The following is a 69,847-nucleotide window of genomic DNA, read 5'->3' as shown; positions in this document are numbered from 1 at the left end:
CCTGTTAGGGCACTGTTGCCGCTAACCGACACAAGAGCCCTCATTATGTCAGCAACCCCAAATATTGCCACTCCCCTTCCAGGCCTCGTTACTGCCTGGAAAGGGATTCTCAAGGGCTCAGAGGGGCAGAGAGCCGACTGTTGTGGCCTCCCGCGTCAGAGGGCAACAATGCATGATGTGGGCCTCTGCGGTCCTCCAACAGATGAACCAGGGGCCCCGACCCGCGTATCGGCAAAACGTTAGCCGGTGAGCACCCGAGCTGGAATGGAAGGGCTCTTCAGGCCCTGACCGCGAAAGGTGGTGCGGCCCCTAGCCTTCTAACTACGGGATCCTGCCCGTAAAAGGCAAGGGGACTCCTTGGTGTTTGCAATGGGTGGATCGAAATAGGGTCAAAACATCCATCCTCTCGTCCGTCACGTCATCGTAGCGTCGCATCGTCCACCGTGTTGCAGATTTAATTGGTGACAAATAGAGAACATCTTTAAGCATGCGAGCTCGTATAACTGGCATCATGCGCCTAACGTAGCAGCAACGTTAGTGTCTGACATTGCAGTCTGTCAAACAAAACAGCGTTGACCGCCGCACCTAATACTAGGCGGCGGACGGTCGGACGGGACAACGGCCATAACGTTACGAAAAAATGTTTTCTAAAACCTTGAAAACCAACTTGTACCGTTCCAAGGTAAGGCTGTGCCGTGTAGCCTGCCTGTGCAAATTTGCGATTCATCCTCTAAAAGGATTTGCACTTGTGTGACACGACCAATATCACTTCGGCCATGACGTCAAGGGTTTATGATGGCTGCAAATAAATACACCACGATCCGCTCCAAGTCGCAACCTTAAAGTTGCACAGGTCACATCTACGGTCCGGACTACATTCCATATACACGAAACGAGACACACACATTCAAAAGGACACATTTCTCACACGCGGCCGTTCTCTCCCGCTCGTTAGTCATCGGCTGGTGCTAGTTGCGATGCCGACGCTGTCTGGCTCACGGAGACTGCATCGCTAGCCGCCGGCGTTTGTTCTGGTGCTATATATATATATATATATATATATATATATATATATATATATATATATACCTGTATATATAGTTATACATATGTATATATAGCACCATTACATATACATAAATACATACATATATATATATATATATATGATAATCACTATTTGCAGTGGGCATTACTTAAATACCCGTATTGCATAACGCTTGGTCTCCGTGACGATGGAACGCAGTGGAAAACGGATATTAAAGGGCTAATGCACTACAAAAGGTTATATGCTTCTGCACTAACACGTTTATATGCCAAAAACGGACATGGATACTGATGCATTCTCAACCTCAGGTCAAATAACAAAAGGTTAAGGTAGTTTTAAAGTAACTCTAGTACTAGCAGTAGTACCGTAGTACCCCAGCAGCACCACGGGTAAGGTGATGCACCTTTTTGCTCATAAGAGGCGCCACAAGCACACAAATTTTGGTGAGTCGTCCAGGTCGTTGGCGTCAACACTCGCTAGCACTCAAGACATTCTGCACAGTTAGTCTGGTTGCCTTAGAAAGCTATTACGTCAAGTGATATCATGTGATTTCACATGACAGGGTTTCCTGGTGACTGCAATGCGTATAAAGTCCCATCTTGTTCACCTGTTTAGTGTGTTTCGTAGTTCTGATGTTTGTTGGCCTGCCCATCTGAAAATGCTTTATTTTTTAATTGTTTTTACTTTTTTAACTATTTTCATCTATTTTTCTGAGACAACCAAGTTTATCGCTAGTTCTAAGCGTGGGCGTAACCACCTGTGGGGTCGGTGGGGTCCAGATCTCAAGAGCTGTCGAACAGATCGGGCTTGTGTTTTACCAAGATATAAAGACATCCAAACAGAAAGAGACCCGTCTTTGGCGCAGCCAAGGGAAGGTACTTTTGAAGCCATGACCCCCAGGAAGTGGGAGGGCCCCGGGGACAAAGTTCCCGGTGTTTGTGGAGGTTTTAGACGCCCTGGGACTTCGTAAGCATACACTCTGGTTATAGATGCGTTGCAGTGAGATCCCGACCTTAAAAAGTTTCCCGAGTCGAAAAACATAAGAGATGAAGCGAAAGCAATGGCGATAAAATGTGGCTTACTTGGCTGAAAGGGTCCCTTTTGCCCCAATCTTCTTCCCAATCTGGGTGGAATCCTGGCTCCGCCAGCAGACCCCATTAGCATGTAAGGTGGGCTTAAATCCACGCCGGGGATGCCTATAAATGGGATGGAATCAGATGCCTTAACCTGGGCCCGTCGCGTCTAAGGCAGCCGCTTCGAGCCGAGGAAAATCGATCTGCCCTTGCGATCCCGAACTTCCAGACACCGTGTGAGAAAAAAGATATACTTGTGAAGATCTCGTCAAACCATGAAGACTGCGTACAATCAGCTGAAAGCGTTGGCGGCCTTCGCTACCTTCGCATAATCATTGCCGGTGCAGAACCCGCACTTCCTAACATGATTCCAGTTATTTAGAGCAATTCCCATGCAATATTAGTAGCAGCAGGTACAAACGACAGTTTTGAAAACCTCTAGCACCTTCATTTAGTTCTATATGTACGATGATGACAATTACAAGCATTTTATCTCACACCTATCCACCGATTGGTGCGCTGAGCCTGAGGTGGAGTGGGCAATGTGAGAGGCCTACACCCCACAGTGGCACCGGTTTCGGCCAGATTAGGGCACTAGCGTCCCCTCCAGTCCCAGCTCCGGTAACGGGTGGACAGCGCAAGCTGTTCCTTTTGGGGCGTAGCAACCCTGTCTGTGCGTGAGCTCCTGCTCCTTGTCCCACCCGCTCCCTTCCTATTACCCGCTCTCCTGAATTCGGCCCACTCATCACTCCTAATCCTCGCTTTACCGAGGTCGCCGCGCTCCCTCGCCCGCGTCCCCGGGCTGATCGGATCCTGGTGGCTGAGGGACGCGTCGTGCGTGTCAGTCGCGGCGCGTCCCAACACTCCACTTCGGCCAGGATATCCGGGGGCGCGGGGGGCCCGTGGGGCCCCACACGGGTCTAGCGGCCTGTCGTCCGCGCTGCAGCTGGGTGCTGCGTGCTGTTCTCCGCTTGGGACGCCTGGCGGCGCGCAGCGGCTTAAGGGGTCGAGGGGCGGCGGCGCTGAACCACGTTCAGGACGGGGAGGGGTCTCCCCGGTTACACCTGGCCGTTTGGGAGGCGCCGTTCGCCCCGTGTAGCACCGGGGTAGCCCTGGTGGCGCTAGCACCCCCTGGGTGAATGGGTCGTCCCCAGTTGGGCTCCGAGGTGGGTGGGGAGCCTCGGTGCCGAATGCTTACACCATACATGCATGACAACTTCAATTCCCCTAAACACCCGCACCCTGAAGGGGGGGGGGGGCGGACTGAGGCTACAGGTGGCATCGGGTCAGCGCCTACCATCGAATCCTGATGTTCCGAAGCGCCGAGAAGGCGCTGTCGTCCCTTTTTCCCTTTCAAAGGCGAAATGGGTGTGATCAGTTTGGAAGCGTGCTCCGATGCGACAAGCTCAAGGACGGTAGGATCGAGGCCGATTTTCAGAACGGAGAGCAGGCGAAACGGGCCATGATTTCGGATAGGTTTGTGTACTGTGTTCGGGATGCGGAAGGGAAGAAGCACGTGTCGGGTGGTTTTCTTTCAGCTGAAGTTCACCACAGCGTGTCTGGACATCACCTGGTACTCGACACAACCCTTCAGGCCGTGGCAGCTCGAGTCAATTTTAATAATCAACTTATCACGGTGCCTCCGCGGTATTTACCATCTGGTGTGGCGTTTCCCATGGCAGAACTCAGCAGTTTGGTGTTAAGTCTCCTTCCACCCGTCATGATTTTAAGTGATTTTAACACGCATCTGTTTAGGGCTGCGAGCACAGCAACACGCGTGGACGCCTGTGTGAACACTTCATCCGCCAGGAATCATTGTGCCTTATAAATACTGGGACTCGGACACACGCTACGCTGCCCTCGGGCCGGATGTCTGCTATTGACCTAAGTCTTTTGATCCCACAGCTCATGCCATGTTTTACTTGGCATGTCGCCGACGATCCTGTGGCCCGTGACCAGTTTTCTGCGTGGCTGAGGTACCAGGATGGGTCCGTTATTCCGTCTCGGCCTCAGAGAAAAGCTGACTGGCGTGAGTTCGACACTCGGCTAGACTGTGTTTCCAGCTGACCCACATGGACAACCTGCGTCTGCTGACGTCTTCACGTCCCTGCTGCTAAATGTCGCTCATGAATGCATTCCCAAAACCGATGGGGCACCGCGTCGCACCCCAATCCCATGGTGGACAGAGGGGTGTCGAACTGTTATTCGTGCACGCCGACGCGCCTTCAGGGCATTGGATCGCAATATCACTTTGCCAAATCTGACCGCATTCCGCAAAGCTAGAGCGGCAGCAAGACGCACCATTCGCGAGGCCAAGCGTGTCTCCCGCAGGGAATACACTAGCAAACTAGGCAGGCTCACCCCGACATCACAGGTGTGGTCCCAGATCAAGCGAGTCTCAGGTCATTTTTCTTCCACCCCAGTACCAGTGTTGCGTACGCGTGGCGAAGATGTGCAACCCACTGATGTGGCCAATGCGATTGCCCAGACACCAGCAGATCGCAGCCGAGCAGGGAGCGATAGCATACAGTTTTTACGTCATAGAGCTCGCGCCGAGTCAATTCCTGTGAATGTTTTTAACGTCCGAGGAGCTTGGTTACAATTTGCCATTCACTATGACCGGACTCCAAGCGGTCATCTCAACTTGGCGGAGTGTGGCAGAAGGTCCCGCTCACATCCGCGGGATGTTAAAGCCTCTTTCTTGTCGTTCGTTGGAGTCCCTGTTGTGTGGTTTTAACTCGTTATGTAAGAGAGTTAAGTTCCCGGCAGATTGGCGAAATGGTACGGTAGAGCCTTTTTCAGAACCTGGTAAGACGGGCTTGCATTCGCGGGATTACAGGTCCATTTCTCCCTACCTAATCGCCATATAAGTTGATGGGAAAGATGATGAACCTGATATTGTTGTGGTTCTTTGAAGCCAAACGCATCTTGAACAACATTCGATGCGGTTTTAGGAAAAACCGCTGCGCAGTGGACCACCTTTTTACTCTTGACACCGCTGTGCGTGCTGGTTTTAAACAGTGTCGCCATTTAGGTGCCATCTTCTTTGAAGTTCAGACGACCTACGGGTCAACCTGGCGTCATGGACTTCTAGTCAAACTCTTCAAATACGGCATCCGTGGCTCTATGGGCATCTTTTTGCAAAACCTTCTGTCGCAACGTCTTTTCGCGTAAGAGTGGGCCATCACCATCCAGACTCGTTCATACAGGTGGACGGAATACTCGAAGGACGTGTTTTAAGCGTCGCAATATTTGCTGTCATGATCAATGATATTGACACGACACTTCCGCATTTCATCGGCCGATCCCTCTTTGTCGACTATTTTGCTACCTGGTCATGCGCATCAAGGACGAGTGTGCAGCGACAGCTGCAGATGGCCGTCAGGCGCCCGGAGAACTGAGTAGCACTCAGCGCACTCCAGTTCTCGACGGCAAAGACAAAAGGTGTCCACTTTTGCCGACGTCGGAAGTTTTCTAATGCGCAAGTTCAGCTATATGAGTAGCTGATACCGTCCGAAGCAAATGCGCGTTTTCTCGGAATTCAGTCCGATAACTATCTGACGTACCGTCAGCATGCCAAAACTCTCAGGGAAAGGTGCTTGAAATATCTGACCATTCTAAGATGCGTCGCGCGGGCGTCTTACGGGGCTGACAGAAAAACGCCTTTATTTTTGTACCGCTCTCTGATGGGCTCCCGGCCTGATTATGCCTGTTTTGTATATGAAGATGCTTCAAATTCAGTTCAGAATACCTTAAATACGGTACATCACACCGCGCTCAGAGTCGTCACTGGTACTTTTCAGACGCCTCCAGCAACTAGCTTGCTCGTTGAAGCCAATAAACCACCGCTAGGGATCCGAAAAAAGTTGTTAGGCTTACGGTGCGCTAACAAACTGGCGCAACTCCCGGATCATCCAACACATGGTGCTGTGTTTTCGCACGAAACGCATACTGATATGTCGTGTTGTATTACTAAAGCAAGTTTGAACATTGCAAATGACCCACAAAAAGTTATGTACGGTCAAAGCTTTTCTTAGATGTTGACCTCTTTTACCTGACCTGGGTCATTGATCTCCATAGGTTCTACCTTAAAATTTGCAAAAGTGATATCAAATTGGTAGATAAACAGGTACGAAAATTTAGTGTCGCTGTGAGCGTTTGTTTTTGAACTGGGCTCGAAAAACCGTGGGAGGAAGTTCATCGCCGCCGGTTGGGCGTGGGTTAACAAGGAAGAAAATGTGACATCTAGAGAAGACATGGAGATTGGACATGCAGAAAATGACTTGAATCAAGACTTTATTTGACTAAACACTTGACTTAAATGAAGAGCTGAGTTGGATGAAGACTTAACGTAAATGAGGACTTGACTGTCAGTCGACTCATTTGGAAACGAAATTCCTTTCCGCCCCTTTTGAAAACCAGCTATGAATGTAATAGAAGCTGAACAATGTTGGACACTTCTTGCCAAATGTGAAAATCAAGTTCCAAATTCGATGAAAAGCTCCTTCACATTAGCAAAACAAGGAAGCCAATGGCTTGTTACCTCTGTGATAGACACTGAATAATGGTTAGCTCTAGGCCTACCGCCTTGAACAACTTACACTCCCCGAAGAATGTTGGAAGACAACTTACCTCACCTGTAACGAACTGGACCTCTTGGGCGTTTCGACTGCAACAAGTCGTGCAGCTACCTTGCCTGTGGAAATCACCAGTCCGGAGACCGTCCGGGCAGGTGTCGGCTAAAGCCGCAGATGCCAATGTTTGGCAACTCCGTGACACGCCTTCCTGCCATGTTTATGTACCACGTCGATGCCCAGGTAGCCTCTCTAGCATCTATCAATGTCTGGCGCCACTTACCGGCCGACCAGAGTCGAAACAACATCTTATTGGGAGAATGTGTAACACTTCCCCAATTGCTATGCAACATAGCCGCATTAGCCGAGTTCTCGACAGCATGCGTATTCTCAAAATCGTACAACCCCTCCAAGCTACATGCTGACCACAGTGCACGCTATCTCGGACATTGTTGTCTTGCTAGCCATGGCGGCCTTCGTCGCCCGCGAAATTCGGACAAAGTGTATGATACCAATACCTGATCTACATGCCCCCTCCGGACCCAACCTGTTTGGCTCTGAAGATCCATGGAGGTCAGCAAAGTACCTCATCAATACCGCCTCATCTTTCGCCGCAACACTGCTTTGGCGCTTCACTGGAGCTGACTAGCGTGATCATATAGCCAGAGTCAGCACTGGACCGGAATGTTGCTAAGACAGACGCATCAGTTTCCCAATGACACCAAAACCCCATCACTCACTTCACGTCCGCTAAGACTACAACAAAAGGTCGCCCAGGCCGGCCGACAGCGACTGCCACACACGAATTCATGCGTCTTCAGACGTCTTTATCAGCAACGACTGCATTATCCAGCGATAGCATATCGGCTCCGCTCTGAATGAGCTGGAGGTGGACGGAGAAATAGACGTCCTCGTTAGTTGATGCAATGCCTGTCCGGAAGACGTCACCTGGGAACCATGTTCAGGATTTCGCACAGTTTTGTCATTCATTGGGAAGAAAAGAAGACCTGATAGGTCATATCCATCCACTTTTCAGCGCTCCAGCGCTTCACAATCGCAACGCACCAGCCCCTGGTCGCCGTGTCTCCACCGCCGTCCGCGCTGGTGTCAGAGATTGGGACAGGGGCAGGCTGCCAGAGATTCTTAGGATATTGTAAGGTAACGAAGCAAAGAAGAGCGCGGCTGACTGCATTTAAAACGTTACCGGTACCTCCCTGCACCACCCCCCCCCCCCCCCGCGTCTCTCCTCTCTCCCACTGCCGCCGCGCCGGCCGGTCCGGGCGGCAGTCAGCTGACATAGCAGCCAGACATGGCTGAGGAGACGACCCCACATGCATCGGCCGGCCGACTCGGCGTATTCACAGCACACTCCCCCCTGATCTTAGATCACGACACATCATACGTAGAGCACAGGGTCATACACGTAATATAACGCGTTTCATTGGCACATGGTACAGCGGGCCCGCCGCCGCACAGCACAACTCCTCCTCGGCGGCTGCGGCTCTCGGTTCACATCATGACCGTCAACTGCCAGGCCCTCAATGTTCCCTCCCGTTCCTGGCATTGCCTCCGGCGCCCCGGATTCCCTGACCTCGCGTTCTGCGTCCTGACCTACACGCGGAGCCGCTTTTTGGAACACGCTCAGCTCATCTACATCAGAGCCATCCGCCGCCCCCTTTCCTCACTCGTGTCATCTCGCTCCACCCTGACGACACGCAGGTCGTGCAGGTGCCGAGACGTCCTGTTGATATCCACGGTCTGCGCGTACAGCACTTTGGTGGCGGTGCCGAGCGAGCTCTGTTTATCGCATCGGTTCGGTCGTCTACAACAGTTCGTCCTTGACCGCCGCCCAGGTCAGAGCTCGCGACTCTCGCTCCCCTCGCCGACCGGGGCCGTAGACAGCCGTGTCAGGCCGAGCGCCTGTCCGTTTCGAAGCCGTAAGTGTGACCGCTCGTGGGTAATAGCGGGTCGCACGAGTGACAGGCGAGCGACACTTGGTTTAAGGGTGGCGTGGGGAGGAACAAAGGATAAGGGCACGTTAGAAAATGAGTGCTCTGACTAAAGAGTCACTGAAGCGAGCCCTTCTTGCCTGCTTCAACGACAATGAAGTGCGCAACACTCTGCGAGATATATTCAAGGAGAAGTTCGAATCTCGCGATAAAGAAATCAAGGACCTCGATAAGCAAGTAAGTGAGGAACAAGGAATCATCCGAACCCAGTCACAGGCAATCGACGATGCTGAGAAGAACTCCAGACGGAACTGTCTCAATATCAACGGCGTGGCTAAAACCGCAAACGAAAAGCCGGTCATTGTCTGGCCATTGATCTAGCCAGAATTATGGGCTTCCAGCTTCAGCCAGGCGACATCGACCGCACTCATCGGGTCAGTAGACGTCAGCCCACCCCGGGCGGCAGCAGCCGCACACGACCGCTAATCGCCAAGTTTGTGTCCTACACAAAGAGGAAAGAGGTATGGAGCGCCCGTAAGCAGCTGCGGACACGTCGCCCACCTAGACAGTTCTGTCTAGCTCCAGACTCCATCACAAGGGCGTATGTCACTGAGAACCTGACCAAAAAGAACCAGAATTTAATGTATGTCGCTCACCAGCTCAGACGAGACAACAAAATCTGGGCAGCTTAGAGCGATGACTGCGTAATGAAAATAAAAACAGCGGAAGGAAGCAGCATACATAAAATTAAAACAGAAGAGGACCTACACAGGATTGTCGGGGCAGCTGAGGCGACTCGTCGTTGTGCGGCATTCGGGGCAGCCGCCCCCATTGAGGACCGCGGACCGGACAACGCAGACGCCGCGAGTGCTGCAACATACGCAGGCGTTGCGACTGCCGGGGAAAGATAAATAGATAAGAGGCCAGTACGATGACCTCATATGCCAGTACGAAATGCAATTTGCTTACACCTCTGCCGAAATCTGATAGCTGTGCATAATACGGTGGCCGCTCTTGCCCTTGCACACAAAGGCTCAAAACTGTTACTTAGACTACATCCTAACATTGAAATGTGCTTAATAATCAGTGGGCTGGAAATAAGCCCAGGACCCCTAGCAACCAAGAATGTCACAATATCACATGTCAACATAAACATAACCACATCTCCAGGACGCCTGGACGAGCTTGCTCTCTTCACCACATATAACGACCTTGACATTTTGCTTCTGACTGAAACCAAACTTGACTCACAGGCCCATCTTAGCTTGTACAATTTACACAACTACCACAACCCATTGACAAAGCACAGGGCTCGTAGCAGCATACTTTAAATCAACACTTCCAGCAAATAGACTACCTGATCTCGAACTGGAAGGAGTTGAAAGGGTACCAAAACCAAAATCAAATCAGAAGTTATTGTGGTTTGCTGTGTCTATGTCCCACCCAATCTCTCTAGCAGTCAAGTGACAGAGTTTTTAGGTATCTTGTCAGACGGTGTTGGCATGGCACAAACACATAACCCCGCATCGATATTGATATTGGGGGATTTTAATGCCGGTAATAACTGTCTAACCAAAGCTCACTTTACTAAACACAGTGATATATTTCCATTTGGAGTCAGTCTGAAACACACAGTTGAATCACTCAATCCGACACAACTCATTGATCAGCCAACACGCATTACACAAGACACAGCCAACTTACGAGACTTAATACTGACATCGAACACAAACATCATTGCAGGCAGTGGGTTCTCCCCCTTCCCCCTTTCACTAATAGATCACGTTCCTATCTTTGTCACTACCAAGGTTGCAACGCCCCCCCCCCCCCCAAATGCATCAGCCAAACAAGTATAGGATTACGCAATCATGGACGCAGACAAACTCTCACAACTTCTGGTAAAGACAGACTTGGACAGAGTAGTTGATCATGAAATAGACACGGCGATAAATAACTTGACGCAGACCATTCTCGTAGCAGGTGCTGGAGCCATCCCAACAAAGATAATCCGGATGAGAAACTGTGACAAACCTTGGGTCAATGCTGCACTGAAAAGAGAGATGAGGAAAAGAAACAGACTTTTAAGACTTGCTTGGAGGTATATGAGTGATGACAACTGGGACCGCCGGCGACAACAAAGAAATTTTACCACGTGCATGAACAGACCACTTAAGAACAACCACTTGCAGCATCAAGTAAACAACCTCTTGCATGCCAAGCAAAACCAACACAAGTACCATCGCATTCTTAAACAAGTGGCAGGACGGACACGACCTGAGACAGTGCCAGCGTTCGTAGGACCCCATTTAACCCCATTGACAGCAGATTTAGATAATGCTAACCTACTAGGGGACTTTTTTGCCAGACAGCCTCAACTCGCAACTGACGACCTACCTGTCCCCGAGACCGCGCTTGCGGGTCCACCACCCACGTTGGATTGCATAACCATTACAGAGGATGAAGAACTGAGCGCACTGAACACTCCCGATCCAAACAACTCATGCGGTTCTGACAATCTCCCAGCAAAAATATTAAAAATGACTGCCATATTGATAAAGACTCAAATCACTCAACTATTTAACATGTCACTAAGCCAAGGTATTTTACTTCCACCTGGAAAAAAGCAAAGGTCCATCCCATTTTCAAAAACAAAGGGTCAAGCTCGCATCCTGCTAACTACAAACCAACCGGTTTACTACCCTGTGTATAAAAAATCTCGAAATAATTATCTTTAATAATATCTATCAACAACTAACTGAGAATGGGCTGCTCTCTGAGAAGCAAAGTGAATACCGTCCAAAACATAGCACATAAATTCAGCTGGTATATTTAGTTAACAATCTTTATGCAGTTTTGGACCGAGGTAATGACTTCACGGCCATTTGCTTTAATATTAGTAAATATTTTGACAAGATATAGCATAATGGCCTCCCACTCAAGTGCAAGAACCATTGTGGTTTGTCAGGGACTCTCCTAAATTGGCTGGAATCGTATCTCTCAGACCGTAAGCATATACTTTAGGTAGGCAACAGTTTCAGCACGCCTAGCACCGCACGTGCTGGGTGCCCGCAGGGGTCTGTTCTAGGACCTCTCCTTGCGCTTATATATCTTAACGACCTAGCCGACAAAACTGATAATGACGCATTGTTCTTTGCCGACGATACTACGCTGTACGCAGCTCACTCACACGACCCAGTTACTGTACAAGCAGCACTCCAACACGACTTACATATCATTCAAGAGTTCGGCAAAGACTGGCTCACCACGTTCAACGCCACGAAAAAAAATTCAACAAACATTCACCAACAGAAACGCACATAACCCGCCGCAGCTGGCATTTGATGGCCAACGAATTCCTTCCGTTACAGGCCACAAACACCCTGGCCTGACGATATCTACTGAATTGTACTTTCATCAGCACATTCATGACACCATCTCCAAAATCAGTAGAGCCCTTGGACCTCTCGATCCACTAGCGCGACCTGTGCCTCGGTATTTCTTAACGGCATATACACGACTTACATTCTTCCTTTATTTGATTATTGTGACGTAGTATACGACGGATTTTTGACAACCAGCGACTCCCTTAGACTTGACAGATTGCAGCACAGAGCAGCAAGACTGATCACCGGTGCTCTCTACAGAAAGCATACTCGCGCACTGTTGGATGATTTGGGATGGAACACTCTCAGATCAGAAAGGAACATGCCCAAACTGACGCTGTTCCGCACCCTCATACACAACCAACATCTACTGCCAACAAACGTCACTGCACTTCTACCTGACACACGAGCACTTGCTACAGGACGCCCAATACACAATGCAATGACACACATATTACCACCGAACAGAACCCCAACATACCAAAAATATTATATTCCATCAACTACGGGAAGATGGAGCCAGCTCCCGCTTGAGGTGTCATCTCTCCAGTCTTCTCGTTCCTTCAAACGGGTAATATACCAGCGCTGCGGTGTGGCCGCACTTCCGGTGTATCACAGCTTTGGATCCAGGCATGGCAACACCCAAACACTAGGCCGAGATTGGGAATGTCAGACCTGAATGTCCACCTGTTCGAAATTCAAAATCCAACTACACCTAGTCCCTCTTGCTTATGTGGCTATTCATATAAAGACCCTAAACACTTTGTACTGAACTGTCCTCGCTGTCATGAAATCCGAATTTGAAGGCTGCGTAAAACAGATCGTATCATTCCAAACTTTTCTGAGCATACTCACAACGAACAATTAAGTATCTGTCTTAGAGGTAATGGTTTACAGGATCGCAGTGGACAGCACATAGCAGACAATTTCCAAACATTTTTTTTCTCAAAACAAACGATTCGCCTAAAAACTTCCAGCGGGCGCGGGCAGCAGACGGGCGGCCACTGGGTGGCGTTGCCAGGCCGGGTGTCTGCAGCCGGCCCACGACGGCTATATGTGTAGACTGGAGTGGCGGTGGGTGCCTGGCCCGTGTCGGCTTACGGATCGGGCGAGTGGGCGGTGTGTCGTGGATTCCCTGGTGGTGATGACCATATCTTGTTATTGTTATGAGAGGCGCTCAGATTTAAGCGTTCCGCTTATGCGCCAACCCACTCTTCATATTATAAACTACTTAATGTCCATAATGGAAAATAAACATCAAATAAAAATCGGCGGCTCGGATCCCGCACCCACACACTGTCGCGAACACCAAACTTACCACTACGCACGGCTCATCCACCGCTCTGTCAATTCCACGCGCGCGCAGCTCGTACCGGTGTACCGCGCTCGCGGGCGCAGCTCGTACCGGTGTACCGCGCTCGCGGGCGCAGTCTCATGTCCCATCCCGTCCTTCGGTGTCACATTGTACATCTAGACGGCTTCAGTCACCGAACACTGTGACCGAGGCACGACAGATTTCACCGTTCGGTGGCATCGTTCCACTACCCCGTTTCCAGACGGTGCATGAGCTGCACGGAACCGGACCGCGAGCCCACACCGCCGTGCGAAGTCTCAAAATACTGCACTGCGGAAGGCCGTATCGTCTGTCAGTAGCTCCAACAGACCTCCCCGTTCACAGAACAACTGTTCTAGCTGCTCAATCCCACAGGCACTGTCCTGTCCCCGTAAGCGCCCCCACACCGCGAACCGGGAGGGACCGCAATCAATGGTTGCCAGGTAATGAGCGCCGCCGGCATGCGTCACGTCCATTGCAAGTCGCTCCCACGTTCCCAACACGCCCAGCCCCCTCTCTCCTATGGGGCTGGTGAAGGATCAATAGACTAACAGCGCTAGCAGTCCCGCACCACCTCTCTCACTTGACGCTTGGGGCACTGTCGTCGGACAGGCGCGCCTGCAGGAATACAGGGTGCGCTTAGCTCCTGGATGTCCAGAGTGTTCATGCACTCTGCGGATTTCTGACAGCTACCCCGCCGCCTTCCCCGGCCGCGGCCCACCGTCCGCCGTCGCCGTCCCCATCTGCGGCTCACCGCCCGCCACTGCCGTCCCCATCCGCGGCTCACCGTCCGCCACTGCCGTCCCCATCCGCGGCTCACCGCCCGCCGCCGCCGTCCCCATCTGCGGCCCACCGTCCGCCACTGCCGTCCCCATCTGCGGCTCACCGTCCGCCACTGCCGTCCCCATCTGCGGCTCACCGTCCGCCACTGCCGTCCCCATCCGCGGTTCACCGTACGCCGCCGCCGTCCCCATCTGCGGCTCACCGTCCGCCACTGCCGTCCCCATCTGCGGCTCACCGTACGCCGCCGCCGTCCGCTTACTGCTCCCTGCCTCTGCCGCCGCCGACTCCTCACTGCTCCCGGCCGCCGCCGCTGCCACGCAGGCGCCACCGACTTCCATTCCAAAACACACGTCTCCGGGCGACCTCACACTCACTCCTCCCGAAGCCTCCACCCCATCCATTACAAGTATCGCCGACAAGCCGAGCGGCCTTTTCTTTACGACAATCGCGTCCACGATCACCGCTGCACGCAGTCCTGGGAGCTGAATACGGACGTCAGCCGTGTCGGTACAGTCAAATCGTTGACCGCTGACCGTCACCATGCTGACATCTCTCCTTTGCCAGTTGGCACACAGAGACGAGTGCACTATGCCGCGCGTGCAGCCTGTATCGACGAGTACCTCGCACTCAGCTTCCCCCAGCAGCAGCACTCTGACCGGCAGCGCGCCGCAACACCTCAGTCCCGAGAGGAGGCCGGCACACGAGCCTCCTCTCGATCCCTGTTTCCTGGACATTGGGCTGCCATATGTCCCCGACCATCACAGCGGTAGCACCGGATAACTTCTGCATTACCGCCCGCACATGCAGGGCACTGCCGCGCGATGTGGCCCGGGCGACCACACGCGTAGCACGCTACACGCCTGTTCGGTCCGCCGTACGAACCCGGCTGCCGTGTGAGTGGCCCTCATCGTGTCAGGGCAGCGCCTCCTCCGGTCCGTCGCCCTCCTCTCGCTGCCTCCTCCGGTCCGTCGCCCTCCTCTCGCTGCCTCCTCCGGTCCGTCGCCCTCCTCTCGCTGCCTCCTCCGGTCCGTCGCCCTCCTCTCGGAGGACGGCGCGCGGCTGCCTCCTCCGGTCCGTCGCCCTCCTCTCGGAGGACGGCGCGCGGCTGTCTCCTCCGGTCCGTCGCCCTCCTCTCGGAGGACGGCGCGCGGCTGTCTCCTCCGGTCCGTCGCCCTCCTCTCGGAGGACGGCTCTGGCGCGGTCCACGATCTCGGTGAGAGAGAGGGAGACTCCATCCTCGCACCAGCACGTAGCAGCTGTTTGGTCGATTCGGGCAGGCCAGCCACAGAAGCGCAGCCGACACCCTCCTCTGACAGCCCGCCAAACAGCGTCGCCAGCTGCTGCAGCTCCGCCAAATATACGTCCATGGATTCACCAGCGCGCAGCCGTCGTGCCATTAATAGCTCGAACGCTGCGAACTTGTCCACGGCGAAGGCACAACGTAGAGATTTCTTGACTTGCTCGGCGTTTCTCCTGTGCTCTGTTGATAGCTGCCGGTAAACGGCTGAGGCGCCGCATTTCAGACTCAACGGGATGATTATCGCAACATCCGCCCATGGCTGCTGCAGACTGCACACCGTCTGCACCTTCTCGAGCCAGTCAACGATATCGCCGGTGCCATCAAATTCAGGGATAAGTTTGACGTCAAAGTTGCCATGGTTAACAACCGAAATAGCTTGTAAGATAACGAAGCAAAGAAGTGCGCGGCTGACTGTATTTAAAACGTTACCGGCACCTCCCTGCCCCCCCCCCCCCCCCCCCCCTCACCGCGCCTCACCTCTATCCCACCGCCGCCGCGCCGGCCGGTCCGCGCGGCAGTCAGCTGACTCAGCAGCCAGACAGAGCTGAGGAGACGACCCACACGTATCGGCGGCCGACTCGGCGTACATACAGCACATATATCTTGAGAACTTCATCACCGAGACATCTCTAGAAGCTCACGAAACCACCTATGACGCTCTCAGACATTTACGAGACAGCTTCGCCAATCTCTTCCGCACTGCGGCTGTGAGACAAGCCGCCTGTACAGCTGAAAAGGTCCGCACTCTGGGGGTTTACAAATTGGACAACTCTACAACGAATGATACCTGCCTATCAATGATGGCCCTTTGCTAAGCGAAAAGACCTTACGGATTAGCCCACCATTTCAACTGCTGCTGCTCGGGGGGTAAAGAAGTTGCTGCCCACTAACAGGCCATATCTTGACATGTTCAAGGCGTTGACGTTCAAGGCGTTCAAGGCGTTGAGTGCGTTCGCAGCCGCTCAATATGCCTACCCAAGTCATGGAATGTTGCCTTCTCGGTGGTGTTGGAAATATCGCCATACAGCTACTACAGCTGCTCCCATAAATCTCGTAAAATAATAGCGTGGACGCAACGTCATCGTGCGCCCGGGTACACCAAAACGCTTACTACAGGGCACAGAGCTGCATGCAATTCTGAATGTCTTGTCAATATAAATGCAGCGGAAGTCCGGGCTTTTCTGAAGGGTTTTAAATCAAGCTGATTTCCTATGATCACGCAAACGTTATGGCACGGAATGCGCCGCAGCTCGCTCCGTCCCTTGGTGGTCAAGTTGGCGTGCCACGTGCAGACATGAGCCTGCAGCGAACCGGATGCGAGCAGTTTGCTGGTACGTCTAGAAGGCGCCTATGTTTGCTTTATGGTATATTGACATCAGGGGAACGGAAGCGGGTTGACAAGGAGAAATCGTCGGATTTTTTTATCGAAGTAAGCAGGAAGCACCTTGTTATCCTGCTTTTCAGCACTATGAGCTGAGAGTCTGTATGCTGACCACACACGACCTGCAATATACTAGGTTAAACGGTGTTATATTGTGAACAGAACGCCGGTGTGCGGTGGGACCCACCCAAACAATCACCACAGGACATGGCGTCTGGCCTGCGGCAACAGACACTGGACAAGCACCGCTGCGAACACGTCCGACTGCCAGGCGCAGCACCGGCCGGAAGCACGAAGTCAGATCACTGATGCTCCACCAGCGACCTCATCAGCGACAGACAGCCGCCGCGGTATTCGGTCCCGAAGTGATTCCTGAAACGGCACACCGCATTAGCGTAGAAAGGTCAGGGGTGCGCGTAGCGAGTGTCGTGTAGAAAGGTCTGTAGATATAACGTTAAGGGAGGCAAGTGTTTCATGGCCATGCACCCTACAGTGCCACTTAGAAATGGGTCTTTTGGCGGCATTTGTATAAGCAAATTTGTCATAGCCTACAGGCAGTTTCAGGGACATTGACAATTATCACCCCTAACATCGGACGTAATATAAATGGCCAACAAGTATCGGCGTGATCCGATGTCCGATTGCTAACATGTCTAACGGCTGACATTAAATTTTACTCTCGTGGGATCCACATCAGCACATAACCGAACGGGGTGGGATTGGAGGGGAGCCAGCTATGATATTGTTGGACTAAATGGAGATAGATACAAAAACAGAACACCATTAGGTATGTATTACCGTTTCGGGCAATATTTCCCAAAGTACTTTGTGGATCGAAGTGAAACGTGAAATCAGGCCTACAATCATTATTATTTCATATTTACCTACAGGTTAATTAAAATCGATTGTAGATATCAACTTGGCAAGCTTTTAAGCCATTTGCTGCAGCAAGATGCTCGGTTGAGCCACTTGACGGGAACCTGCATCAGGCAGCCTACGATAACGTGTTGACGCCTAATGGGGAATCGCTATTGACACTGATCATTAAACGTGATATCATCTAACCCATTACATTTCGATATCATGCATTCCACATAGCAAAGACCAGAGATCAACTGTGTCGGAAAACACTTCCCGAAAACGGAGCGACACATAGGGTCTAAAAGTGGATACGGCCGACTAGGTATGCTTTACAAGTGTGCATTATCAGTAGTGTAAACCGACCATCAACTTGGTTTCATGACTTATGCGGACCTCGAAATAGTATTCCTGGACAGGAAAGTGAACGAAGACATGGATCATTAACGTGGAGACGCATAACAAGCGGCAAGTGCAACACGGACCAAAGACTGGAAACGCGGCATTTTGGCATTTTGCGTTAAAAATGGAGGTTGGTGACCTGACAGTGCGCATTGACAACGTGGTATGGCACCGATAGCAGTCAAGTTTTCGACAGGAGCCTTTCCATAGAGTTTTATGAACACATTCCACTGTTTGATCCTGTACCTCAAAAGCATCACGGGTACGACGAACCAGATCAAACAACTGGGATAATTGCTTTTAGCCCTTCTTCATACCACACACCCTATCCTACACACCATCCAATCAGGCAAAAAATCCTTTGCGGAGCTTAGTAAAGCTTACCAGCCTACCACCAGTTTGTTAGTTTTCAGATTACACCATGGCAGTTCTTTGTAAAACGTCGGTCTCGGAATGGCTAAATGAATGTTGTTTGTATCACATTCATATTATTCAAAAATGGGATTGTAAGGCGTTGTTGTTAACTGAATGTAGATCCTATTTCCTGTAAGCACGTGCGACTTACCACTGATTCAGCTTCGTGAAGAGCTGGTAGAGCCGGTTTCTGGACTCGAAGCCAACCTCCTTTGGCAGCAACTCGTGGTACGCTCTGTAGAAGTCGGCTCCAAATCCCCCGAGCATCTTCGCGATTCCGAGATCGAACTCGGCGTGTCCATAGAAGGTGGCGGGATCGAACAACACTGTTGGCGCACATTTTGGTGAGTGCAGCGCAGCGGCTCAAGGCCATTTGCCGCCCCGCAAATGCAGTCACACTTGATCAAGCTTTCAGCTGGCGGAGGTCTCCCACTCACAAATACACTCACAGCCAGACAGCATAAACACCACAGAATCCAGCAACAGTATGTCTGTCACTCACGAAGGAGTGCACTTACTGTCATCGGCTCTGCTTACCTGGCTCGTGGTCCACCTCGGCCGTGTTTCCAAACCACAGGTCACCGTGCAGCAGCGCCGGCTCCACACTGATGTCTCGAAAGAATTCCGGTAGGCAGCGCAGCAGTCGCGGCCACAGTTCCGCGACCTCCCGATCGCCATAATCCCGCTCAATCATCTCGATCTAGGGTGTGACAAAAAATTTCGTCACTATTTCATTAAATGCCAGAAAAATTTTCGCGCTGTACCCCATACTTCATGATTTGTACGCGGGTAGGCAAATGTCAGGGCTCTAAATGCCATACGTACGCTCGGTGAAATAACAACCCAGAATTGACCTGTGGTAGTTCGCGTTTCTTCATGAGACCGGTGGGGTCAATATTACGGTATTGGCTTGTGCCGGATATGGTGGTGTTGGTACGAGTACTGACGACGTACGCTCGTTGTCTTCCTGTTCGCATCGTTTTGTTTGCCTTCTGCCTCCTGCCGCAGCTGCGGCCAAGGGGCTTTCCCGTTCTTTTCTTCTTGTTGACTCTTCGATGTTCTTCCACTGCATTCTTTCTCAAGCACACTTATGGTCACTTCCGGCGTATCTTAGCTTTACTCCCTTTCTAAGCGGGGGAGCGTAAGATACGCGAAACTGCTCCCCAAGACAGCTCCCCAAGACAGCTCCCCAAGACAGCTCCCCAAGACACTGGCACCGACTGAACCCTGGCCTCTGGCGCGGATTGCTCCGTCACAGATGATCGAGCCGATACTGAACCAAGCACGTCTGCACCTTGCCACGATGTCGACTGTCACACGGGCACAGAAACGGTCATCAGATCTGCCGCTGCCGTGTCTGGTTCCGCTTCCTACTCCCGCTCGTCTCGCGGCCCGCGGTGCCGTCTTTGGTTCCGCTTCCTACTCCCGCTCGTCTCGCGGCCCATGGTGTCGTCTCTGGTTCCGTTTCTTACTCCCACTCGTCTCGCGGCCCACAGCGCTGCCTCGGCCCATCGGTCGTCGAGCTTTCATGCTGACCCTTGGACGTCTGCTTGCAACGGATGCTGTCCACCTCTGAAAAACTCCTGAACTTCTCAGCTCGCACCCTGCCGTGCAACCGTGAGACGAAGACGTGCCATTCAGAAAAACGAGGCTTCGTAGCCTTTCAAGAAAGTGCAGGCTATTTGCCGTCCGACTCAGGATTGAAGACCCAGCAAATGGCTCCGCTATTACCGAAACTCAGAACCACGCCCTCACAAAATCACTGCATGGCATATTGGGGACGCCCCGGCGCGCGGCCACGACCCCGGCTCCGAACCCCAGCGTGACCAGTTCCACAGGCTATGGCTTGAGCACTACCAGGTCGGTCCCAGCGGCTGCATCCCCGCGGCCAGCCGCTCATGGCTCGGGCCCGCACGCAGACCGTCGACCCGTTCGGCTATTTATTGTCGCCATGGGCAGGACACCCCCAATGTCTCATGGCCGGCAACTGCCCCCCTTCCCCCCCCCCGCCCCACCCCCCGGTCGCGATGGCATCGTGCACGACCCGCCACTGACGACACCTGCAGGTGCTGGCGTTGCCTGTCTGAAATTACAACAGTGTATAGCGTACCGAGGACTGGTCAGCAAATGGACTGAAGCAACATCGTTCTTCTTCTCATTTGCAACGGTCAGTGCAGCAAAGGAAGCTTGTTGTTTTGCCAAAGGATCCCTTAAATTTTTTGTTAGCTCATTACACAGATGTGAGCGTGGTAAGACTCGAGGAGACCACCGCCAGCTTGTTACAGCCTTGTATGTTCCTCACATTAACAATTCCCTTTGCATGAGGTAACGCGCACTTTCTGTCTGTACGCATGCGAAATTGAGACATAGTTCCATGTATCAATTTAGCCACGTTAAGACAAGGCTGACCTTATGAGGAGTTCAAATGAACTGGGAGGACAATTTTGAACCGCTTTTTTGTATTCGGTGCTTTCAACGGCCACCGCCTATTTTGGAACCGTGGCTCACGTGGGGTGGACTACCGAGGCTATAAGATCGAAGACTTTCTCGTCATTAATCTATTAAGCTGAGTAACACCGTTTGAGCGCTCATTTTTACAGATGGTAAGCCAAATTAATTGGCTACAAAATCCTACAAAAAATATCAGCTTTTTATATTTATCTAATTACTTTTATCTTTCTAGGTATCATACGAATGTGATACTTAATTGCGGCTTCTTTTCTGACTATCTGTAAAGATACCACGCATTGCTTAAAGTGCAAGCCAATTTCTCTGCAAAATGCTTCATCTGCAAACTTGGACATATTTCATGCATAAACTGGATTAACTTGCCAGCGGCTCAAACATGTTTCATATGCGCCCAGAAGTCAACAGCTCATATGGAATGAAAGAGACAATTTAAAGCACGGGACTTATTTTTGTTGCCATTTTTGCCCTGTTAAAACCCCATCTAGCCGTTTTTAGTTTATGGCGGGCTCGATATTGATAAATCTAATCCATTCCAGTTTCGCTACCTCACCACGTTGCATTATCCCGATGTACATGGTTTTTGGACAGACCTGGCGCAGCTAATATAGACATGTTTGGTATCAAGATTCTGCCCTTGTTTTTATGCAGACCTCCTCATACTTATTTTGCATTTCCATCTTGTAGTTGGTGGGCATGACTGATTTTATATTTTGAGGGTGGGTTCGGTAATCCTGTTCGTAAGCAAAGCAAGCAAAAGCCATTGTGGGGGACCAGATAGGAGCCTGTCTTTAAAAACAGGGGTAAGTTTTTCTTATGAAGCACCTGACTGCTACCTTTGCCTGCTTTCAACACATGATTTGCGACCAGATTTGGTCATTTTCTGTTTTAATCCATCGAGCTTTTTTCATAAGACAAATAATCAAACCACAAGATATGTAATGGAGCTATTTTGTTTCACAAGCTTGATAACTTCTCTCAAATTTGATGAAGTGGTCCCTCATGTCTGCTTTAACAGGATGTTGTCCATAGTAACTACGGTTGGCTGACTTGCAAATGCCTGTACTGTGGATATGCACCATGTTTTTCACAGGAATATTTTAGGCTGCATAGCAATTGCAATATGAGGTAGATATCAGTTTTTAGGAAATAGCCAGACCATCCCATTTAAAATGTGAGGCAAACATCTTAAACTTTATAATTAAATGCGGTTATATACAAAAACTGGTTTTGTGACCATTTGCAAGCCATGTTATATGTGGGGAAGAGACGTTGCTTGTGGAGGATATCCGCTATTGCCCTTGACAGAGGCTAACCATAACGATCAGGATAAGTTGTTCAAAGTGATTTGAGGGGTTTTGACTGGTGTCTTGTCAGCTTTGTCTGGTGTCAACAAGCTGACACAAATGAATTGAAACAAAACAACTGAAACCAGCCAAAAAATAAATTTCATCCTTTTTCACATCTGCTGCTGTCAAGAAATAGGTGAGGTGAGTTAAGGTGATGTAAAACATATGGGCTACTTTAAGTTATGTTAAGCTGGTCAATCGCATGACAAGTGGTCGAAGAAATTTTGTGAGGATCAGTGACTCACAAATGCTGATATGCAAATAGTTTAGGCAGGATGATATGAGGTGAGGCTTCTTTAAGCTGGGCTTAGTTAGGCTGCTTTCATGGCAACAACCATCAGTATTTTATAAGAAACAGTAATATCATATGTGTATTTCTTGATCCCATCTGAGCAGATGCCAGAGGCATGTCTGTTGGGTTTTACTTGATGATGCGTTGATGTGCTGTAGTCCGAAGGTTTTTTGTTTGGATGCTTAATGCTTGTTGCATTTTTGTTGTTGTTTTGCTGTTGAACTCCTTTGCTTTGTTTTGCGTTAAAGAATCCCGTGGAAGTTAAGTGCAAAATACGGCAAAGTGCAGCTCATGCACCTCAGGAGATGCCGTTGCCGGACGAACTCGTGCATTCGGCACAATTTTCACACGATGTGTCAAAGGCTTGGAAAATGTGCATGGCCTTTTGAGCATAAGCTCCATCAAAGTGCGCGCCGGTTGTGCGCACTTTGACTATCTAAAGGTTAGAAATTCATATCAATGGATGGCTGAGGTGGATCGCATCCATTAACACTGCAGCGGTAACGATAAAATCACTCTAACCGCTACAGGACGTCGCGTAACTGGGACAGCGATATTTTTATTTTGGCGCAACCGAGAACGTAACTCCTGCGGCTCCCGATGAAAGATTTGTTCCGACATTTTTGTGCAAACCTGCGCGGTTCTGACGTTCTAGGAGAACACCTGAACAGTACCACTAAAAAATCGAATGAAGCAGTGCAGTCTTGCGAGCGCCTAAGTCAATTACCCGCCGAACTGTGCGCAAGCGGTACAAACACTCCGATACACAACAGGCCCTGGCCAAATTGTTTATGAACGAACTTGAGGATAAACAATCAGCTAGCGAACTGCTTCGCCAGTAGCCTTTGACTTTGAACACCGCTTTATATAGCGCATTCATGAAAGACAAATTTTACAGGCAAATACAGATGCGGAACAGAGAGGAGCCGATGGAAATCGATCTGGTTAAACTAGCCACAGACCCCTTTCAGAAAAAATCGAACAGCTCACGGAAACTGACATTATTCTAGTAGTTAGAATGGAGCAAGCGAACCAAACGAAAGCGCTTCATGGAGTGCAACCACCACAAGCGAGCCAGTACACGCAGACGCCTCAAAACCAGAACCAGAGACGCTTTATGCCACAACCTCCCCCTCCCATCCCCTGGATAAGGTAGACCATATTCATCAACGCCACGAAAAAAATTCAGGGACACAAACTTATCACGGGCCAGATCCAAGGTTGCATAGAGATAGCCCGGCACGACCTGATATCAGTTTACTGACGATCATAGGCTAATTTGTCATTGTTGCCACATTCCAGGCCACATTCAACGCGTGTGTCGCAAGTATACTGCGCATCTACGCAGACATGTGAAGGGGAACATCCGGAAACTAGTAGGACTTCCATCCAGCCGAGAAAGTGAGATTGTAACATAGCTGTGAGCAAGGAATAGAATGGCGGAACTCAATTTTCGCTGATAAGCGATAAACTGTTAAAATCATGTGACGATGCTTTGATAAATGAAACGTGTCAGGAAAAAGTACCTTTAGTGCTTGCTTCAAGCCACTGACTGAAAGTAACACAAATAGTAAAAATTCGAATTGCATTGGGTAAACCCAGAATGTACAATTCATTCTTTGTAGCTACATGAATAGGTCACGACATGATTTTAGGTGTAGACTTTCTCAGTGGAAGAAAAGCTCTCCTTGACTTTGATTATCAGCTATTGGAAATTGGTGTAGCCTTATTTCCACTAACGCAAAAGGAAAACGGTCAAGAAGAGGAAATTAATTTCATAAGATTGTCAGAAAACGTCCATTTGTATCCTAGATCATCAGCTCAAATCGAATATCAACCATGCCAAAATAAGACTGCTGTAAAACAGTTTATTCTGACCCAACTTACTTACTTCCCATACTTTGAAGATGAACCTGGAATTCTCTTACCAAATGCATTCGTTCAAATGTCCAAAAACAAAAACGTTCCCTGGGTAAACGTGAGTGAGACAGGCAGGCATTTTTACGTTCGAAAAGACCAAATTTTGGGCAAAGCGTCCAATTTCAAAACAGAAAATCAGGTTTAAGTCAATCAGGTAGAAGCAGAAACAACCAATAATATTCACAGTCAAACATCTAGTTGAAAATGTTCAATTTAGCGCGCATTTCAGAAGAACGACACATACATCTTAAACCACAGTTTGGATGCCTTCGTGGTAAAAGATTCGGAAGTAACGACTACCCATGTCTGCGAAATACTAATAAACATGCAAAAAAATCACCTGTTAAGCAAAAACCATGCATAATTTTTTTACCCAAAAAGTGATCTCGAATAAACATGTGGATGATATGCTGAAAGCAGGTATCCTTTGCCGAACCTCGCCGTGGCTATCACCTGTGGTTGTATTGCCAAAAAAGGATGGCTCACATCGAATTTGTGTAACCCTCAGAAAATTGAACGTCATAACCAAAGTACCCGCCTCCAGCATACCTAACGCCGAAGGTATCATTCACTCGTCAGGAAAGCCTAAATTTCGCAACTATCTGGGCTTAAAAGCCGGATTTGGGTAAGATCCGATCAAAAAGCAAGATAAAGGAAAATCCGCTTTTGGTACGGATACAGGTGTTTTGAATACATTCCATGACTTTTGGTTTGGCTAGTTTCCCAGCAGTGTTCCAAAACCTGATAAATGTCGTTTTTAGCAATGTCAAATCATTGGCAGTTGTCTTCATCGACGACATTATTATCCATATCGCCACTTCTGACGAACGTTTGCAACACCTCGAGACAGCATTTGACCGAATGCGACGCGCAAACCTTTACCTCAAAATACCAAAGTGCGAATTCCTAAAAGACAAGCTAATTTTTTGGGACACGCACTTTCAAACGAAGGAATTAGCGTGGACCCAAACAAAGTCAAAGTCGTCAACAATATGCAACCGCCTCGAAACCTTAGTCAAGCCCTTGGATTTGTTGGAGTGGCACATTATTACTGGAAGTACGTGCCACAGCTCATTGAAATTGCGAGAATTTTCATAACACTCACGAGAAAGAATGCGAGATTTGAATGAAGTGATCAAACGCAGTATGTATTTGATACTCTCGAGACGATATTGGTGGAATCACCAGTCTTGGCTTTTCCGGAGGTCACCCAACCTTTCTTGATATGTGCAGACGCTCCGCAATACGCTTTAGGTGCAGTGCTGATGCAAAAACAAGAGGATCAAGAGAAAGTGATGCAGTACGTATTGCATCAATCTACGGATGCACAAAAGAAATGGCCGACTATAGAACGCGAAGCGTTCGTTATAGTGTATAGCTAACAAAAACGTCGCCCTGTCATTTTAGGTACCAAGCGTACGATCTCTACAGACTATAACCCCCTGAAACACATTTTTACAAGCGAAATGCAGAATTCTCGAGTACAGCGATGGGCTATGATAATGAATGAATACGGCTGCAATAATGAGCACATCAATGGTGCAAAAATGCTACCGCAGGTATTCGCTCTGGACTTCCGAACTCGAATCAAGTGGAAAATTTATCGGACGGTGAATGACTAGGTCGGTATGACCAACAGGCCGTCACTTTATAAATTAACGCGATCGACAATGCTCAGATACAAAACAAGTGTGCAGAGGATGCTCCGTATACCGAAGGTGTTGCTATGTCCTCGACAGACGCTGTGCTCCGGAGGACATAAAAGGATGAGCCCTTGTTAGAAAAACATCCTTCAATAACTACTGGAGGAAACGATGATAAAGTAAAAGGATATTACATAGAGGATGACTTACTGTACCATTTAGCGTCAGATACCAAAGCGCGTCCCTTGATCCATGCTCAACTAGTAATTCCTGAAAAAAATTCAGGTATATCATCCTTTGGGAGGCGCAGGCTGGATAATTAGGGGGACACCTAGGCATCGAGAAGACCACTGACAAGGTCATGAAATCGTTTTTTTGGCCAGACATGTTAAAAGAGATTAACACATATGTCCAAACTTGTGAGAAGTGTAAGATAAAAAAACTCAAAAAGGAAAGACGCCTGTTACAAGACATGCCAACGCCAAGTCCTTCCATGACTGACGTCAGCATTGATTTAATAGGACCCCTTACGATCTCCTCAAAAGGAAACGTTTGCGTTTGCACAATAGTTGGCTTATTCTCTGGATGGCCGGAATTCCATTCAATAAATAAATAAAAAATGCGGACAAAATAGCCCGAAAACTCTTGGACAAAGTCATGCCCCGCCATGGATGTCCTCGGTCAATTCTGAACGATCAGGGAACAACATTTTGCAGTGCAGTTATAGACACTGTCAACAAATGGTAAGGAATAGCTAGGATACGTGCGAGTAGCTACCACGGTCAAACCAACGGAAAACGGAAAGATTCCGAGGTATTGAAAGAGATGATTGTAAAAAAGCTTAATGAAAATCACACGGAGTGGGAACGGATACTTCAACCGTGTCTAGACGCTTGCAGGGTTAACAAAAGCGAAACGGCTAAATACTCGCCGCACTTTCTCAAGTATGGCCGAGATCTAATTTTGCCTGCAGACACCTTGATGCATCCTAGTTATAAATGCTATGGCAACGAGTATGTTCCCCAAATGTTTGAAAATATCCACCACGCATTCAAACATGTCACAGAAAACACTCAACAAACATGGGATCACAACAAAAAGTCAGTTGACAAAAATGCTCAAGCTTCCTCAATCTAAACTGGTCCATATTATTACTACCATACCAAGGTCAAAATAAAGGATTCATCAAACTTCACTTTGCACTGGTGGCCTTACTTATGCATTGTTGCCAAAACTGGAAAAGAAAGCTAAGTGATTAAAAACATGGCAACCCATAAAACTAAGCTAGTTTATTCAGAAAGGCTTCGAATTAAGGATATTAATGACGTTTGAAAAATAAATTACGACACTGTGAAATACCTCATTGAAATTCGCATGAAACATGAACTCATCAGCGGTATATTACCCGTGAAAACAGCGAGATCCAAATATGCCTGCGTACCGAGCTGCCATTCTATCAACTGCATGAGCCTGCATACTCCATGGCATCTCCCAGGTCATGCCTGGTAGCCCTGTTTCGGAAAGAAGAGGCATTAATCCATCATTTATATGCTCCAGTGGTGTACCATAGCAACCACGATCCGAAAGGATATTATCTTCGGACATGGCCGGTGGATACTGGTTTTCACCAAACCTTTTAGACTTACTACGCTTTGCGCCGCAAACCAGACCAGTCAAACCTTTATAATTCGCGATAGAGTAAACCTACTGGAACTTGATGCGGAGCGTTCAGCCTCCAGCGACACACTTTTTTGACTCCATATTCTTTGGCAAATCTCAACTTCAGCTACCGCAGTTCCACGTAAATGCCATACTTACCGATCATCTGGCTCTCGCCTTGGAACGCCTCTCTTCATCCATGGGCCTTGGTTTCGTCATCACTGGCTGCTGTGCCTTGTGTTACACTTCCAGTCATTAGAAGCCCGATCCTGTACCTCGCCCGACGCACAGAAGCCATCATAACACACTACGTACCTGCGCCTCGTACCTGCGGCTGCAGTTTGACGCGCGTCATGAACTCCAGCCAGTCGCCGTGCCACGTATTGGCCTGGCGGATCCGGCCGGCATACGTGGGCACGTGGAAACCAAACTGCCGGCTCGCGTGGGCTGCCTGAGGGGGAGTGTCAACACTCGAATCAGATGGACCGAAGAGGAAAAGTGTTGACAAGGCTGAGCGGTGTTTCTCTGGTGTTTCTGCTTAAAACGAAAATACACACGTCACCAGAACATCGTATGATGCGGCTAAGAGCTTTGGCTCACACGTAACGCATACCTAGATTTGTGGTGTGTCCTTTTTGCTCATTACGAGGTAACATTTTGAGTTGATATAACGACATAAGGCGATGCACTGTTTCGCGTATATGTCTATATATATACATGCACATATATATATATATATATATATATATATATATATATATATATATATATATATATATATATGGTGTGTGTGTGTGTGTGTGTGTGTGTGTGTGTGTGTGTGTGTGTGTGTGTGTGTGTGTGTGTGTGTGTGTGTGTGTGTGTGTGTGTGTGTGTGTGTGTGTGTGTGTGTGTGTGTGTGTGTGTGTGTGTGTGTGTGTGTGTGTGTGTGTGTGTGTGTGTTCGACTAAAAATGATCGTTGACTCGACATTGATGAGCTTTTTATGCAACGTTCTAGTTTCCGGGCTTTTGACTTAGCACTACTGTTTAGATTAAAGATCGTTCTTACAAAATCGCCCGTATGTTCGTCGCGCTTTGCATTATTTCATTTTCGGAGCAGACTCCATGACGCAAAACAAATAAGTTCTTAGTATAAAAGGATGAAAATTGCGCACTTACATTGGAAAACATCTTTTAGGACGGAAAACACAAATGAAGCACGGCGAATTGAGGTAACACTGAATGTCATTTTTAGTTTGATACATATACAATACACTCCTAATGGGAGCACTACAAAGACAGAAGCATGTTGCCACAATCACATCTATAGTGCTCACCGGCCACCACATAATAATTCAAGGTTGTACAAGAATTTGTTTGTCCGTGTAAGGCTGGGGAGAGCTCGTTAATAAATCTACTTTCCCAGCTTTGAAGGCGTCTTCTTTCGTTGCAAGCCCGTAAAATGTCAATGTTGTCTGTCAGTTGTCGTATCAATGTCCTCTTCTATTCGTGTCGCATGTGGTCCATAGGTGCCCCGTCACGTAAGTGCATTGCCAGGCGTCGTGAGAGAGTCGTTGTGGTCACACCAAGGTAGGGTATGGAACCAAGTTTGCAGCCTTCGATGTTGCATTTGAGTTACCACATTTCATTGGTGCATTTCAGTTTGTTGGGTTTATCTGGGATGTTTCTCATAAGCAAGTCGGAGATTTTCTTATTGCGATAATCAACTATATTGGGATATCGGGAGCTTTGAGAAAAAAAAGAAATCATCATTCGGCGGACGGACAGATCATCGCTCCACGTACTGCTTGACAAAAATAAACATTGTGAGAAACTCAACTGTATCTTGAACAGTGTTTAGAAGCTTCGGTGCATCGCAAAAGATCAAACAGACAAGCCCAACACTAGGCTTAGCAAACTTATCACTGCTGCCAATGCCGCTGTTAATAGCATACCCTTTTTCAAGAGAGCGGGTGAATTTGCGTCTGGTTATGCTTATGGGTCTGTAAAAGCTCACAGAAATGGCAACCCCTCGTCCATTGATGTTCCAGATCCCTTCACCAGTCTATAGAATTACAAACCGTTTTAATGGTCTTCTGACCACATATTTTCCCATGTTCTCCAGGTTATCGTCAGCGGATGAGTTTACTGATATAGTGCGATCTCGTCAACCTAAGGGTCTACGACCCTGTTTAGATTTTAAAAATGTAATAACAAACTTGCCCATTGGAACAGTCATATCCATCATCCTTGGCCGCGTGTAGAATCTTGACGAACTTCCTCCTCTCAAAATATAGGAAGCACCTTCTTGGACAATTACTAAAAGCCTGCAGGCTGGAAGTTCCTTTCCGCAGGCCTGATGGGCGAATGTGTTGTCAAATTGAGGGAGTTGCGATGGGCTCACCTCTATGAACTTTATTCGCAAGTTTTTTATGGGACATGTAGAAGCCGACACAATGCAAAATGACAACATAAGACCGGACAGTTACTGTCGCTACGTAGAATATATTTTTGTTGAGTTTAGGGACATCGATCAACCAGAATGTGTCATAAACACCTTTAAAGAGCAGTCTGGCTTAAATTTACCAAAATCAGTGTGCAAGACATATTACCCTGTCTTGACATGACTGTTCATGGACAAGAACAGCGATTCGGTACGACTGTACACCGAAAGCAGACCAACAAATGACGGTGCTTAAATGCTGGCAGTGAGTGTCCTTGACTTTACAAAATCAGCGTTACAATGTCATTTATTAGACGTGCATTCAAGCACTGCTCTGACTGGACAGGATTGCATTCGGAATTGGTCCGAACCAGACAGATATTGGTAAACAACTTTTTTTCAAATTCTAACGTTGAAAGCGAAATACAGTGACATATTACAAGACAATTTGACGGCCAACCAGGACAAGACAACCAACCAACTGTCGACTGTCTTATCAAAATAAAATCACTTCCGCCCACAGATAAGACAAAGAAGCTCTACGGGAAATCATCTCTGGACATGTAAAGGCAAGAACGGCCACAAAATAAACCTTGTCATCTATTATCGTAAAAAGAAAATCTCCAACTTTCTTATGTGAAACAGCCCAGACAGACCCGACAAACTAAGATACACCAATGTAGTATTGCAACATCGAATGCTGCAAATTTCGTTCCATACCCTACATCGGTGTGACCACAACGACTCTCTCACTGCGCTTTAAAATGCACTTACGTGACGGGGCACCTGTGGACAACATGCCACACGACACAACAGGACATTGATACGTCAACTTACAGACAGCACTGACATTTTACGGGTGTGCAATGACTGAAGACGCCTGCAAATTTGCAAAAGCATATTTATTAACGAGCTCTCTCCAGCCTTAAACAGACAAACAAATTTTTCTCCAACCCTTGAAATATTAGATGGTGGCCGGTGAGGACTATTGATGAGATTGTGACAATTTGTTTATGTCTTTGTAGTGCTGCCGTCATGAGTGTATTTTATATGTATCAAAGTAAAAATGGCATTTTGTCTTACTTCGATTAGCCATGCTTTAATTGTGTTCTCTGTGTCAAAAGATGCTTTCCCCTAGAAGTGCACAATTTTCATGCTTCGACACGGGCTCGTGTGGGGTTCAAATTGAGCCCCCGCAGGTTTTTCCATAATGATTTCCGAAAGACGCGGTTTAGCTGCCCCAGAATTTACATAGTTGTAGACAATTGAACAGTAAATCGTCTGGCACCAACCATTTAGATGTATCTTGTAAGGTCGCTGTCCTATGGTTGGTCAAAGTCAGGCCATGGTTTCAGCGAAGGCAATTTCTATGAGATGGTTTGAGCTGATCCAACAACGGAGTGTTAGACGAAGCCATACATTTCTGAAATACTTTAATAGGCAATGCAACAGTTGAATGAACAAATACAATTGATCTAAGACCAGGTATGAAGGTCAAACCAAGGTCAAAACCAGCCGGTTGTATTGCTCTAGCGCTTGCTGTATGGGGTAGCTCCTGCCGCTCATTTCAAATTTATTGATAACAGGAACCGCATTATACACCTTCCATAGATTTCTTAAAGGTGAGAATAGATCACTGACCTAGAATTACCCGAGTCAACATTTTGTTTTTAGGAACATGCTGCTTAGCGTAATCTTGGTCGCCTATCAAAATGCAAAACTCAAAGCGGTGTTGTATGACTTTGATTACCATTGCCTCCAAAAGGTCAAACAAGTTCGCTGACCCTAGATGAGCATGCGATTTTCGCTGAGAACAGTTGTCAAGGTTCTAGGGGGCCTTTGGGCACAAGCCAGGAATTTGACTTTTTTGACCTGATTTGACTTGAAGGTCATTACCTAAGAACCTAAAACTTTGACTTAGGTGAGTTTATGTATAGGAAAATACACCCCGTGAATTTGGTGCCTCTGGCTCTTCTATTCTCGGAGATCTCAGGGGGGTCAAATTTACCCCCACCCTAGCAAAGGGTATCCAACCGGCCTCCCGAGCGCGTGTTAAAACTCAAAACTTTTTCTTGTGCCATTCAGTCTTCTCCGATGATGAGATAAATCTCGAAACGGAAGGATTTAAAGAGTGATGAATACATGAGTGATTTTGTAAGAACCATCTTTAATGTAAACGATGATGCTAAGTCAAGAGCCCGGAAACTAGAACGATGCATAAAAAAGCCCGTCAATGCCGAGTCAGCGGTCATTTTAATCGACCACGCGTAAATGCCAAAATATTCCAACATATATATATATATATATATATTCTGTTTACCTTATATGTGCCCGAGTACCCGAGCGCACCTGTTGTCGTTGAGCTCCAACGCGGGTGACGTCCTGATCCTCTCTATGCAGCGCAACGCCGTTATGCAAGTGAAGTCTGTGGATAAAAAATCCATCACGTGACATGATGGAGGTGTGGTTTGGAGATTGGACAGAAAAAGAAGGCGCCAAAGCGCCTGTATCGGGGGGTCCACGCGGTCTTTTGGTTTGAGATACAATGAACATCTGCGAGATGTCAAAAACGAACTAGAGAATAACCCGGCGGTCATTTCTTGACAAAACACATTCAGGCCGAAATCCAGTGAGACACGGGCCCTTCACCCCTTTCAGAGGTCATTACATACAAGATAAGACCTCCGTCCGGCATTTCGGACCCTTAAGCCCGACCCAATGTGGAGGGCCCCTAAAGATGGAGTGCGCCCGAGCGGGTTTTCAGATGACCCCTCACAGGACCCCTTGATGACCCCTCACAGTTGCGCTCGCGTCCACGCGTGGCGGTTTGCTCAGCTGAACTGAGATGGTCCAATGGATAGCACAATGAAACCAGTTCGGCTCAATAGGCCCATGCTGACGTTGCGTCGGAGGGCCCACCGTTCAGTATTTGGGGCCCTGACTGGCATAGCATCTTTTCACTACCTCATTGTGAACAATCGTCGTAAGTTCTCATTCGCAATTCAAAAGATGGGACTTAATCAGTGGTGGAGGTAGGGGGTGGGGGGCACAACGGCCACGTTGCAACAATTAAAGGGCCAGGTGGTGATCACAATGCCGTTCACTTGTATTGGTACAGAAACGTCGCATGCGCTGTCTTATAAATACCGGAAGAATTGTGTTTTCTGTTTCAGTTAAACACTGCGACATATACAATTAAAACGAAGTACACCGAGCCAACCAAGGCAAAGTGGCTGAAATCCGATTATTTTCGTTTCGAGGGAGGTTCTTCTAGTCGACGTGGTTCACATCGCAACCAGGTGACTGGAGCTACCGCCTACGCTGCGGCCCTGGCTAAATGCATGAAGCGTGTGTCCAGAGCCGAACATAGTGACGGGACGGCCGAATGTACGCATGAGTTGTCATTATGACCGGCACCTGACCGTATAATGAAGTTCATAATGGTTGAAATGTGCATAGCATGAACATCTCATAAATTCATTGACATGTCTATGAAATGCTCCAGAAGAGCCGATGCAAGCCTGCAAAAAACGACGAAACGAAAACTGCCCGCTGTCCCGGGGATTAACCCCACCGCCGACCCGCTACGAATCCAGCATCGTCGCCCGAAGCTACGCGTCCTTACGTGATTGCATGCCGAGATAACCACGCAATGAAAAACTACGCCAAAGATGTCCGCTGCGGTTTGAGGTGTATGATTCGGCGCAGGCTGGCTGGCGGCGAAATTACTGAATGGCGGAGAACGCTTGTGATACATGCGGTTGGTGGCTGGTGACTGGCGGAGAACGCTTGCGATACGTGCGGTTGGTGGCTTGCGTTTGGCGGAGAGCGGCCTGAAATTTGCCATTAAAGCGTCTGCAGCCGGCGCCAAGGTGCAAGGTAGGTTCTGCAGCTTGGTGAGCTCTGCGAAGCGTCCCTTTGGGGGAAGTATCTGTAACACGCGCTTTTCTTTGGTAGAGTATCTGTAGCACACGGTGTTCTTCGACGCATCTGCACCGACGACACGCTTTTAATGGTAAAAATTTCATAACTGCAATTTCATGTGTGCCCTGGTTCCGTGCCCGACGTCCTAATGAGCAGGCTTGTTGACATCCAACAAGCGGTTTTTTATACCCTGTACCTGTCTGCCTTTTGAGCTCGTGTTCCTGATTATATTTGTTTTGCATGTGCCCCACTTCAGGGCGTTCTATGAGGTTGCTTCAGAACACCTACCCCGACATTTTGGTCTTGCTACAGCGCTTTTACCTAAGTCGTGTGTTGAGCCGATACTTCGGAATCGAAGTATACCCGATATCCGAATCGATAATCGAAATCAAGCTTCTTATCTTCGGAAACAGGCCTTAGCTAGACCCAAAAAAGATGAGAACGGCATGGTTTCTACTCAGACCTAATGCCAAGTGACGTCGTTACATTTGTCGCATGGGCACAGATCAACCAGCTTTGGCATGATATCGTCAGACTTGTTAGCATCCATGGACACTTTCATTGCTTTGCAGTTCGGCATTCAATTCTCAATCCGTTGCAATCCAATTATACCTGTCGTGCTCTAACTAAGTCTCAGTCCTAATATGTCCATTGAAGTCTCCATATCCAGTCCAAGTTAATCCATGGATTAGTCGTAAAATGGGTACATGTAAGCGGTGAAGTGTTCTGCTGAGTATAGTGCGGTTCGAGACTTCAGCGCTGAGCGGTGCGAAGACGGCACAACGCTTTTAGTGTAAGCGCATCTGCATTCCCACTTTCTGTACAGGAAGTCCTCTCGGGAAAAAAGATCCTACTGTGCGGTGATGCGTTTATCGGTGGAGTGCGCACCTGGCAAGCTGGCGCCCCAGCTGAGCCGACCGGCCCTGCAGCGAGCGCATGTGCAGGAACTCCATGACGAGCACGGCCCGGCCCGTGTCCGGGTGCTGAGCTACGGTCAGAGGCCGTGGACACCGCACAGTGCCGGTGGCAATGATAGCCTGCAGCCCGGCAAGCTCCCCGGCAAACATCTCCTGTCCCTGCCGCCGCACGCACAGACGAGTCAGATGTCTGTCAACGCTCACACAGACAGCTCAGATGTCTGCCGCCGCACACACAGCAAACATCTCCTGTCCCTGCCGCCGCACACACCTCCAGGTCAGATGTCTGTCAACGCCCACACAGACAGCTCATATGTCTGCCACCACACACACAGACAGGTCAGATGTCTGCCAACGCACACACAGACAGCTCAGATGTCTGCCGCTGCACACACAGACAGGTCAGATGTCTGTCAACGCACACAAAGACAGCTCAGATGTCTGCCACCGCACACACAGACAGGTCAAATGTCTGCCGCCGCACACACAGACAGGTCGGATGTCTGCTGCCGCACACACAGACAGGTCGGATGTCTGCTGCCGCACACACAGACAGGTCAGACTCCTGTCGCCGCACACACAGGCAGGTTAGAATCCGCCGCCGCACACACAGACGCGTAATACGTCTGTCGACGCACAAAGCGACAGGTCAGACATCTGTTTACTGTTGACGGACAAAGACAGCGATTTAGAACGACTGTGTACCGAAAGCAGACTAACAACGGATGTCGCTTAAATGCTGACCGTGAATTCCTCGATGACACACAATTTGCGTCGTAAGGTAATTGCTTAGACTTGCATTTAAGCATTGTGCTGATTAGACAGGATTGCTTTTGAAATTGGTATGAATCACACTGATCTTGGGGAAAAGCGGTTTTCAAATTCTGACCTTGAAAAAGAAATCAGAAATATAACAGGACACTTTGCCAATAAACCAAGAACAGACAACCAACCGTCCAATTGTATTATCACAATCAAATGATATCTGCCTATACACAAGAAAAGGTTTCGTAGGAAATCATCTATCGACACGTCAAAGACAAGAACGACTACCAAATAGACATTGTCATGTATTATTGTGACAGAAAAGTCTCTAACTTTCGTATGAGAAAGAGCCCTGACAAAACCAACAAACTTAATTGTACCAACGTAGTGTATTAATTCAGATGTAATCTCAAAGAGTACAACCTTCGTTTCGTGCGTAACCACGTAGGTGTAAGTCATTGGCGTAACCACAACAACAGACTGGCACCTCTGGAGCACATGCGACACGTACATGACAGGACATGTACACGAGGACAACTGACGGTCAACACTGACATTGCTAAGATGTGCAATGATAGAAGACGCCTCCAAATTTGTGAGAGCATATTTTTCAACAAATTCTCTGCAGCTCTAAACAAGCAAACAACCTATTGCAAAACTCTGGGGTTATTGGGAGATGAGCGGTAGCCACTGAAGGTTTAATCGAGGCGATTTGCCCGTTGCGTTTTCATTAGTGGTGCATTTTATATACATGCAGGAAACGACAGAAATGCTTTTCTTCTCCATCGCAAAGGATGCTCTTAAGATAGCGATGCACACCTTTCATTTTTCCAAATTCAGAACTTCGTACCTGTGTCACTTACATTTCTCCTACCATGAAATAAGGTCTCGAAACGTTAGAATCTACAGACATCGACGACAATTAAGTGATTTTGTACGAACAATCTGATATATATATATATATATATATATATATATATATATATATATATATATATATATATATATATATAGATCTACATCCTTTTTCTTTTATTCAGTGCCGAGCACCACCATGTCTCACAGTATACTAACCAAACGTGGAGCACATCAACTCAAACCCCAAGGCACATACTGTCGAACGAAACGAAAGCACACATGAATTCGTACTACGAGGCTCTGTCATACACGTTTAAAAGGGAATTTTCCACACATGAAGATATTGGGGCAAGCATCAGATATGGTGAAATAAGCTCACTTATGACTATTCGTGTGCTTTTAAGTACATTTCACCATTTGGTACAGATACTCCTCAATATGTCATTATCTAATTCCGTCATGGAACGCTTGTATGACAGCACTAACTTGTAGTGTTTCAATCTCCCGCAAGGTGGCTCGTGGCATTACTGGAGGTGTACTGAACAGAATATCGTTAGGTGCAGGTGCTTTGGTCCTTTATTGCTGCTGTTCTTACAGATATACCCTTGGGTTTAGGGTGCTTACTCGAACTCACACACCCGAGTGTAGCGCTTGTTTTGAGTTATTCGATTACCGGTTTCATTTATGTAACAATTAGAAAGAATGTATGACTTCTTGTCCCATGTAGAACAAAGCGTAAGTCGTTTTGTGATCTTTCATAGCTTGCACATTGGCTGAAAGCCAGTTGAAAGTCGTCATATCTAGAAATTTTGCTCACGAACGCCAGATGCAAACTACTCAACAGCTAGTTTTAACCTTGAACGCCATATGGGCAGTGGCGTGGTAGAATCTTAATAACGTTATCATGACGTCATGAATGCCTGGGTAACCTTGGAATTGTCTGTGCAAAATAGTCTGCACATCTTCGCGTGCGTATACCTCAGAAACTAGGGGGTTTAGGTCTCAAGAAGACAGGGCTATGAACTGCACCTCATGAACACCGCAAGAACTACACATGAATGATTTTTGGCATGGCTATCTCGGTTCAAACCCCCATACAAATATAAAGCACTCCCTTTAAAATCAGGACATGCCTATCTTTCTATCCGTCATTTACTTAACCCCAGTCATAAGGGTTTCAGGCTGTTCGGGATAGTAGTTTGAAAACCGAATCCAGTCGCAGCAGAGACGCAACCAGAGTAGGTGGGGGGGGGGCTCTCTCAGCGCACAGGTTTTACTCAAGCACCAGTTGCCATTCGTTCGCCTCTTCTTTTCGATGTGTGCTAACTGAGCTCCGGGCCTCACTTGAGGAAATCCTGGCTGGAATAGAATCCCAGCTTACATCACTGCGATCCCGCCGGAACTTCACGAAGATCTGTCCTTGGTCTGTGTAGTATCCGTGCCCTTCGTTGATCCAGCCTCCTCCACTTCCACCACGTAGTGGGCGTAAATACGTAAGTCTCATCTGATCCTTGATGAAATGCAGGTCCATCCTTTCGAGGGAGACATCACTTAGTTATTGACTGCATGGGACACTAACACTTATCACATTCAGCATGATCTGATATTCCGTGACGTGGCTTCAAATACAAAGCACGTCATGTTAATTAGATGCGACTAAAAACTTATAAATGTTTCTCAAACGAAATCATCGTTGCGACCGAACTACACTCCACTTGCATCTGAGTACCGATATGCCCAGCCTGTTAACACCATCACTCAAGGAAGCGGGAACAGGGGGGGGGGAGGGAGGGGCGGGGCACTGGGACAGCTTGCCCTCCTCCCAACTTGAAAGCTTAGGGGCGGCGCCACCCCCCCTCCCCCTCCAACTTGGAGGGCCCGTTGGTGGTCCATTCTGGTATGTTTAGGGTGGATTCTGGACTGTAAAAGGATTACATAAGCATGCTATTTTGTTCTGACCTGTCGAGGGCTCATTCTGGCTTATATAGGATTACTTCTGACCAACAGAGGGCACTTCAAAATCAGAATAAGGTCCACATTGACCTGATGAAGACCCATTATTGCCTGTGGAGAGACTGTCCCGGTCCGTAGAGGTTCATTTTGATCTATAGACGGCCTGGTATTGACTGGATGACCCATTCTGGCCTGTAGAGGGTGCATTCTGGTTTTTAGAGGGCCCGTTCTGGCATTTAGAGGATCCGTTCTAGCTTATAGAGAAGGCCCATGATAGCCTGCAGATGGCCAGATATTAGCTGCAGAGGGTCCATTGTTGACTGTCGGGGGCTGTTCTGGTCTGTACATGGCTCATTCTGACCTGCAGAGGACCTCGCAGAGGGGCCCATTATCGAATGTGATTTCTATCATCTTTCCTGTAGAGGACACATTCTGGCCTATAGAAGGCCTGCTATTGACTGCATGACCAAATTTGGGCCGCAAGGCAGCAATCTGGCCCGTAGAGGGCCCAGTCTGACCTGTGGAAGACCTATTACCGACTGCAGATGTCCATTTTAGCCTGTGCAGAGGCCCAATCAGGCTTGCAGTAGGCCCATTATTGATTTTAGAGTACCCATGCTGGACTGTAGAGGAGACATGGTTGGCTGTGGAGGGCTCCCTCTGGCCCGTAGAGGGCCCATGCTGACCTGTGTAAGGCCTCTTGCTGACTGTGGTGGGTCCATTCTGGCATGTATAGGGGCCCATTCAGGTTTGAAGAGGAGACCCTTTATTGACTTAAGGGTGCCCATTCTGGCCTCAAGAGGAGCCATTATTGTTTGCAGAGGGCCTATTTCGACATGTAGAGGGCTATGGAGGGCCCATGCTGATCTGTTGTCGGCCCTGTTTTAATCAACACAGCTCCCATTACTGACAGCCGAGAGCTTTTTTCGATGATGGCCCATTCTGATCCTTTGACATGGGTGTAGGAGCACTGGGTGTAGGAGCATGGGGGCAGGGGTCCAGGTGCCCTCACTTTTCCAGGTGGGCGCGGGGCGGCAATGTTAACTGACCCACCCACAATTTTGTTAGGCTTAATTTGCGTTTAGCTTACTGTTGTATTACGCTAAACATGCATGCCGATTTACCTAGTCCATCAGCCATCTTCCTCAAACCGCAATGCGCGCACAACTGCTTCATATGATAAATGACAGCATTTCAGTCCTATTATACACGGCGAACGGAAATAATTATGCGTAAGCCTGAGGCTCCTCTTCTACCAAAAGCTCCGTTTTGTCTTTTCAAATAGCTTTTATTATTCTAGTGGCTGCCTATAGCTCCCTCAACATATGCCTATGAAGTTCAAGATGGTACGATGCATCCCTCCAAAGGCCTCTGGATCGACCAGAGGACCCCGCCCCTTGTGTCGCCATAATGACTGCCGGAATGCACCCTGCGCTGGGACGGAATGACCTTCCGCTCTGGACTTGCTCTGCTCTGCTCTGAACACGCCCACAACGTCAGGAACAAATGCAGCGATGGCGGGGTTGCTGTCTTCGCAAAACCGAACGGTGTTGGCTACCGCAGGTAACGCTAGGCGGCGGGCACCGCGCGAGCGAGAATGTCCCTCGTGAAGTGCCTCTGAAAGTCGCAAATTAAATTCGAACCGCCTAAAGATTGGGCTGGGGCGTATCTTAAACAAAAAAAGAGGACGTCCTCCGGTGAAATTGACAGCCTCAGCAACATGAAAAATAGAGTTCTATCCTCAATCTTCCAGTTCCACCTAAAAGTCGCACGGGTGCAATATATACCCGAACTACTTTCTAAACCTGTAAGTAATGTCCTGAGGCTTTAAAAGGTACTTCTTTCAGATGTGTCATCTTTCTCGTCTAAACGTTGGCCACCGCTTAATGTAAGCCACGGGGCCGACGCCACGCGGCCTGTGGAGGCCGCAACGCCGGGCATCGGGGCCTGTGGAGGCCATAACGCCGGGCATCGGAGCCTTTGGGGGCCGCAACGCCGGGCATCGGGGCCTGTAGAGGCCGCAACGCCGGGCATCTGGGCCTGTGAGGGCCGCAACGCCGGGCATCGGGACCAGTGGAGGCCGCAACGCCGGGCATCGGGGCTGTTGCAAAGATTTGAAAGAGCGCGTGCTCAAAACCGTGTTGCATAATTGTTCTCAGAAATCGATTCTGACTCAATGTTGAACATTTCAAGACGGACATGGGTGAGCTTTGTCGACACAAATTTTGAACCCGTTTTCGATACGCAGCCTATATGTTCAAGGGGTATTATATCTCTGAAGAGCCCCTAAAAAATCTGGCGAAGCTCTGAGTTTTATCCGTTCAGGAAAGAGTTTTCTGAGTCATTGTAAAATGAAGAGTGCCGGTGATTTGTTCCATCCAGTCAGTCTTTTTTTGGTGGGGGGGTCACCATCAAGGGGCTTTTGTCCACCCTGTCCTTACCCGCCCTTCCCCCCCCCCCCCCCCCCGTTGGCAAGGTTTGTTAACAAGTCGGCTATATCCGGAGGCTTTATAGAGGGAAAGGTCTCTATTGTGGGGCCTTGGCCAATCCTTACCCCCTCCCGATTGGCAAAGTTCTAGTTACGCCCCTGCTTACATACAAAAGCAGATTGAATCGGCCGCGTCGAATGAGGGGCAAATTAATGCCCGGTGGACCAAGTCATGCCTAAGGCAGGTAGCTTCCTGCCAGCTTATTTTCTGCTGTGGTGTGGTGCAAGGCAAGATAGCTCTGAAAATAGTTGGTGCAACAGGAGTCCAACATATGTTTACACACAAATGAGTAAGGATGCTGATTCAAGAACGTGCAGCAAAGCAGTTCAGTTCGTCATACGTCTTTACGTCATGCGTCACTACGATCCGTTCGTAATTAGTCATGTGGGGGACAGTTAGGCCAGGGCAGCTGCCGCCCGAGGTGGACGGGAGAAGGACTTATAAGGAATATCCGAAAGAAGAGCCTTAATTCTGTGACGTGGCCTTTTACTGGAGAAACCCCGGCTTTGTGGCTCGAGTCCCATAGTTTTTGGCACTTATTATTTTGTACGTTTGGATTAGTTTCCGCCTAAAATGCTGCAACAAGTCTTATGTCTTGCAAAGCAGCCGGCGGAACCTAGGCGCAAACTAACTCTGATGCTCTATGAACCATTATATTCCACTAAAACTTCTGACCGGCCTGTCCATAGGCCGTATTCTGGTAAGCGTCCCGTGGGGACGGATGCCTCTCCAACGGCCCACAGCGCCTACCCACAACGCCTACCCACAGCGCCTACCCACTCCTGGAACTTCGCCTCCCCAGCGGCGAAAATGTTAAAATCAATGAATAACCTTAGGAAGCTGGACAATCTTAGTTGCTAAAAGACGTAGATATGTCGAATAGACAAGATTATGCACGAGTGAGAAACAGCCGTAGATGTACATCTAGGATAGTTGCCATGACATTCAATTATTCCATAAAATGTGTTTCGTGAATCAAGAGGGACAATGTCCTACATTTCTACCCCTCCCCCCCCTATCCTGTTACCGGGCTTGCGGGTTTGCCTCCCAATAAAAGTTCCTAAAGTATACACTGAGGCTTCCTTCCCACTTTTTAAGACATTCCTACGCCTAAGCCGTATAAGACCATTCTGACCTGTAGAGGGCTCATTATTGATTGTGAAGGACCCATTCCGGCTTGAAGGGCACTGGACACATTCCGGCACTGCCCACTGCTATGAAGGACACTGTCTAATCTAAGTGGGCCAATTTGACATTTTGGAGATTGCCCATCCCCGCCGTAAGCATAGTTCCCGCGCTGCTGTCGCCACTAATCACGTCTGGGTCGTTCTCACTTTTACGAGCTGACCATTGGCTGTACTACCTCGGCGTCCTAAGCGTCCATTTAATCGATGGCGCGGGGACGCCACGTCACCTTACCCACAGACGGCAGTAGCGCTCCAACCGATAGGACTTCCAACACCGCCAGCTCGCTTTCCACACTGTGCATGCATCACGCCTAGCTTTCTGCCTATCTACTCACGTAAAGGTATACCGAGTGGGCCCGCACAGCTTGCCGCCTCCTCTGGCCGGCGAACCGCTCACTGCCCACTGCTTGCTTGTGTAACGTAAACAGTCCACTGGAAAAACTGCGTCTTGGAAGGCGTGCTCTCTCTCCGGCGGCCTCGCTGTCGGCCCTTGTCCTGAAGTCCAGGATCGTGGCGATGGACCTGTTTTGTGTGACTGCCCATCTCGGTGCCATGAACTCTGCCTGTGCCCCAACTGGTGGTTTTCAGAGGCGGTGCAAACGTTTGTGACGCTGCACTTTATGGCTATGTCTGTTAGAAATTTCACATTCTGGTGTGTTTGCCTTGTGGATGCAATTTTTTTCCAACGCGATATAACACGCATGATCCCGTTCCGGGAAATTTGTGCTGGCCGTGTGCAACTGTGGATGGTGGCCTTCATGACCCGGTTTGTGCTGGCCGTTGGCAACTGTGGATGGTGGCCTTCGTGGACCCCGTTTATGCAGGCCGTGTGCAAGTGTGGATGGTGGTCTTCGTGGCCCGGTTCCGAGGAAAAATGACAAATGAAAAACAATAAAATGTTGAACGAAAAAAGGAAACGAAAAAAGTCCAAGTGGAAGCAAGCTAACAGGCGTTAAAAGTCAGATAAAAAACTATGTTACGGACAACATTTTACGTGGCTAAACGTCAATTGTGATAAAGGTTAACAAGCAGGGAACCAACAGGATTTAAGACAGGAGAGTCTCGACGATCAAACATCTGGCATGCACGATGATGTTGCCGACTGCACTGGAATGCACGATTGAATTAAATGGGTTTTGCCACCCCGTATCCTTGGTTAGCCTAATTTGAGCCCGCCCGCACCCACCCAGCAAGCACTGCTGGCAGGAGACCAGCGTCCAAGCCTTCACCACCGAACCATACTGAGTGCATCCTGTCAGGATATTAGGTGACCGGTCTGCTATGAACATTCTGGTATTCTCTATCTACGACATACTCTTGTGGCACGCACATCGTGGAAAACAGTATTTCAGGTACAACCCTCTGATCAAAGGTGAAGAAATGACTCACCAATGGCACCCGCTATTCTTCAGTCCTTTAATCAGCAGAGAATGATTACGAGTTACCAGTCCTGTACAGCGCTCCCGACTGGCCGTCTGACCTTGCTGGGCGACCTGAACAGGAGCGCAGCTCGGCTGCACGCCCTTCTCCGGTGGCTGCTCACGGGGTAAAGCGTGTTTCAGCGCTGCAACGTTGCGAACGGTTGACTGCACTTTCGGCGTTGCCAAGCAACTGCATTGATTGTCAGACACTATGGATTCCATGGCTCAAGCCTTGCGCAGCCTGAGAAAGCTGGGGACTGACCGAGGCGGGTTCGTCACAGGGCAGAGTCGTCGCCGCTCCGCATGGGAAGCGAGGTGTGCGGTGCTCTGTCAGATTGATGTACCCAAGGTTTTGAGGAGCACTGGGAGAAGTCGGACGCGTGAGCATGGGACTGCTCCGCTCTCTTCTCTACATTGCTCCGAAATGTGACTTTTGTTCCGTCATATCGTTTTCAAGCATAATCACGCCACCCAGGTCTCTCTTTTCTGGTAACAGCGATAGATCAGAAGACAGGCGAAGCGCAGCAAATAGTTTGTTTTACGACATTGAGATGAGTCGATGATGATGATTTGGGGTTTTAGGGCGCATCGACTGCTGAAGGTCATGCAGCGCCCATATTGTGACGAGTCAAGTCAAGTAAACTTACCTCGCTTCTTTCAAACCAGGATGCAATAGAGCATCCAGTAAATATAGCTTGCTGCCTATCATACCTTGTCACCTCGCCAATGCCATCATTTTTTCCTGGGCTAACATGTTCTTTCGGATTCGAGTCGTCCAGAAACTAGTCGCTCGACAGAGATGTCTTCCGCGGACGAGGCTTCCTTGCCTTCAGACATTACCTTCCATGGGCGAGGCTTCCTTGCCCGCAGACAATGCCCTCCATGGATCAGGCTTCCTTGCCTTCAGACATTACCTTCCATGGATGAGGTTTCCTTACCTTCAGACCTGACCGACAACGTAGAGCCTGGTGCAAGCACCCAGCTGGGCAACAGGTCATCTACCACACAGCCGGGCGTCTCAGCGGCTACCACCCAGCCGGACATTTCAGATGCGCCGTCCAGATGTACCGCGCTGTCCAGATGTACCGCGCCGTCCAGATGTACTGCGCCGTGCATATGTACCACGCCGTTCAGATGTACCGTGCTGTCCAATGTACCGTGCTGTGCAGATGTCCCGCACCGTCCAGATGTATCGCACTGTCCAGATGTACCGCCGTCCAGCGCGGTACATCTGGACACTTCTCCTCAGTTGTGATCAGACTACACCGTCTCACCGGAGAAGACCCTTCCAGAATGTGCAGGAGCGTGGAAGCATCAAGCGTTGTAAAACTATTGTTGCCGAACTTCGCCCCATGGATTAAATGTACACTGACTCAGGCCGCACTAGCTCAAGCCTTAGACTTACGTGTATGTGCGCTGCGAGTAAGGTCACCACAAAAAGGCGATGCAAAAGAAGGAAGATAAAACAATAAAAAAGAAACGAGGAAGGGGAAGACAGTAAGTAATTATCATTTGAGCCTTCGCACCCAATGGCAATAATGCAACACTTTAGTTGCATTGTGGCGATGAATATGATAGTGGAAAAAGGGTGGTGCAATGCAGGAAAAAGGAGCAATGAATCCGTGAGGGAAGCGTTGGCATCGGTGACGAAAATGAAGTACGTGAGTTGTGTATGCGACTGTAGTGCATTAGTTTGTGCGATAAGCTTTGTGAATGATTCGGTGAGGAACTGCAGTCATAATAAGCTGGATAATAAGTCGTCAAGAACGAATGTAAGCTATCACAGAGCGTGTGTGACTATTGACAGTTGAAGCGTGCAAGGCTTAGAAGCGTTGGTGCCCCAATATATGAGGTCCCTGGTGTCAGTTCGAATTTGTTTTGATAGTTGCTCGGGTGGCCGTTTGACTACTCCGCGCTCGAGTGGGTGTCAGGGCCATCTCGACCCCATGGATCTCGAGGACTAAGAGATCTAGGAGCTCCAAATTGACATGGGAGGTAAAAAAAGGATCTATGTAAACTCACAAGTATGAGCCTTGAAATATTAGACTGTAAGCTGTTAGACTGTGAAATAGGTTCAAACACCAGATGGATGTCCAACACACCCTCATCCCTTCTTACATAACCAGTGTTATATCTTACATGGAACTAATGAAATTAAGATATATATATATATATATATATATATATATATATATATATATATATGTGACAGCAAGTAAACATATATAGTTTACCTTTCATATCTCTTAAAAGCAAAGAAGTCGCAAGCGTTCATGTCAGGTAGTTGATCTTATTGACTTTTGGAATGCAAAGATGACCCACAATCTTTGGAGTTATTGGGATATTTGAATTCGCGTTCGGCGCCAAGTGTTATTCTAGGCAACATGCTCTTCAAAGCAAAGGGTTGATTGGGGCCATTTTGGCTTATTGGCCTTTCCTGACCTTCATGAAAAAAGCGCAGGACACCTGTTGATGTTCTTGTCATCCACGAATTCGCAATGAACGCGCGGTTAACGTGCTAGGGTTATCAGGAAACACGTACTGACAGGTAGCTCGTACGTGAGATTGTCCTGTTATATTTCTCGAGGCGATATAGTTACAATATTAGAAGTTCGAAGACGTTTGAACAGATATGCCCATCGAATGACCCACTTTATTCTGCCGTCTTGTGTCTCTCTCACGAGTCCCCATACGCCCCACATAATGCCCCATTCCTTCTTAACTTGTCTCATTTGTCCATTTTGGAATAGAGTTGTACGCTCACCAAATTGTCCCACTTTTTGTCTACTCATTTAAAAACTAAGCGTACGGAATGCTATACAGCCACGCTACACATTAACATTTGATAAGTTAATACAACTTAATAGAAAAGTTCTGCCTCGTTGATATACAGGACAAGAAAGTAACAACAGCTGTCCGCTAGTATATGACAATCACCGCCATTTTGGGAATAGCCATAAAACTGTTTGTGCGTGCTGCGTAGGTTACGTTGGAGGAATGCCCGTATTCGATGCTGGCGGTAAATACTTTGTTGTATTGGGACTTTTGTTGGTTATTTTCTTTGATAATGCGTGTAAGCATCAGCTATATATAGTATATATATATATATATATATATATATATATATATATCAATTGGTCATGCATGCGTATTTCATACTATCGTAGTAAAAATGGTGGTGACGATACCAGTCGGAGGCACCAATCGTGCCGCTCGATGGAGCATTGATTGTCTGGCTGGGATTAGGGATGTCCCAGGTTTTTATATTTGTATGAGCTCTTTTAACTTCTGAACTGAGCTGTCTGACTTCTTGTATTTTGCTTTCCTACCCGAGTAGTGTTTCATGGGTGTGCACAGGGACGCAGCTAGAGCCTTGGCAAGGGGGGCCCAGGGTTGACAATGGGTCTCCTGATAGTAAAAGGGCTTAGAAGCGTTGGCCACTGCAAGCGTTGGCCATCCAAAAAATCGCCGGATGTGGCCCATTTCTTATTGAGGACAACTTTTTCTTTTATATATATATATATATATATATATATATATACCTTACGCATTTTTTTCTTATTTTACTGGAATATAGACCAGGCGCTACCGCGAGACCAATTCTGCCTTAAGTTTACAAGAAATGGACTGTCAAAATCATGCTTTAAATTACCGCATGATATAAATCGCCGGCGGTCTTCATTTACCAATGGCCTAGTGAACTCTTTTAGGCCGATAGCGATTAAAAACTTAGTCAGAATTATCATTTTGGCCGTACAGAGATAGCAAGGATTCCGCGAATGTAAACTGAAGATAGGAATGAGTCATCGATTTGTATCAACATGGCCAAGCACTGCTTGTCTGGATATGTTCAACATTCATTCGGAATTAATCAGTGGTACAAACTATATGAAATAGTTTTCAGCATGGGCGCTAGCATATCTTAGTAACAAAGAACTCAAGGCAAGGCGTTGCAGTCTCCTGAGGTAGCGCAGCGTCGGCCTCGCGGCTAACACTAGGCTGTGGTCAACAGGTGACGGAAGTGGTGACGCATCTTAAAGAAGAACCCTTTAACGCTTGTAGACACTACATCGTACACTTAGAGATATTCGGCACGCGTATTTCGCCTAAGACATTCAGAAACATTATGTTACGATGGTCCCTGTTGTGCACTCGGCGCCCGCCCCTTGGCGTTTCTTGCAGTGGCCAACGCTGCTCGGTTTTCCAAGAACCGCGAACCAAGCGATCACATCCTTGCTCCCCGAGATTACGGGCATATCAACGGGATTTTATGGCGCAGGCGCGTTAACCACTATACTATCGGCACAAGGCGTGCAGACTCTAAGCTTTTGATAGTATTTGTTTCACGAGTCATTTCTGCAAAATAATGAACGTTCTGAGGGAAACGTGGGAAGGCGTTGTGCGTTTTGAACTCACTTCGACTCACTCCATTTAACACCAATGAGACCGTTTATTTCCGGTAAAGAGGCCCCCTTGTGTACAAGACTATGGGGCACATCGTTGTTCCCGCTCAAGGGCTGAAGGGCCATTCTGTCCCACCGCCCTGACGCGGGAGGCCTTCTGACCCGCGCAGTTGACCCCGGATCGACGCATGAACCGTCATCAATGCAACAATATCCTTGCTAGCCGCAGGTGGTCAAATAATTGGCACGTAGACTCCAGCTGGGTTTAACGGGCCCGTGCTGGAAAAGAGTTGGAGGGTTCACCGTTCGGTACTGGAGACCTTGATTGGCACAGGACTTTTCTATTGACCCCAATCTGAGCGCTCATTACAAGTTCTGTGTTTCCTTTAATTGTCAGAGAGCCTCCACCAACGCAAGTGACCCTCTTCCATTCAAGCTCCTGTTCCCGTCCCTGTTGAGCAAATCTTCACCTAGCTGATTCGAGACCCCTTGTTGACACAGAATAACTGCAGTGCCCTGTTAGGCACTGTGGACCCCTGAACGATACAGGAGCCCAACCAATGTAAATTGCGGGCCCGGCCTTGTTCCTGCTTGGGAAATGGGTCCCCAGAGCTTAGACCGACAATTAGCCGACTGTTCGTTGTTCATGATCTCTTGCCGAGCTAGAGGAACGCTCTGTCTCAGGGGTCCCTATTGGTGCGAAAGATAATCTTACTGACAGATGAGATCACGGTCCTATGGGCGGAAGTCCTTAATGTGACCTACAGCCAGCTCTTTGGACCCTTCCGCCATCCCATTGGGCGCTTGACCATCCCATTGGGCTCCGACTCGGGGTCACTTGCCGCCACAGAACCCCTGTTCGGCGCTGTAGCCCCTAACCGACACAGGAGTCCCTTATTGTGTCAAGAACCCCAAACATCGAAAAACGCAGGCCCTGGCCCCGTTTTGGCTTCGAAAACAGGTCTCGAGGCCTCAGACGGACATGGAGCAGACTGTTAGGTTGTTAGGTGAACGTGGTCTCTGACCGACTTACATGACCGCATTTTCTCAGAGGTTCCTCAAACCTCAAAGAGGATCCCTGACTGATATTTCATGGTCACGACCCTACGGGCCGCGATCCTTTTCGTGAAATGCAAGCCAGTCCTTTGGGCGTATATGCCCTCCAACCATGCCTTTGACAGTCGGTTCCGGTGGACCGCCCACGCCTCTCTTTGGGCCTCATCGAACACTTCCCCTGGTCGTCTCAGAACCCTTGCGAGCACAGGGCCCTCTGTTAGGCGCTGTGAGCCCCTGACAGACACAAGACCTCAAACAAGTGTAAATCCCTGGCCTCGGCTTTATAGCAGATTGTGGGTACTCAGGCCCATACCGACACGGAGCCGACTATGTGGTACGGTGGTACTTGATAGACTTATATGCTCATATCGACTCATGGGGTCCCCGATCGGTGCAAAGGGCCTTCTGACCGTTATTTGAGGGTCCATCTTCGCAGATCGGACCCCTGAATAAGACTCCGACCAGCCCTTTATGCCCTTAGATTCTCCAATCGGGCCCTTGATCGTCGGACCCGGTGGGCCCTCTTGGCTCTTCGGGCCTACTGGGACACTGCCTCTGGCCAACTCGGGGCTCCTTGACTACACGTGGCCCTTGTTAGACGCTGTGGGGCCCCAAGCAATGCAAATCTCTGGCCCCGGGTTTATCGCTGCTTGGGAAACGGGGCCTTAGACCCATGCCGCCACGGAGCCGACTATGCCTAACTGGTGGTGTCTGACCGAAATATAGTCTCTCATCGACTCGGTGGGCCCCTGATCAGCGCGCTGGGTCCTCTGGCTGGCGCTGGAGTGTCCGGCCCTGCGGGACGGGGCCCCTGAATGAGACCTTCAGCTGGCCTTTCGGGCCCTTAATCGTATGTTTCGGGGGCTCTTCAGGCTTCCCGGAACCTTAGGGGATGGGGCACGTGCCCCTGTGCCCACCTGTCTGTGCTACTGGGTGTGCATAAGAGATGATATGAGTTAATGGCTGCTACAAAAATTTTCTTAGTTGCTAGATGGTGTATTTCTGTCATTGGAAACTCACACATCACACACACAATTGTCTGCTGTTTTGTCTCTGTAGCATCGGTGCATACAATACCGTGCAAGTGCAGCCGGCAGCAGGGGGGGGGGGGGGGGCAAACTGTCGGTTGACTCTCGTAGCGTAGCGTAGCGAGAGCGTAGAGCTCCGCGCTTGATGGCTGCGCGGGCTGGTGTATGTCCTGTGGCTCGCCGGTTCCCGAGGTGCGCTCTGGTAGGCATGTCTGACTGGCTGCCTGAAACATTCTTTGTCAATTTTCTGCCGTTTTCTTGCATGCGGCTTGCTCTTGGCGGCTTTCCCTGTTCTCTTGGCTTCGCAGTAGCTGTCCAGCGTGGCGTGACCACACCAATCCATCCACGGTCTCTGTGTACGAGACTGGACCGGTGCGGCCTATCACCTTTCCTCGCTTCCATTTCGTTCCTCCTGCATAGTTCCGAACTAAAATCGTTGATCCAGCCTCGAACTCGGGGAACTATCTGGAGTTCTTCATCTGATTCATCTGGGCGTTGAGGACTTTTTCTGCCGCGTTGGGTCTCAGCAGATCCATTCTCGTTCTCAGTCGTTGGCTCAGCATGGCCTCAGCTGGCGCGATTACTGTCGTTGCGTGTTCTGTATTCCTGTACTTCATCAGGAACGAACTCAGTGGCGTTTCCAATGGCCGCTCGTCTCCTGTTGCCATTGCCGCCTTCAGACTGTGCTCATGGTTTGCACCATTCGTTCCGCCAGACCGTTGGGCTGTGGACGACACGGAGCCACTCGGATGTGCTTGATGCCCAGCTTCACCATGAAGTTTTCAAACTCCTGGGACCTCAGATGCGGTCCGTTGTCAGATACTAGTTGGATTGAGATACCGAACCTAGCAAATATGCTGGTCAGCTCCCGGATGGTTGCTCCTGCAGTGACGTCCCTCATCGGCACGATTTCCGGCCATTTCGAGTGGCTGTCCACCAACATGAGGAAATATCTTCCTCGCATTGGACCTGCGAAGTCCAGATGTACCCGCTCCCAGGGATTTTTGGTGTGCTCCCATGGGTGCACGAACTCTGCCGGCCTTTCGCTCCGCGTTTCTTGGCATCCTGCGCACCGCTTCATCAGGTCTTCAATGTCCTTGTCGATTTTGGGCCACCACGCGTAGCTCCTGGCGAGCACTGAAGGTGGAATATGCAGAGTGGACCTCACCCATGGTGGTGGTCCCAAAGCCGGGTGGGAAAGTGAGGATCTGTGGAGACTACAAGGGCCCAGTAAACACACAACTGGAGGTCCCACAGCACCCCATGCCTAACCTGGAGGACATCCTGACTGGTCTGGCAGGAATGCACAGCTTTAGCAAACTTGACCTGAGTACAGCCTACTTGCAGATGGAGCTAGAGGCGGACAGTCATGAGAACACAGTCCTTGAACACACCAAGTGGTCTCATGAAGATGAAAAGGCTGTCATATGGCATAGCATCATCACCAAACCTGTTCCAGAGTGCCATGGAGAAGATCCTGCAGGGAATGGAAGGTGCGACCTATTTCCTGGATGATGTGCCGATAGCAGGTAAATCATACCAGGAGACAGTGAAGCGGCTGAACGAAACACTTCAGCGGCTGAAGGCGTGGAACATCAAGTTGAACAGAGGGAAACGCCAGTTCATGCTGAGGTCAGTGAAGCACCTAGGAGTGGAAGTAAGTGCGGAAGGAGTAAAACCTGTGGCAGAGAAGCTAGATGCCGTCCTGGTAGCGCCACAGCCCAGAAATCAACAGGAGCTTCACAGCTTCCTGGGAGCCGTCAACTTCTACGGACGGTTTGTGCCTGACATGGCATCTGTAGCAGCACCTCTCCACAGATTGCTCCAGAAAAAAAACGTCACATGGACATGGACGGGGAAAGAAGACCAATGCTTCCAAGACCTCAAGAGAAGGCTAGCAATAGCACCCGTCGTGGCCCACTACAACTCCAAACAGCCAGTGCGGCTGATCGCTGATGCCAGTCCGTACGGCATTGGAGCGGTGTTGGTGCAGAAGGGTCACGATGGAGAAAAACGACCGGTGAGGTTCGCGTCCAAAACCCTGACAAGGGCGGAGCGAAACTATGCACAGATCGATAGAGAAGGACTGGCAGTTATATTCGGGGTAACCAGGTTCTGGCAGTACCTGTGGGGTCGTCGGTTCACTCAAGCCTCTGTCCTCTATCTTAGGGCCGAAGACCCAGTTCCCAGCTCTCACAGCTGCTAGGATGCAACGATGGGCACTGATCCTAGCTGCGCACACGTACGACGTGGAGTACCGGAAGGTCGGAGGAGATCCCGCCGGCTGACTTCTTGTCCCGCCTTCCCTGCTCCACAGGTGTAACGAAAGCTGACGAAGCAACTGCCTGCTTCGTGGAAAACATCGAGAAGCTGCAGCCACTGACAGCAAACCGAGTGAAGCTGGCGACCAGCAGGGACGTGCTGCTGGCGGAAGTAGCGCACCATTCCAGGGCGGGATGGCCAGCAAGAAGCGCAGCAGAACTACAAGCGTTCATCAGCAAGAAGGAGGAGCTGACCATCACCAACGGCTGTTTGCTCTGGGGCGCAAGAGTGATCATCCCAAAGAAGCTGCAGAACCAGGTGTTGGAGGAGCTGCATGACAGCCATCCAGGCATCACCAGAATGGAAATGCTCGCCAGGAACTACGTGTGGTGGCCCAAAAAGCCCAGCTGCTGCATACACCCATCGCTTGTAGGCGCACGTAAACACGGCACGCACGGAGGACGACAGCAGCGGTCGCCCTGTGTCAGATACCGCCGGCCAGCCGGAGTCAGTCACCATGTACAAGCCGCCGCCGGCGTCCGCAGGTCCACAGTCACAGCCCCTGCCCGCGGCAGCCGTCCTGCGGTCGCGACCGCCGCCGCCGGCCGCGGCCGCACGTCCACCACACAGCGGTCCCCTCAGCCGCGCTCCGACTCCAGACACGGCCTCGTACCGAGCCGCTCTCTCCCAACGCTGCTCGTGGCCACTTTGTCACATACCGGACTGTTTACTGTTTTCAAGGTTCAGACACAGCGGACAATTTAAAAAAGAAGAAACTACTAAATTATAAGGATACCACAAATAAGATGGCCACAATTTCGAATAAAATTTCTTTGCTGAATAATTTGAAGGCCTTCATTCCGTTAGTTTTAAGTTGCTGACACATCTCTATTTGGATATGACGCATGCGATGTGATGTACGGAAGCGTATCACGTATGTATAGCACAGTGCATGTGGTGCGGTCCAGGATGGGGTCAGCGGCCGTCGCGGGGCCGGCGCCAACCCGTCGCCACTGAAACCTGACGCCGGGGAGGCGACGGACGGGGGGACTCCCGGCGCGGCGGCGCCATGCCACACCCGGGGACAGGGGTGAGAGAGAGCTGAGGCGGGGCGGTGCGCTGCGAACTGTCGAGCGGTGGGGACATTTCGTTCTTGTGTTGGCGAGCTGAGACGGGAAAGACAGTGGGTGGAGAGACAGCGAGTGTGTGAAGAGATGTAATTGTGTGTGCAAAGACAGTGAATACGAACATTTGAACATCGAACGGTGTTTACTACGGCAAAGAGAGGCAAGAGCTGAGACTGGCTAGTGGACATTTCTAACCTCTATACCTTAAGCTATTTCGGCCACGAATAATCATGGCCAGTTTCGACGTGAAATTAATTCCGGAGTTCGACGGCACGGATGACGTTGTGGACTGGCTGGAGAAGGTCGAGCTAGTGTGCGGACTGCAGGATCCGGCGGCGAACCAGATGCTGGTAATACCGCTGCGGCTGAAAGGCGGTGCCTCGTCCGTGTATCGCCAGCTGGGTGACGTGGATAGGAAGGATGCGGCAAAAGTCAAGACGGCTTTGAAGCGAGCTTTTGCCGTGGATAAATATGCGGCATACGAGGAGTTCAGCAGCACGGCGACTACGCGCTGGAGAATCGGTCGATGTTTATCTGGCGGACCTGCAGCGGCTCGCCAGCCTGTTCGGGGGGCTGACTGACGACGGCATGGAGTGTGCCTTCGTGGCGGGTCTGCCGGAGGCCGCAAAACAAATGCTGCGTGTCGGGGCCCGAATGGAGTCGTTGAAGCTGTCGGAGGTGGTGGACAGAGCCCGGGCTATTCTGCGAGAGGAAAGCGGCGTTCCCGGGGTGGTCGCTACGGTGGCCAGACGGGAGCCCAGCGGCCGGGCCCTGGCCAGGACTTCGGCGGCAGCAGGAGGGAGCGCGGGCCGCGCTTCACGTGCGGCCGGCTAGATCACATCGCCCGGGAGTGCTCGGGGCGTGGAGGCGGTGGTCCGCGCCAGGTTCGGTGTTTCCGGTGTACAAAAGTCGGCCATATTGCGGCTCGGTGCCCGGAAAACGGGCATCGGGAGGAGGATCGTGCGCCGGCCTCCTCTCGGGACTAAAATGGAGCGGCGCGCTGCCAGTGAGAGTGCTGACAGTCAACGGAGTGCAGTGCGAGATGCTGGTGGACACGGGCTGCACCAGAAGTGTCGTTCACTCATCGCTCTGTGCCGAGTGGAGGAGGCGCGATGTGTATATGGTGACCGCCAGCGGGCAGAGAATGGACTGCGTGGGTACGGCCGGTGTCAAAGTGTGTGTGCCTGGAGGGAGGTCAGTGACAGTTGATGCGCTGGTCGTGGCAACGAAACCATTAGGTTTTCGTGCCATTCTGGGAATGGACGGTGTAGGCGCGCTGGAGGGCGTGACGGTGCGGTCGCCTTCTGATGTATGTTTCGCGATGGAGAGAGAGGCTTGTGGGGGAGCCGGCGATAGAGAGGTTTGTGCCGGAGCGGATGGCCCGGTGGACCTAGTGGTAGAAAAGGAGGACTTTCGTGTCGTGTTCGATGCGACGCAGCGGCGCTGGACTGTGGGATGGAAGTGGTCGGGAGGGAAGCCGCACAGATCGGCTGAAGAACGGAGTGGGCGAGCACGTGGTGAAAAGTGAAGCGAGGGAGGACTATGATCGGGAGCTAGCGACGTGGGTGGAGCACGGGTGGCTGGTGGAGTATGACGAGGAGGAACACGGCCCAGCCTGAGGTCTCAGACCTCTGATGGCGGTGACGCAAAATAACAAGGAAAACAAGGTGACACCTGTACTAGATTTCCGGTAACTGAATTCACACGTTGAGACCCACCCGGCAGACGTAGACGTCTGCGCTGAAAAGGTCCGGGAGTGGCGTAAAAAGGTAAACAGGTAGCCCTTCTGGACTTGCAAAAAGCGTATTTACAAATTCACGTTGAAAAATTGCTGTGGGCGTATCAAACCGTCGAGCTCAAGGGGAAGAGGTTCTGTCTGACGAGACTCGGTTTTGGCCTCAACGTGGCACCACGCGCGATGAAGACGGTCTTGGAGACCATCACAGAGCAGGATGCGGAGGTGAGCAGGGCGGTGTCATCCTACATCGACGACGTCATCGTCGACGAGAGTGTGATGACTGCTGAGGCCGTGGTCGAACACCTGCAGTCTTTCGGCCTCGAGTGCAAAGCACCGACGCGTGCGTCAAGCGGCGCTCGCGTTCTGGGCCTCAGAGTCTGGGGGAGCGAGGAGAGCTGGCTTGGAAGAGGGACAATGACGTCACGGAGATCAGAGGACCGCTGACCGAGCGCAAAGTCTTCTCCCTCTGTGGTCAGTTAACAGGGCATCTGCCAGTGTGCGGATGGTTGCGGCCAGCCGCGTCACTTCTGAAACGGCGCGCCAACGAAGCAGCCAGCTCCTGGGATGACGAGACCGATGACCCGAGTGTGAGGCACCTCATGGAGGAGATCGTGAAGAAGATGAGAGCAGAGGACCCCGCCAGAGGACGCTGGGACTGTAAAAGCCGACGCTGTAACGATGTGGACGGACGCCAGCGCGCTGGCGCTGGGCGTGGTTGTTGAGGTAGACGGTGAAGTAGCGGAAGGCGGCAGCTGGTTGCGGCCGAACGACGGCGTGCATATCAACCTGGCAGAGTTGGACGCTGCTCTGAAAGGTGTCAACATGGCCATCCTGTGTGGCGCGTCGATTGTCAGGCTGATAACCGACTCCCGCACGGTCTACCACTGGATAAGTGACCTCCTCGGCAGCAAAGCCCGCCTGAAGACAAAGGCAGCCTCGGAGATGCTCATCAGGAGGAGGCTGAGCACGCTGAAGGCGCTAATCGATGAGTACCATCTGAAGGTGACGGTGCAAAGCGTGGCGTCCGCTGGCAACCGTGCGGATGCACTGACTAGGGGGCCGGCTGACTGGCGTGCAGAGGCACGGGAAGTCCCGGCCTGCGTGCTGGCGAGTGCGAATGACAACCAGGACAGGGTGAAGGAGGAGGTGGCGCGGATTCACCACGCCGCTGGCCATCCAGACGTCAGGAGGACGTTGTACTTCGCCAGGAGGGCTGAGCCGCGCGCCACCCGGCGTGTGCGCAGGACGTGGTGACGGCCTGTCAAACGTGTCATTCCATCGATCCTGCTCCGGAGAGGTGGGCCGGCGGACACCTGGAGGTAGAGACCGCATGGGACCGTGTCGCCATCGACGTGACGCACTTTCGCGGGGCGTCCTCTACCTGACAGTAGCAGACTGTGGTCCTTCCAGGTTCGCGATCTGGCGTCAGATACGTTACGAGAGCGCCACGTACGCGATCGCAGAACTGACGGCAATGTTCTGCGAGCGGGGACCGCCGGCAGAGATGGTGACGGACAACGCCACTGTGTTCCACAGCAGGGCGCTCCTGGCCTTCGGCAGTGAATGGGGCACGGCGGTACGCTACAGAGCGGCTCACGTTCTGTCGGGGAACGGCATCGTGGAGAGGAATCACCGCTCCGTCAAGGTGATCGCCACCAGGAAGGAGTGTGGAGTAGCGGAGGCCGTCTACCGATACAGCACGACTCCGAGCGACGACACTAGTGATGCCGCCACGCCGGCCGGCATGCTGTACCGGTATGCCGTGCGGGTCAAGGACGTGGACCCCGGACACGTTGTGGATAACGTGCGAGAGGACAGCCGTTACCGGGTGGGGGACGCGGTCTGGGTGAAGCCGCTGCGTGGTCGCTGCGATGAGCGGTACGGCAGAGGCGTTGTGACAGGCGTCGTGTCGCAACAGACGGTTGAGGTGGACGGCATGCCGAGGCATGTTTCGCCGGCTGCGTCCTCCCTCGGACAATCCCGTGTCCGACCAAGAGCCCCTGCCACCCGACAATAAGGATGAAGAGCCGATCTTCACTTGGTTACCTACGAATGAACGTGCCGAAGAAGAGGACCAAGGAGGGGAATGAGCGAGGTGGAGAAGAGCGGCCGGAGGATAGCGAGGAAGCTGGAGGTGGACAGGGGGCGGCGGGTCATGAAGAACCAGAAGTACGGCATCGCTCGCAGCATTTGGTGCGCGCGTGCCGTTGCGGTCTGTGTTGCGATCAGGATCGGGAGGGAGTGTGATGTGATGCACGGAGGCGTGTTATGTATGTATAGCACAGCTGCATGTGGTGCGGTCCAGGACGGGGTCAGTGGCCGTCGCGGAGCCGGCGCCAGCCCGTCCCCACTGAAACCTGACGCCGGGGAGGCGACGGGCGGGGGGGGGGGGGGGCGCCAGGCGCGGAGGCGCCATGTCACGCCCGGGGACAGGGGTGAGAGAGAGCTGAGGAGGGGCGGTGCGCTGCGAACTGTCGAGCGGTGGGGACATTTCGTTCTTGTGTTGGCGAGCTGAGACGGGAAAGACAGTGGGTGGAGAGACAGCGAGTGTGTGAAGAGACGTAATTGTGTGTGCAAAGACAGTGAATACGAACATTTGAACATCGAACGGTGTTTACTACGGCAAAGAGAGACAAGAGCTGAGACTGGCTAGTGGACATCTCTAACCTCTACGCCTCAACGCATGCATCAGTCTGATAAATGAGCATGTACCTTCGATTCTCCTCCTCCTTGAGTAAGGCACTGCCCACGAAATCCGCTGTTGTGAGTAGGGTCCCATTGACAATCATGTCCCCCCCCCCTCCCTAACTGAAAATCCGTGGCGCAACCCCTGATTACATGAGACACGCTTCCAAACTGTGTCTCAAGACATCGGGCCGCCGGAACTGAACGGTCTCGTCTATTCGAACTTGCGAGAGGAGATGCGCCACCTGCGCGCCGCACGATACGACCGAAACAAGAACGTCTGCAGTCTGCAAGCAGGAAGTTGGAAATTGGTGACAATCGACGGCTTTTGACCTGACCTAGGGGCACTACGCTTACAGCTTCAAGCGGAACCTTTGCATGGGGCATCGTATGGTGAAGGTTTCATTTCATGGGAGCAAGAGTTTCTGAGATGTGAGCTGTCGGCTTTGGCACGCGGAATTCTTCCTTTGCCCTTTACGGTGTTTGACTCAATGTAAAGGTACCATACTCCTTTCTACCCCCATACTACTTACATTAAGTTAATTTAATTGAGAAGGTTTTCAAAGCGATGAAACGGTTTATTTCTGAGAATGAGCATGTATGCTGGCCGCTGGGTAGGTTCTAGGCCTCTCAGGTAGCGGAACATCTGAACTGATTGCGAGATCGAATCTTGAGAATGAAACATACACCAGGACGAAGAACAGGCTTTTCGTCTGCTTAAAATTAGTGGTGATATAGCTTAGATGAAGCGTCATCGCTTTAAGTTGTTGGATTTGCAGCGTGATGCGCTTATGCCACCTTTCATACGTTTTAGTATTTTGTGTTGTTGTTGTTGGTTAAGGGCGCATAGCCTCCTGGGCTCAGGTGTGTTTAGTATTTTAGTAATCAAGTAGTTGGCCGCTGCTTCGCCACGTATCAACTGAGGTGCGCCATAAATGAAAACCCAGCTGACTTCTGCGCGAGTCGTGCACGATGTAGAAGCCGGTGTTGTTTTGCGGGGTTTGTGGATGTCGTGCGTTGGTCACGTTGTATATCAAGAAAAAAGGCTGGGAAAAATCGTGATTTCTGAGGCTTAAGCACTGTTGGGCGCCGAATTTTTGGAGACGGAAGACCCGAAGTTTGTTTTCAAGCATCAAGGCCTTGCGAGCAACGTTCTTTTCTAATTGAAGGAACCTGCATGATGTTGATGACTTGATAACAATATGAATAGTATGTAATTCAGCGGCTTAAGCCGTGTTGCACGTCATTTGCTTTTGTGCTCCCATCTACAGGTTGTTTTAGAGCTAAAAGAAAGCATTTCTTGTTGGTGCAGAGAAGGCAAACTATTTTCATTGCCTGTTGGTATTGGCTTTCTGTCAAGCAGAGCCAACTATGGGGCTTTGCAAATGTAGCAAGAGAAAGGTTACAAACCAATTTTGTTTTGAGCATAGAGTTAATGTGTGTGAATTTTGCATGGTCAACAGCCACCCTAAGGTAAGAAGACCATTTAGATTTGTCAGTTAACTATTTCTAATACCAGACACACAATGATACTTGCAATTGTCATAGAAGTACTGAAAATGGTGTAGGTTGACATTGGTACCTTATGTTGCAAAAGAGGATTGTACATATTTGTTTTCTGTAAGGTATTGAATATAAATGATCATAAATTAGGTATGTCTGCACTCTAACCTTCAAATTTTAATATGTGCAATAGTGAACATCAGTTCTTCCAGAGATTGCAAGGGCGTGTCAACGTGACATTCTTCTGAGAATAGTCTTTTGAAGAAAACATGAAAAAAGACCAAAATCTGTTATAATCTGACTGGACCAAACCTCACCTAGCCTGAGCTAACCTAATGATCACATGTAACCTAATCTAACCTAATCTAATCTAATCTAACCTGACCTAACCTAATTTAACCTAACCTAGCATAACCTAACCTAACCTAGCCTAGCCTAGCCTTACCTAACCTAACCTGATCTAACCTAAACTAACCTAATAATCTAACCTAACCTAACCTAACCCAATGTAACCATTCCATTGTCACTTGACTAAACCTCCCCACTCATTCCCCTTCAACCCATGTCTTAGTAGGATCGGTGCCATCAGTGTGACATTTGTCACTTGACCAACCTCTCCCATTAATATTTTAGTTATATTTTGAGGGTAAGGTGATAAGTTGTCTGTGAAATATTCCCATTTTATCACTATTTATGGTGTCATATCTTAAAAGCATCAATTGGTGGACAATTAAATATGGCAATGTCAGGTACCAATGTATGCCATGACCTGGAAAATTCTTAATTTTTTTTTCGAAGCCATTTTGTTTAGTATGTAACCTAATTTTGTGCTTGCAAAGTTTGAGGAAGTGTTTGTTGCAAATAATATGGACTTGGATATTAAATTCACTTGCATCATATAGATAATTACTATATATATATATATATATATATATATATATATATATATATATATATATATATATATATATATATATATATATCTATATATATATATATATATCTATATATATATATATATATATATATATATATATATATATAAAGATATGCATTTTACAATGTATGCAGTGCATTATTGTGTTTCATGTTCATTATCATCAGTTACCATTGACCCTGTGTTGGATATAGTAATAAACTTCACAGGTATGTTGTATGTAAAAGAAGCTAATCACAGTTGATCCTTCTTCCAGTGTATAGTCCAGTCATATCTTCACTGGCTGCAGGACAGTGACTGTGATCCAAGGTGCCAGCTATGTAAAGCTGACCTGAAAGATCACCCATGTGTTCGCCTCACCTGTTATCGTAAGTCAGAAGCACCCTTGGTGCTCTTGAAAGGCATATATATTTGAATGAAGTGTTGCATCAAAAATGATCCCTGTTGCATTTTATGCCATGATAAATATCAGTGTTGCTAAGGTGGTGTCTAGCACTCAAGTGCATATGTTTAAATATTGATTATCAATATCATGTTAAAATTATTTGATATAGTTCACTCATAAAACAATGTGGGATGCCTTTCCATGCATTTAACACATGGGCTTCCCATCTGGCACCACCATACCAGGTCACCTATCATGTGATGATGTACTCCATGCTGACATGTTCCTCTGCCAATGATTTAACCAAAAGTACTTTGGCAGATACATTTTCTGGCAGAAGTGTCCCACTGACTGTCTCTCCATCAAGCCCACCCCACCAGTCATGCTCCCCCAACAGCTGTATTCTGCTGGTTGTGTCTGAGCTACACACATATTCTGGCAGATGTGTTCCACTGGTCATGTCTGAATGAGCTGGCATTGGAACTGCCTGCCAACACTGCACCAGCCGGCTACCGGTGTCCAGCATGCGAGGAGCCGCTCTTCCCGCCGGCCAACCTGGTGTCGCCTGTGGCAGACGTGCTGCGCGCGGCGCTGCACCAGGTCAACTGGGCACGCGCCGGCCTCGGCCTACCGCTGGTCAGTGGCTGCCGCTGGGGGGCGCGCCGGCCTCCGGCTCGAGGGGCTGGGAGGCCAGGCGTGGTGCTGCGGCCGTCGTGGGTGTGAATGGGGTCAGTCGTGTGAAGTGACTGGTCATTCGCTTTTTGTTTGTGTGTGTGATGGTCTCGTGGACGGATCGGCCAACCGTAGGTATTGTGTGGGAATAGCAGTTGAGTGGGGTGATATTGTAAATTAGTGGTCATGTTTATCTGAGGGAGGGTGGGAGGGTGGGGTGGGGGGGGGGGGGCAGTTTGTGCGCAGGGTGCTCAGGGTATGATGTGCACAGGGGTTTTGAATGGCTGTGTGTTGAAGGCTTTGGTGGAAGTTGTAGGCAATAGCCATATTGCAGCATTGTGTTTCAAGTACATGTCCTGACAAATGATATAACACTCCATCAGGATGTGTTTTGCAAGATTTTTTTGCACTTCCTCATGTATTGGAAGTGAGCTAATGTTTGGACTGATGACTTGATTGATGTGTAGTGGGCCGGCCTGGCGCCAATGAAGGTGGGCCCGTGGCGGCCGCCCTCCCTGCTGTTCACCACCTGACCATCGCTGCCTTCCCAGCTGGACACTCCACCCAGCTTTGGTGGAGAGGCGCCGACGGTGGCGGGCGCCGTGCCGCTGCAGGATCAGGCCGCCGAGCGTGAGTACCGGCAGCCGTCCCCCCCCCCCCCCGGCGTACCACATGCCGGCGGGGAGCCCCACAGCCGTACGGCACACAGCGCCTGCCTACCCAGGGCTGGTGTGCCGCACGAGCCGCACTGGGCCAGATATGCTGGAACCACTTCTTTTGAAAGTCAGCTTCTCATCCACCAAACTTTGAAAACTCATTAAAACCCAAACTTTGAGATGTTGAGAAGGCCTGATCAAACTTTGAGAAGTGCTTACGGCGTAGAGTGGCCGGCCCATGCGTTAGGGATTGTCTTTTCCCTGTATCTCTCACACGGTCTTCGTCACGGCAGCGGTGCGTGTGTGTGTATGTGTTTCAGCCCGCCCCTGGGACCGGGAGCCGCCGGCTCGCAAGGACAGCAGCGTGGTGCAAGTGGAGTCGAGCAGCGCCTTCCACCGCGAGCTCAGCAGCGCAGGTAACACGGCTGCTGTCAGCTGGCCGTCTCCTCCGCTCTGTCAGCTGGCCGTCTCCCCTGCTCTGTCAACTGGCCGTCTCCCCCGCTCTGTCAGCTGGCCGTCTCCTCCACTCTGTGTGCACGGGCAGCGCTCTCCCGTGTCGGTCAGGGCGGCTAGACGCTGCTCGTGCTTCGATTGGGCGACGGATGTGTCGGTATGGCTGTGTCGGAAGGGGCGAGAATCATGCCCGGAGCTACCGGTCCTGTCGAAATGCATCGTGCCAAATTTTAGATGGCTGCGATGGCTCCTCGGTTTGCAATGCGAGACCACTGCCACCACATCTCCCATGGTAATGTTCTGACACGCTGGATAAATTATAGGTAACGAAGTGTCCAAAATACGTAACACTTCCCGATGGAAAGAGCTTGAAGGTACTTTTTGTGTGCAGGCTAGCACTGCGTGGTCTCCCCTACGGACTTGACGGGTGCATGTTATGAATGCGCTACTTGTCTTAAACGTCAAAAATAGTAGTCACCAATGTCAATGGATGTCAATAACTAGTCGCAGATGGCTGTAAAGCCGGCATTGCAGCGACTGTCGCCAGGCAATAGTTAGCTCCGGTCAATGAGTGGCCGTGTGGTTCCGTGCTGGCGCCGGTGCGCCCGGCAGCCATCTGTCGGGGGACAGGGCCCGCTGGTGACCGGGCGCGTGTCGTGCCGTCGCCGGCGCCGTCTGTCGGGGGACAGGGCCCGCTGGTGACCGGCGCGTGTCGTGCCGTCGCCGGCGGCCGTCTGTCGGGGGACGGGGCCCGCTGGTGACCGGCGCGGTCGTGCCGTCGCCGGCGGCCGTCTGTCAGGGGACAGGGCCGGCGCTGGTGACCGGGCGCGGTCGTGCCGTCGCCGGCGGCCGTCTGTCAGGGGACGGGCCCTGGTGACCGGGCGCGGGTCGTGCCGTCGCCGGCGGCCGTCTGTCGGGGGACGGGGCCCGCTGGTGACCGGGCGCGGGTCGTGCCGTCGCCGGCGGCCGTCTGTCGGGGGACAGGGCCCGCTGGTGACCGGGCGCGGGTCGTGCCGTCGCCGGCGGCCGTCTGTCGGGGGACAGGGCCCGCTGGTGACCGGCGCGTGTTGTACCGTCAGCCGAGGGCCGCCGCCTGCTGGGGGAGACGCACAGCCTGCTGGACTCGGACAGCACTGAGAACAAGTACCGGCGCCGCTCGGCGCTCGAGTGGTTCCAACGCTGGTGGAGGTGAGCTACGCCTGCCGCCCCGTGCACGTCGGTGCTGCTACGCGCCCGTCCTGCGTGTACGGGAAGCGAGATCTGGTCCGGGCGGGCTCCTGGCCGGCTCACCTGCGCTCCAGCGTACCGGCGTTGGTCCGTGCAGCAGTCGTCCGAAATGCATTGCCACTAAACAGTGTCTCAGTCTGACTGAGGCTTTGCTGTCCTCGACTTGAAGTATCACTTTGTGCTTTCTGTATCAAAGTATGTGTGTTGGTCCAAAGTGTGTTAGTCATCAGCTATAGTAAGGAGGCAATGCCGGATAAGCCGCGCAACTGAGAAATATGGGAAAGAATGATATTCCAAGCCCACTTACAATAACATTGTTTTCGAAGACTAACGTAGATATGCGTTGTGAAGGGTAGGTGGGCGTTGTGGGTGAGGCTTTTCTTGTGCATGTTTGCCTGCACTGATGTTGAAAAGAAAAAGTTCGTAGACCGTTCGCCCCCATTCGCAGGCTGATGAGCGGTCCGCCTTCGCGGCCTCGCGCCGGAGCCATCTACCGGCGGTATTTGATGGTGCTAGTTCTGGTAGTCGTGGCGCTAGTCACCATCGTGTCGGCCATGCGCTGGATGGCGGCCGGCGCCAGCTCCGATGACGACCCCATGTTTGACCCGCACTTCAACCCGAATGTGCACGTGCAAGAGTGAGGTGTCGGCTCGCTCTGTGATCATGTGACGTCATCGACCCGGCTGCGAGCCTGTGACGTCAAGTGCGCGTCGCGGAGCGAGTTGTAATTATGATGCTTCGGCGGCATGTCGAATGGGATCGTTTGTTCTTGTCTTTATTTCACACATATTTAAATCAGGCGGTCACGGATGGTCGGTGCTCGCAGCGTTGGGTGGCGATGATGTGACAGTTAACATTTTCTGTGCATATCGACTGATCGCGAGGGTTAGCTATAACCAACGCAATTGTGTGCTGATCTACTGTCGGGTACCAATTTAATATGAAATACATTGTTTACTGTCTGATGTTTGAAGCTGTAAAATGGCGAAGAATGGCGTTTCACGCTATCGATTCGGTCCAACCCCGCCTTCCATTGGTGAATAGTCTTGATTGGAAGTTGTGATGTGGTTCGCTGGTGCCCACATCTCAGGAGCGAAATGTGCCCTTCCGACTGCGCGATCACCCTGATCATGACGAAGCATTGGAGCGGCATGCTGTGGTGTGGCCGGTGGGCGCTTGCGGCACCGGTCAGGGTTTGATGGAGCGGGTGCAGATGCGCGAGCAGCAGTCGGGCGGCACCGGTTAGGGTTTGATGGAGCAGGTGCAGATGCGCGAGCAGCAGCTGGGCGGCACCGGTCAGGGTTTGGTGGAACAGGTGCAGATGCGCGAGCAGCAGCTGGGCGGCACCGGTCAGGGTTTGGTGGAACAGGTGCAGAGGCGCGAGCAGCGGCACCGGTCAGGGTTGGATGGAGCGGGCGCAGAGGCGGGAGCAGCAGTCGGCATGCAGTCGGCAGCACGCATGCGGTGCCTCTGTTGAGACCGCTGACGACAGGCTGTAGCGTGGCGCGGCGCTGTAGCTACAGCACTCCGACGGCTGCAGACCGCAGAGCGCGGCGTCCGGGTGAGTAGGCCTGTCGACCATCGCTTACGTCCCTGCCCCGTGGCGAAGGTGCCGCTGCAGCTTCAGCTCTGGCCATGGTGCCGTCGACGTCGGCCGGGGCTCAGCCGTGATGACACTGTAGCGGCGCTGCTGGGGACCCTGGCCTCGGCGGGAATACCCGTGCAGCACCGACTGCGTCCCGCCGCGTCGCCGCTTCGATATCAGCGGCGCGACCTCTGACCCCCTGACGCTAGACCGCCCCTCGACGGTGGTGCCACGTCCAGCGCAGCGCACCGCCCGCCCGCAGCCGGCCGCCAGAGGGCACGCATGCCTAACGCTCGACACAGGACACCTGGCTTCTACCGCACGGGCGGCGGTGGGTCAAAACGTAACGTTTGCGCGTTTTTATATTCGGTTTATATTGCATTAACTATATAGAGGTGTGTACTATTGTAAAGTTGTGTGCAAATGCGACGCTTTGTTGGGAAGCATATTTTGCCAGCCCCTCAGCTGAATCGCACTTTTTCACATCACAGTTTGGCTATTGCTATGTGGTGGACTTACTCCATCCCTCGCCCTGATGGAGAGGGGTCGAGACAACCCCTCCGAGATGTTCTGAGGATATCTCCGCCATGTGCAATCTCTCCCAAATTTTCAGTAGCCTACGGGGCATTCATGGCGCGTGTTTTTACACAAAGACGTTCTAGCATTTCTGCTTTTTTAGTAGCGACGGTTTTTTAGCTACACTGCACAGCGATCTGCAGCCTTAGCGGGCGGCGCGTCGCAACCGAGGAATTTACCACTTGCGCGGCAGGTGGTAAATGCGGCGCGGCAGGCCGACACTGTGATGTCAACGGTACGGGTGTCGATTTGTATTATTTTGTGGGGGCCCTCTACTCCCCCCCATGTTGGATTGCCCCCCCCCCGCCCAATGTTTTTGGCCGCAATAATGCAAAAAACGTGTGTAAAAGATTATCATAGCACAAAGACAATCTCCTTTGATCCTTCTGCGTAGTGGCGTCTCGTACCTCTCTGATAACGAAAAGTCATGGTTGCTCCCACCACAAGATACAAGTCGCAACAGCCGAGCGGTTGAACGATGCAATAAACTTCACATACCTAACGCCATGAGACACGCAATGATTTGTGATGTTAACGTGAAAAGCTCTGGAACATGGGGATGACTCAAGTATTTCGTGGCCTAACCCCGTCCCCTCCTCCTACAATCAAAATGCGTGTCGCCTCCAATAATAGCCATAGAGGAGTGCCAACAGCGCCCTAAGGTAGCCTCTAAAGGGGTGCCTTCACGTGCCAATAAGAAGAGACGCGTGCGTCCGTGCATGCTCCCTGGATGCAACACCGCATGACTTCTGTACTGCTTAAATTAAAGATTTTTTTTGCAAATCGTACAAAGATTAATAACTTATGATGCGTTTAATCAGAATAAACTGGGCTAAATCCGGTGAGAAAAAAAGGGATGGGTGGGTTGTTGGACCTTCGGTTCGCCCCCCCCCCCCCCAATGATACAGAAATTGATACTCCTGAACAACGAAGTCCTACGTAAGGAACATCTGCTCAATACACGCACAATCATAGACATGTGTGCTCAGAACTGAGTCAGAAATACCCCTGTTGAAGTTGTGTAACGTGGCGTAGTGTAGTGTTTAAAAAATACGGGGTGTAAGCCTACAAAAATCAGGAAAAAATTAACCTTTTAACGGGATAAGTGGGGGCATCATTTATAGTTATTTATTAGTTTCGGAGACGACATGGGGATCGCATCGACCGAGGTGAGACGGCGTGGAGTCGTGATATCTCAGCATCTAATTGGATTATGGAGTGCTAGAGTTCAAACTGGTCAGGGGCGACATTAAGTATACTGACATGTATAATGAGGTAAATTTTGTCAATTCCGCACAGAGGAGTAAAAGAGGTAGGGCAAAAGATCTGATAAATCTGCGTACTTAGTGAATATAAATCACACCTTGCATAAATCTTTGATTGAGGCATGTACAACAGACTATTATGCGATGCACATAGACCGTTTTGATCCAATGTCAGATGAAGGAGCGTGTCCTTGGAGCTTGCTGACCTCACAAAGAGGCAAGGAGGCTCATGCTCGGAGGAACGCTAACAGCACAAGTTATTAAATTGCATTATTCCAATGCAAACAACCCCGTGACAATCCATAGCAGGTTACAACGCCGGAAACCGTATTTTGTCTCAAGAAAAATGGTAATGTTTCAAGGTGGGCAAATATATTAAGCTTTACTATGGCGCTACCTATGCCTCATGCTGCTTTGCCATGGCGCTGTACATCGCGCGTTCTAAAGAAATGGCTGCTCATATGTTCCGCTCTTTTTATTCTAACTTATCGATGCTTTCAAGCTCAATACAGGCACTTTGGCTGCTCTAAAAGCAGCGGTCTCGGGGCACCCATCTCCTCACCCATTTCGCCTACTCCGCTGCGGTCGTGGCGGCGGCGATGGTTATCCACCATCTCGACCAGGAATTGTCTCTGGTCCATGTTCCTGTTGGGGCCAGACTGAAGAAATGCCTGACAGCGAGACGCCGCTTTGGCGAGGTTGTCGACTCGGGGCCCGTTAGCTCGTCGAGCGGTAGGGACCAATCCCGGGTGTTCCGTGATCATGACCAGGGGCATGGTCGGGCAGCATTTGAAATCCGTCCGATGATGACTCGAATCTTTAACAGCGCTTAAGCTGCTGTGGCTATTTGATCCAGCACAGGCTGGAAGTTGAGAATGTGCGCTTCTGTCCGTTTGTGCGGCTCCATCACACGTTGACGGTAAACGGAGTGGTGGTGGCGTCTGCTGCTGGTCATTTGTCCTACCCCAGCGCAGGCTGACGGTAAACGGGATGGGGATGATACCTCCTAACCGCCGTTTGTCCGGCCCTAGCGCAGGCTGGCGGTAGAGAGGAAGGTGTCTATTGTCAGTCAGTTGTCTGGCCCCAGCGCAGGCTGACGGTAGAGAAGATGGTGTCTTCTATCGGTCATTTGTCCGGCCCCAGCGCAGGCTGACGGTAGAGAAGATGGTGTCTTCTATCGGTCATTTGTCCGGCCCCAGCGCAGGCTGGCGGTAGAGAAGATGGTGTCTTCTATCGGTCATTTGTCCGGCCCCAGCGCAGGCTGACGGTAGAGGGCGAGGTGCATACTTTCTGTCGTTTGTCCGGCACCAGCGCATGTCGGCGATTGAGGGAAACGGAGTTAAGTCTCGCCCGTTTGTCCGACCCGAACGCCTGCTGAGCAGAAACAGGCGCTGGGTCAGGCCATCTTGGAACGACCGGCTGATTCACACTCCGACCGAACGACCCTGCTCTCCTCCTAGCCGTGGTCGCGAGATTTAGGTGGTCACCGCATCCCGCTGCCGGTTGGGGACTGGGTCGTATGAGTTGTCGCAGGTCGACCATGCCCATGATGCCTGTGCCGCGTAATTTACCTTCTGACCGTATCCCGAGAAAGATTTGACCTGTGAAAGAGGCGAAGCCGAGGCTAAGCTCCGGTTGAAGTGAAATTCTTCTGTACATAATCACTTCGACTGTCGCCTCGAATGTCCGTCGAACATTTGAATAAATCGGCAACCACTATTGCCTTGTATACCACAGCAGTATAACAAGCTTACTCCGTGCGGAAGTTCGTCCAACCAGAACAACGGCAGTAGCCGCCACATTCCCCGAAGGCCACCGGCTGTGAAGTCACGAGCCGGGTCCGAACGAGGCTGTTCACTTCAGCGCCAGCGACTCGGTGCTTGAATAGCGAATGACAGCACTCGCCGCCCAGGCAGGCTTCCCATGTCCGCATTCGCGCTGTGGCGACGTTTTCTCGCGGCGAACGGTGCCCGATTACCGGATGACGACGCTGGTCGTTTACATCGCCCGGCTGGACGGCGAGCTCGCGTTCTTTAGCGCGCAGAGCCCGCCGAGGTCACGCGCGATAGGCGCAGCAGCAGGCCGCCACCGTAGTCGGTGTACGGTACCGCCGCCTCAGTCGCCGTCCGGGATCGGTAAGTGGAGCGCGTCGACACTGCGCGTGCGGAGGCGAGCAGGCGAGGCAGGCGGTCTGCGTGCAGAGGTGAGCAGGCGGGGCAGGCGGTCTGCGTGCAGAGGCGAGCAGGTGGGACCGGCGGTCCGCGTGCAGAGGCGAGCATGTTGGGCAGGCGGTCCGCGTGTGTTCTGCGGACGCCCTGTGCGATAGATACGACGTGACGTTCGCGAGTCATACCTGTATGACTGAACCAGACGTAAAAATTGGCGGAGCCGTCACCTATTCTTTGTGGATATTTAACAACGTTTTCAAGCCCCTGAAAATTATTACCTGAAATTGGATTTCGGCACACCCACCTTTGGTTTCCGCACGCCACGCCCCTGAAGCCGATGTCAGACGCTGTTGGCCG

The 69,847-nt window shown here is 50.5% G+C and overlaps 3 protein-coding genes across 4 annotated transcripts in view; 2 read left to right on the top strand and 1 right to left on the bottom strand.

Moving 5' to 3' along the window:
• Positions 1 to 17,117: 17,117 nt before the first annotated feature.
• On the bottom strand, positions 17,118 to 28,223 carry LOC119102310 (ketosamine-3-kinase-like). Its single transcript, XM_037225680.1, has 4 exons — positions 28,143 to 28,223; positions 19,036 to 19,198; positions 18,650 to 18,824; positions 17,118 to 17,196 (listed from the first exon to the last, which is right to left on the bottom strand). The coding sequence occupies exons 2-4, from the start codon at positions 19,190 to 19,192 to the stop codon at positions 17,127 to 17,129; spliced, it is 402 nt and encodes a 133-aa protein (XP_037081575.1). The 5' UTR covers positions 19,193 to 19,198; positions 28,143 to 28,223; the 3' UTR covers positions 17,118 to 17,126.
• A 30,798-nt stretch (positions 28,224 to 59,021) lies between these two features.
• Positions 59,022 to 64,861, top strand: LOC119110301 (zinc finger protein-like 1 homolog). The gene is made up of 7 exons (XM_037234072.1): positions 59,022 to 59,536; positions 60,760 to 60,871; positions 61,331 to 61,524; positions 62,112 to 62,190; positions 62,537 to 62,632; positions 63,749 to 63,857; positions 64,345 to 64,861. Exons 1-7 carry the CDS (start codon positions 59,435 to 59,437, stop codon positions 64,535 to 64,537), a joined length of 885 nt encoding a protein of 294 aa, XP_037089967.1. The 5' UTR covers positions 59,022 to 59,434; the 3' UTR covers positions 64,538 to 64,861.
• A 4,506-nt stretch (positions 64,862 to 69,367) lies between these two features.
• The window catches only part of LOC119104255 (poly(U)-specific endoribonuclease-D), a 9,281-nt gene continuing 8,801 nt past the window's right edge, over positions 69,368 to 69,847 (top strand). Inside the window, exon 1 of one of the 2 annotated variants that reach the window (XM_037227936.1) lies at positions 69,368 to 69,457. The gene's annotated coding sequence lies outside the window, so the exon portion shown is untranslated. Of the gene's footprint in view, positions 69,526 to 69,847 lie in introns of both variants that reach the window. The other variant, XM_037227925.1, reaches the window with a different exon arrangement.

Source organism: Pollicipes pollicipes, unplaced genomic scaffold, assembly GCF_011947565.3.
Source record: "Pollicipes pollicipes isolate AB1234 unplaced genomic scaffold, Ppol_2.1 Scaffold_2555;HRSCAF=2994_pilon_pilon_pilon, whole genome shotgun sequence".
NCBI classification, from domain to species: Eukaryota; Metazoa; Arthropoda; class Thecostraca; order Pollicipedomorpha; family Pollicipedidae; genus Pollicipes; species Pollicipes pollicipes.
Note: the sequence above shows the minus strand (reverse complement) of the source record. Positions and strands in the feature narration are given on the sequence as shown.

Coding starts and splice junctions, on each gene's coding strand:
- LOC119102310 (XM_037225680.1), bottom strand. CDS start 19,192: ATGATTGAGCGGGATTATGGCGATCGGGAGGTCGCGGAACTGTGGCCG. Junction 18,825..19,035: donor CGAGGTGGACCACGAGCCAG/GTAAGCAGAGCC, acceptor GTGCGCCAACAG/TGTTGTTCGATCCCGCCACC. Junction 17,197..18,649: donor TTCACGAAGCTGAATCAGTG/GTAAGTCGCACG, acceptor GTGCCGTTTCAG/GAATCACTTCGGGACCGAAT.
- LOC119110301 (XM_037234072.1), top strand. CDS start 59,435: ATGGGGCTTTGCAAATGTAGCAAGAGAAAGGTTACAAACCAATTTTGT. Junction 60,872..61,330: donor TGTTCGCCTCACCTGTTATC/GTAAGTCAGAAG, acceptor ATATTCTGGCAG/ATGTGTTCCACTGGTCATGT. Junction 61,525..62,111: donor CCGGCCTCGGCCTACCGCTG/GTCAGTGGCTGC, acceptor CTGCCTTCCCAG/CTGGACACTCCACCCAGCTT.